Source organism: Euphorbia lathyris, chromosome 4, assembly GCF_963576675.1.
Source record: "Euphorbia lathyris chromosome 4, ddEupLath1.1, whole genome shotgun sequence".
Classification (NCBI taxonomy): domain Eukaryota; kingdom Viridiplantae; phylum Streptophyta; class Magnoliopsida; order Malpighiales; family Euphorbiaceae; genus Euphorbia; species Euphorbia lathyris.
The window spans coordinates 86,018,414-86,086,219 of record NC_088913.1 but is presented as its reverse complement, the minus strand read 5'-3'; the positions used below and the strand labels follow the sequence as shown (position 1 = coordinate 86,086,219).

Below are 67,806 nucleotides of genomic sequence, written 5' to 3'. Positions count from 1 at the left end.
GACTAAATTTACGTAACCTTATTATTTTAGGAGAAAAATCCACAAACCTTGTGAAAATTAGAGTTTTACGTAAAACCTTTGAACTTTACGTAAATATTTTATTTTTAGATATAATTTACGTATAGTTTGAATAAATTTACGTAACCTTTTTATTTTAGGAGAAAAAAATTCACAAACCTTTTGAAAATAGAGTTTTACGTAAAACCTATGAATTTTACGTAAATATTTTATTTTTAGACATAATTTACGTAAGGTTTGACTAAATTTACGTAACCTTATTATTTTAGGAGAAATATCCACAAACCTTGTGAAAATTAGAGTATTACGTAAAACCTTTGAACTTTACGTAAATATTTTATTTTTAGATATAATTTACGTATAGTTTGACTAAATTTACTTAACCTTTTTATTTTAGGAGAAAAAAATTCACAAACCTTTTGAAAATAGAGTTTTACGTAAAACCTACGATTTTACGTAAATCTTTTATTTTTAGACATAATTTACGTAAGGTTTGACTAAATTTACGTAACCTTATTATTTTAAGAGAAAAAACCACAAACCTTTTGAAAATTAGAGTTTTACGTAAAACCTTTGAACTTTACGTAAATATTTTATTTTTAGATATAATTTACGTATAGTTTGACTAAATTTACGTAATCTTTTTATTTTAGGAGAAAAAAATTAACAAACCTTTTGAAAATAGAGTTTTACGTAAAACCTATGAATTTTACGTATTTATTTTTAGACATAATTTACGTAAGGTTTGACTAAATTTATATAACCGTGTCATTTTAGGAGAAAAAATCTACAAACCTTTGTGAAAATTAGAGTTTTACGTAAAACCTTTGAACTTTACGTAAATATTTTCTTTTTAGATATAATTTACGTATAGTTTGACTAAATTTACGTAACCTTTTTATTTTAGGAGAAAAAAATTCACAAACCTTTTGAAAATAGAGTTTTACGTAAAACCTATGAATTTTACGTAAATCTTTTATTTTTAGACATAATTTACGTAAGGTTTGACTAAATTTACGTAACCTTATTATTTTAGGAGAAAAATCCACAAACCTTGTGAAAATTAGAGTTTTACGTAAAACCTTTGAACTTTACGTAAATATTTTATTTTTAGATATAATTTACGTATAGTTTGACTAAATTTACGTAACCTTTTTATTTTAGGAGAAAAAAATTCACAAACCTTTTGAAAATAGAGTTTTACGTAAAACCTATGAATTTTACGTAAATCTTTTATTTTTAGACATAATTTACGTAAGGTTTGACTAAATTTACGTAACCTTATTATTTTAGGAGAAATATCCACAAACCTTTAGAAAATTAGAGTATTACGTAAAACCTTTGAACTTTACGTAAATATTTTATTTTTAGATATAATTTACGTATAGTTTGACTAAATTTACTTAACCTTTTTATTTTAGGAGAAAAAAATTCACAAACCTTTTGAAAATAGAGTTTTACGTAAAACCTACGATTTTACGTAAATCTTTTATTTTTAGACATAATTTACGTAAGGTTTGACTAAATTTACGTAACCTTATTATTTTAAGAGAAAAAACCACAAACCTTTTGAAAATTAGAGTTTTACGTAAAACCTTTGAACTTTACGTAAATATTTTATTTTTAGATATAATTTACGTATAGTTTGACTAAATTTACGTAATCTTTTTATTTTAGGAGAAAAAAATTCACAAACCTTTTGAAAATAGAGTTTTACGTAAAACCTATGAATTTTACGTAAATCTTTTATTTTTAGACATAATTTACGTAAGGTTTGACTAAATTTACATAACCTTATTATTTTAGGAGAAAAATCCACAAACCTTGTGAAAATTAGAGTTTTACGTAAAACCTTTAACTTTACGTAAATATTTTATTTTTAGATATAATTTACGTATAGTTTGACTAAATTTATGTAACCTTTTTATTTTGGGAAAAAAAATTTAATAAACCTTTTGAAAACAGAGTTTTACGTAAAACCTATGAATTTTACGTATTTATTTTTAGACCTAATTAAGGTAAGGTTTGACTAAATTTAAGTAATCGTGTCATTTTAGGAGAAAAAATCTACAAACCATGTGAAAATTAGAGTTTTACATAAAACCTTTGAACTTTACGTAAATATTTTCTTTTTAGATATAATTTACGTATAGTTTGACTAAATTTACGTAACCTTTTTATTTTAGGAGAAAAAAATTCACAAACCTTTTGAAAATAGAGTTTTACGTAAAACCTATGAATTTTACGTAAATCTTTTATTTTTAGACATAATTTACGTAAGGTTTGACTAAATTTACGTAACCTTATTATTTTAGGAGAAAAATCCACAAACCTTGTGAAAATTAGAGTTTTACGTAAAACCTTTGAACTTTACGTAAATATTTTATATTTAGATATAATTTACGTATAGTTTGACTAAATTTACTTAACCTTTTTATTTTAGGAGAAAAAAATTCACAAACCTTTTGAAAATAGAGTTTTACGTAAAACCTATGAATTTTACGTAAATCTTTTATTTTTAGACATAATTTACGTAAGGTTTGACTAAATTTACGTAACCTTATTATTTTAGGAGAAAAATCCACAAACCTTTTGAAAATTAGAGTATTACGTAAAACCTTTGAACTTTACGTAAATATTTTATTTTTAGATATAATTTACGTATAGTTTGACTAAATTTACTTAACCTTTTTATTTTAGGAGAAAAAAATTCACAAACCTTTTGAAAATAGAGTTTTACGTAAAACCTACGATTTTACGTAAATCTTTTATTTTTAGACATAATTTACGTAAGGTTTGACTAAATTTACGTAACCTTATTATTTTAAGAGAAAAAACCACAAACCTTTTGAAAATTAGAGTTTTACGTAAAACCTTTGAACTTTATGTAAATATTTTATTTTTAGATATAATTTACGTATAGTTTGACTAAATTTACGTAATCTTTTTATTTTAGGAGAAAAAAATTTACAAACCTTTTGAAAATAGAGTTTTACGTAAAACCTATGAATTTTACGTAAATCTTTTATTTTTAGACATAATTTACGTAAGGTTTGACTAAATTTACATAACCTTATTATTTTAGGAGAAAAATCCACAAACCTTGTGAAAATTAGAGTTTTACGTAAAACCTTTAACTTTATGTAAATATTTTATTTTTAGATATAATTTACGTATAGTTTGACTAAATTTATGTAACCTTTTTATTTTGGGAAAAAAAATTTAATAAACCTTTTGAAAACAGAGTTTTACGTAAAACCTATGAATTTTACGTATTTATTTTTAGACATAATTTAGGTAAGGTTTGACTAAATTTAAGTAATCGTGTCATTTTAGGAGAAAAAATCTACAAACCATGTGAAAATTAGAGTTTTACATAAAACCTTTGAACTTTACGTAAATATTTTCTTTTTAGATATAATTTACGTATAGTTTGACTAAATTTACGTAACCTTTTTATTTTAGGAGAAAAAAATTCACAAACCTTTTGAAAATAGAGTTTTACGTAAAACCTATGAATTTTACGTAAATCTTTTATTTTTAGACATAATTTACGTAAGGTTTGACTAAATTTACGTAACCTTATTATTTTAGGAGAAAAATCCACAAACCTTGTGAAAATTAGAGTTTTACGTAAAACCTTTGAACTTTACGTAAATATTTTATATTTAGATATAATTTACGTATAGTTTGACTAAATTTACTTAACCTTTTTATTTTAGGAGAAAAAAATTCACAAACCTTTTGAAAATAGAGTTTTACGTAAAACCTATGAATTTTACGTAAATCTTTTATTTTTAGACATAATTTACGTAAGGTTTGACTAAATTTACGTAACCTTATTATTTTAGGAGAAAAATCCACAAACCTTTTGAAAATTAGAGTTTTACGTAAAACCTTTGAACTTTACGTAAATATTTTATTTTTAGATATAATTTAAATATAGTTTGACTAAATTTAGGTAACCTTTTTATTTTAGGAGAAAAAAAATTCACAAACTTTTTGAAAATAGAGTTTTACGTAGAACCTATGAATTTTACGTAAATCTTTTATTTTTAGACATAATTTATGTAAGGTTTGACTAAATTTACGTAACAGTATCATTTTAGGAGAAAAAATCCATAAACCTTGTGAAAATTAGAGTTTTACGTAAAACTTTTGAACTTTACGTAAATATTTTATTTTTAGATGTAATTTACATATAGTTTGACTAAATTTACGTAAATTTTTATTTTAGATGAAAAAAATCCACAAACCTTGTGAAAATAAAGTTTTACGTAAAACTTATGAATTTTACGTAAATCTTTTATTTTTAGACATAATTTACGTAAGGTTTGACTAAATTTATGTAACCTTGTTATTTTAGGAGAAAAATCCACAAACCTTGTGAAAATTAGAGTTTTACGTAAAACTTTTGAACTTTACGTAAATATTTTATTTTTAGATATAATTTACGTATAGTTTGACTAAATTTACGTAACATTTTTATTTTAGGAGAAAAAAATTCAAAAACCTTTTGAAAATGGAGTTTTATGTAAAACCTATGAATTTTACGTAAATCTTTTATTTTTAGACATAATTTACGTAAGGTTTGACTAAATTTACGTAACCTTGTTATTTTAGGAGAAAAATCCACAAAACTTGTGAAAATTAGAGTTTTACATATTAAACTTTATGTAAATATTTTATTTTTAGATATAATTTACGTATAGTTTGACTAAATTTACGTAACCTTTTTATTTTAGGAGAAACAAATTCACAAAACTTGTGAAAATAGAGTTTTACGTAAATTTTTTATTTTATCAGTCCCTATATTAAATATCTAACATATTGTTTAGTTTTTGTATTTTAATAATATATTGTTTACTTTTTATTTTTTATTTTGATCAACAGTTTTGTGAGTTAAATTTTTTAAATTATTGAACAGATTAATCCCTCTACAAGGGACTAAATTGTTGAATTGAGCTAAAATTAAAGACTGAATAATGTATTATTAACATATAATGACTAAATATTGATTAGATTAAAATATAGGGACTCATATATTATTTATCTTGTAATTAATAATCTTTAAAATTTCCATAATTAAATATTACCTGCTATAGCAGGTTACCTTTTTTATTAATTTTAATTAATCTTATTTTTATTAACACATGTCCAATTACTATTGGATACTAAAACAAAGTATAATTACTTTTTTTTCCAACATAGTAACCATAGAATTTACCTATATATATATATATATATATATATATAGTAATTAAAAAATCAATCGAGCCTGCTTACGAACTTTCGAGTCGAACATAAGGAAGCTCGGCTTGACTCATGAATGTCTCGAATCGATCCCGAACTCGAACTGAGCTCTATCGGGTCGAGCTTTGATCGAGCCGAGCTCGAACAGTTTGCGAACCACCCTGGCTTTTGCACCCCTAAGCTGAAGTCTGCGACAAAGGTGAACCTAAAGCACTTAAACCATCCTCCATGGTGACATCTCCTACTCCACTTATTGTGGTAGTATGAGTTTGTGGTTGACTTAGGTCACTAATCAGCCATTTAGGAATTTGAAACTTCTTCCTACCACGAAGAATTGGTGATGGAACTGGCCTTTTACCTCATGACATAGTTAATCTGATACAAACATAGTAAATATATTAATAACATAAATAATAAAAATTAACAAAATGCAACCACAACTATGACTAAAAATTCTTATCATAAGCATTCAAACAAAATGAACAAGTTTACAACTAATAGACCGAAAAATTGAACTGAAAAACCGAAATTCATCGATTCGGTCGATTATTTCGATCCGGTTCGGTTTTTGAACACTCATACCAATTAGCTTATATACATACGTGTGTGTGTCTATATATATATACATTTAATTTGTCATGTGCAGTTAACTAATATGTCCTCAATATTCATCAGGAAAAGAAAAAAAAACTCAAAAACAAAGAAAATCAGGAGGAATAAAATCACATGTACTGAAATAAACAAAACCAAATTTCAAAAACATTATTGGAAAAATTAAAAGAGCTCATCGCCTATAATTTATGTGCTTAGAAGAAAGGAAGTGATAATAACTAGTAAGCAAAACGCTAACCAACTATGAAAAAATGATAAGCACTTAACAGAAATAAAAATCAATCATTGGTTCAACAGTCCATACCTCTCAGTGAAAAGTAATCTCCAACAGGTTGTTTGATTGTGTCGCTTACAACCCTAAAGCAGTATAAGGAAACAAGAGATAGTCTAAAATCTACAATAAATTAGACTATGAGTTCTTTAGCAAAGACTCAACTAAGATAAATTTCTAATTTAGAGTCATCAATTCATTACAAATGCATAAATTTCAAATCAGAAACAACTTTTTTCTTGAAAAAATGTGAAAATTTGATTACTTAAAGAACTCTAGAATGATGCTTTGAAAGATATATTACACTATATATTCATACTAAGATCAATTACTTTATTTGATGTAGATAACCTAAATAAAGTAAAATTACCTTTACAAGTTTAAAATGCTTGCTTTTAAGCTACAAATATACATGATGATTTTCTTCTAAAGGACAACCTTCAGCAAAATTTTCTTGAAAATAAAACAATTACTTGCCACTATGTAAGGAAGGTAGATATTACACATATGGCTATGAATAATTCAAAAGGAGTTGATTAGCATTAATTCATTTACTATATCTGACAACATTTTTAATATAAAGGAATTGCCAATCTAATATGCCCTACATGACCACTATCAAGTGAAATCTCACACAATTCAGAGAATTCATTTCTTTCTTTTTTTCTCCCAAACATATGAATAAATATGATTAAATTCAATTAAATTCCCACACAAGATGAGGTTTCCAAACACTCTCTTCTGATTGATCTTACTTTTTGGGCAATATAATATCAAAACATGCCCTTGTATGTAAGTAAATCCCACCAATCTTCAATGAGAAAGTCCAACACCAAAAGTAATATCCGTAATCGAATGTTCATTGAAATATAAGATTCTCCATTTTATCACATATAAAAAAATTTGCATGTGTAAAACCTTATAGATCATAACTACTAAAATGCTAAACTCTTTTGACTAGACTCAATTAAAATGTTGAACTTAAAAAATTACCATGACTAAGTCCAGATATGCAATTTTGATATGTAAAAAAAGAATCATATCAACCAACAAACACTACAAGAAATATGACATGTTATGACGATTGTGTTTTCTACAAACATAATTTCGTCACTAATAACGAGTTAAACATGACAAATTTTACCTTTTGTCATTGTTTTTAATTTTCTCACGACAATTTTTACGAACGTCTCCATTGTTCTATCATTTCGTCACTATCAGATATATTTTATGATGATAAGCAGAATATCGTAACATATAGTTTTAGAGGTAAAACTTAGTAGAATAAATATGGAGGGAAAATATTTTCATGACGAAATAAAAATAATTGGTGACGAATCTGTCGTCATTGTAAGAATTCTTTTTTATGACACTTTTTATTTGTGATAATTTAGTTCGAACAAACGATAACAAATTATATTTTGTCATTTATTATTAATTTTTGTGATATATTTAAATATCGTCATGCATTGTGATATTATTATGACGATATATGAATGATCGTCGCCATAATATTTTTGGGAATTTTTTAGTAATACCAAATTGGAATAAAATAATAATTTTAGTGACGAAATATTTGTAATAAATGACAATTAATGCTTCATAGTTACAGGTAATCATTTAATGACGATTGTAATACGTGATAACATAATTTGAAAAATGTGACAAAATATATATTGTCATGTTTTGTTATTTTATTGTGACAATACTGATATATTGTTACTTATTTGAATGTTTGTGTGACAAAAAAATAAATTGTCATAATTTAATATTAGTTTATGATCTTTTTATATCGTCATCAAAGATAAATATTACAATTTAATTTTAATTTATGAGCTCTTTATATCGTCTTGCAATATAACATCATAAATTTTTATCATAATTTGTTATCATCATATCATAATTTTAATCTATCTATTGACAGGTTAGGCTATGCTTACTTTGTTTTCAACAAAGTAAGTCTTATTTTGTTTTTTCCATCATTGGATGGTGATGAACTTTGACAAAGTAAGCTCATCCAATGGTAGAAAAAACAAAGTAAAGCTTACTTTGTAAAAAACAAAGTAAGCATAGAAGGCATCATCTATTGACCCTTGAAAATTTGTATGTAGGCATTTTACTTTTTAAAGTTATTATAACAATAAATATATATTAATTTATTAACATGACAAATAAATATAAATAAATAGTATGTGGATTAAAAATTGATCATTATAAAATAAAAAATAGAAAGTACATAAAATATTCAATAAAAAAAACATAAAATAAAATAAGGTTGACATTAATATTTATCTAGTATGTATAAAGTTTTAAAAAAAAAATTGTAATCAGGTCTTTTCAAAAAAATAATTTGTAATCAGGTTGTGTTTAAATACTTTCAATTAAATAAGGAGATTTGAATTTTAATAATTGATTAAGATATTTAATCTATTTTATTTATGTAGTAATTAAATGTTTTGTTATGTGAAATAAATTTTTTATTAAATTTTGCATTAATTATAAGTCGAATTTTTTTCTAACTAATAATAATGATTAATTATATTATTAATTTTTATCCTTGATTAAATTATTATGAGTTAAATTAATAAAAATATAAATAATAGGAATGAGGTGTAAAAATATCCTAACATTTATAATCAGGAGCAATTTTACTCCTAACGTTTAAAATGGTGCAATTTTTACCCCTAATGTTTGCAATCAAGAGCAATTCTACTCTTAAAATTGACAAATCAGGTCAATTTGAGAAATAATTCATCAACTGTCTTCTCGATCATGAATCTTATCATATACACTTTAAATGTGTGCCATTTTATTATTAATTAGTAACAAATCATAAATATATGATTAGACGTGAAAAAAATTTAATGTTTTGTATTAGTTGGATAAAAATATTTAAATACTTGGTTAATTTTATAAATATTTAATTTCTAATTCTATTATTGAATAAAAAAATATCAAATCTTTAATCGACCCAAATCTCCTCATTGGTTCTTCAAAATGAAAAGCCCTATTAATAAGAATATACTAGTACAATTTTTTATGAGGTGGGAATCCTTAGGCGGGAAATATTTCTATTCTCCACCTTTTTTATTTTGATTTTCTTATATCTCTACTTTCCCTCTCTTTCTCTCTCTCGTCCTCACCCCTTCCTATTTCTCTTCTGGATCAGCGACCACTCCTCCCACCCTCTCTCTCCATCCCCAGTTTCTTTCTCTTTCTCTCAATCCTCTTTTCTCTCTTCACATGAATGAGAGTTAGGGTTTAATTATCTCATCCATCACCCTCTTATCTCCTACCATTTTCACACACCTTCTCTTATCTGACCGCTATTATTGACCTAGAAAAGGGTTCCGTTTGTATGTGGCTTCAAATTCTCTCTTCCAGTCTATTCATATACCATTTGGCACTAGTAAGATCGAATTCTAAATCTCAGCGTTTTAATTTTTTTGGATTATTTAGAAATTATGAGTAGTTTAGTAATTTTTGCTTTTCTTTTTCTATGTATAGTTTGGTTAAACCTGTAACTTTTAGGATTTGTTTTGGTTTGTGGTGCTAATAAATTATGCTCTTTTTGCTTGTTGTTTTTGCTAGGATGCCCCTCTCTGTTCATTCGGTTATTGATTAGAGGTTTCCAGGTAAGTTTTCTTTTCAGTGATTTAGATCCTTTTTATTCCATTCTACTTATTGTTTTTTGCTTTGATTCTGTTTTGATTTTGCTTACTGTTTTTGCTTGTGTTCTTGTTTGCTTCTTTTTCCAGTGATTTGTTTTGGTTGCCAGGGTTTGATTATAGTCCTTCAGTTATGGGTCATTTTGATTCTTGTCCTTGTGGTCCTACGAATTCATTTTTGAAAGTAATTCAATGATGTAAGTTTCAATTGCATGAATTACGAGCAAGGAAAAGCATAGATATAATTGTATGATGATGCATGAAGTAAAAACTCAACCTCCAGAAGTGGAGGCAAGAGATTGTATTTCTACGGCAACCGAAGATATAGGGACCTCTCCTGTTAGGAACATGTATTACAGGTATCCTTGAATTTCTTTATTTTTTTATTTATGTTTATTTTGATATGAAATTTCTTTATTTCTGCCTAATATCTACCCTCCTGAGTATCTCTAGAAACTCTCTGAGCTTCAGGTATAATTTGGCCATTTCAATTGATATTTACATACAAAATGTTATAGTAAAGTTTTACATTAATATCTGCTTTTTTTAAAAATTGAAGATGCAAATGAAACTGAAATTCTTAATTGGTTTGGACTGGATGTGAAGAAGCTATAGGAATTGAATTTTACTTGATTAGAGGCCTTAGATTTTTTATCAGCAGTTATGTAGATATAATCAGTAGTCAAGTTATTGCTCTTATTGATGAATTCGAAAGCATAGTTTTATCAAGAGCTCAATTGTCTGCAGATTGTTCTTGCCTAATTTTGTTATTGTGTCATATTAGAATGCCCAAAATAGAGATGTAATACTTATTGTTTAAAAATTAAAGGCAAAGTGTCAAATATTCTAGCTTCTTTAACTTCAATCAAGTATATATAGTCAAGTCTAAATGATTTTTTTACCTATTAGTTTATGGGCAAATGTCTGTCAGGTTTGGGTTCTTGTTATTGGAAATCCTAGCTATCCATACTTGTAGTTGATATAAGTGTCTAGATTTCTCTTATAATATCCATGGCTGCCACTAAGTCTAATATTTATTTTAATTTAATATTGTCAGCTATGTTGATTCTTATGTTTCTCTTATAAAATATATATTAAGAATTTCGATCATTTTTTGCAATAGCAGGTTGATGTATTTTTGCTCTAATCATATATTCATGGTGAGATTCAAGAAAGGGAGTAGCATAGAGGTATTTAGCAAAAAGGTCTCAAGTGACACGGTGTTAGAGCTGAAGTAATTTTTCAGAACGAGCACATGTATAGAGTCGAGTACAATAACTTACCAAACAGCGCAAAGCTAACAGTGGAGAACGTTCATAGAAAAAGGCGATTCGACCAAAGTTGTCACAAAATTATTTGTTTTAGTGCCAGATTGTAATGTCACAATATATATTTAATATATCACAATTAAGCATTTTGTTATTATAAGATAATATTACATCACGATCTTTATCATTAATTAAGATGTACCTTTAATGACCATATAATTGTCATATATTAATATTATTCAGCAACAAATGAGATTTTAACGTGACAATATTCTGACAGTTATAATGACGTTAAAATTCTGCAATTCTAGTTTGATATGGATATTTGTCACCTTAAACTATATATTTGTGGACAAAATATGAATTTCGTCAATATAATATTCATGTTTAATAACAAAGTTTAATCTTAAGTGACAAAAATAGTGGTAGCTATAATGTCATTTAGACTCTCTAAAATTTCAAACTTATATTTATTTGTCACTTTAGCTATGTTTTAAGTTGACAAAATTTGAATTCCGTCATTTAAGTGTTCACAATTCATGACGAAATTAAGTTTAATGTGACAAAATATTTATAATAATAGTGACAGAATAAGAGTCACTAAAACAAAACAGAATAATGACACATGATTTTTTTCGTCATATAAAAATAAATGATTTATGACGAAATGAAAATCCATCATATATACATAATACCACGCTCCTACTATGACGTTCGGTGTAACAATAAATTTTTGTCACCTATTACGTATTGTGATGAAAAATCATGTTTTCATGACAATTTGTGTGCGTCATAAAATACCAAATTTCTTGTAGTGAAATTATCAATTTTGCAGTAGGGGTAGGCCAATCATTCCTATCATAAAAGCTCGTTTCCATATACCTCTTGTAACTTTAGTTGAAAGGAAGCTGACAATGGTAACCAAAGATGTAGGTAGAAAATCAGCAAGATCTTAAAGCCCTGTAATAGAGAAGTATGGGCTAAATTAGATTAGACAAAATAATGGGAAATTAAATTTCAGCCGTCATGTATAACTTCCATATTCTTTAAGTCCAATGACTAGTATGAATGGTAGGACTTCATTAATAGAATTATGCTCACACACAAAGAGATCTAAATCTTAAAAAACCCTAATTCCCAAAACGGAGAGTAGCCTAAATCCAAAACAAACAGCCGATAGAAACAGTTTGAATATCAATACCCAGTAGTGTAGGAATAACAGAAAACACACGCAACCCTAAATCCAAAACACCCATCCAAAATCAAATTGGCAAGTGAAATAACAAGTTGAGTTACCTTCGAGAAGACAAATTTGGAGAAGAAGACTGTCTAGCGTTTTTTTCAACCAGCCAAGAAACTAGGGTCTTATCGATTTTATTAGGTTCACAGAGGAAGTGGACTTGCATGTGTGATTATCACTTATTGGCTTAGACTGAAACTCAAACACCCAAATCGAAATCGATGTAATCGTTGGCAGAGAAATGAGAGAGACTTCTCATTGTGCGCAATCGGAGAGATGAAGAGGGTGAGAGTTGAGAGGAATAGGTTTCTTCTATTTTATATATTTATTGACTAAATTAATATATATATATATATATTTTATTTATCAAAAAAATATATTTTTATTTTTCTTTAGCATATATTCAACGGATTATTTACTAAAATCGTCAAATAAAACGTCATTGTATATTGGCGTTTTAATTCCGTAAAAAAATGTCAAAAAATGGGCGGGAGAGTTCCCGCCAACCATTTTGACAAAAAAAAAATTAAACCGTCAATATTTTTCGTCAATCATATCGATGGAATCACTTTTAACGAATTTCCGTCAATATTTATTGACGAAAATCATAAAATCCGTTAGCAATCAAGAATTTTCTAGTAGTGATAAGATCATATCAAACGTATGAACAAACATATTGAAAATGTTCTTCTTCTGTAAAGTTGTACATGAGAGTCAACCTGCTTTTGTCCTTGTTCGGTTTATTCTTGATAATGTTCAGATTGCATTTGAATCCATTAACTATATAAAACACAAGAATATGGGTAATTGAGGGGAAGTTGCCCTTAAGATTAATATTAATAGATCATATGATATAGTTGATTGGGGTTTTTTTGGAAGCTCTGATGCACTATATGGATTTTCATGAAAAATGGACCAAATGGATTATATTGTGTATCTCCTCGGTGTCGGTTAATAGGAAACTTGTCAGATTTATCAATCCAGGGTGGGTCTAAGGCAACGAGCCACTATCTATCCCCTTATCTTTTCATCCTGTGTGATGAGGTACTATCTAAATTAATCTTGAAAGCTGAGCTTGATGGTTTTGTTGCGGGTTGCAGAGTTTGTAGTGGAGCCCCCTATATATCTCACTTTTTTTGCAGATGGGTAGCTTTCTATTTTTTGGGGCTTCTCATGCTGAATCAGGTAATGGTGGACAACCTCTCTAAATATGAGCTAACTTTAGGGTAAGCCATCAATTTGAATAAGTCATGAGTTTTCTTTAGTTTAAATGTTAAAATCGATACTTGCTTGCTTTATGCTCTATCCTTAAAGTGGTTTCCCCACTTGATACAAGGTGTTATTTGGGCCTTTTAACTCGGATTGGCAGATCGAAACATAGCATTTTCATCTTCTTCCTTGATAGGTTTCTTAAGTGGCTTGGTATTTGGGGTTTTTGATTCCTTTAAATGTTTTGATTAAATCGGTTGCTCAAGCTCTCCCAACATTTTGTATGAGCATTTTCTTCTTCTGAGATCAATCTATGAGGACCTACAAAAGGTGATGAATCCATTCTGGTGGGGTTCGAAGGTGGATGGTAAAAGAAGTTTACACTGGTTTGATTGGGCCAAGCTGTGTTATGGCAATGATCAAGGAGGATTGGGGTTTTGGGACTTACACTCTTTCAACCTATCACTATTAGGTAAACAATCTTGGAAATTAATACACTCTCATGACACATTGGTTAGTAATATATTCAAAGCTAAATATTTCCTCATTGTAATTTTCATAGACTCTAAATTATGTAATAACCCTAAATTTGTTTGGAGGAGTGTGTGGAGTGCGATTTATTTACTTTGGCTTGGTGTTCGTTGCAGGATCGGATATGGGAGAACGACCAGAGTTTGGAAAGATCCATGGGTGCAAAATTTAAGTGGTTTCGTGGTTAACTCTTATTATATTAAGGGTTTAGAAGATATGACCATCACAAATCTTTTTATCCTAAGAACTCGTGTTTGGGATCAATGAAGGTTCTGGGCTATTTATGCACCGAGGAAGCTCGTAAGATCTATAATTCGATGATAGAGAACCTGTTGTTGAATATTATAAACTTTTAATTTAAAGGTTTCAACAAAGATGATATCGTTTTTGTGGAAATTTTGTACAGGCTGTCTACTGATCCAAACTAGGCTAGTCGAGAGACATCCGTTAATGGCAAGTGAATACATTTTCTGTGAAGTTGAAGATGAAACTAGGTGCCATTTGTTCGCCAAATGCTCCTTTACGACACGATGTTGGCATGCAATCGGGTTAATTCCTGCTGCGGGGATAATGTTATCGATATTGTGAGTTGGTTTCTAGGGTTCTGTCAGGTGGAGAGGGCAGAAGAATTGAATAACATGATGTGTGTTATGTACTTAATATGGAAACAAATAAATAATTTTTCTCGGAATGGGATACATATTAGTGCAGACCAATGTACTAGACAGACACAAACTCTTCTTCATGAATGGACAACATACCATTTAGAAGCAAGTCATAGGCCTATAATGACTGACTTAGTTTGGGCTAATTGGCAGAAACCGATAGTGGGTTTTCAAATATGTAACATCAGTAGAGCTATAGTTAATAGTGAAGATGTTTGTGGCTCGGGGGCAATTATTTGTGATGATTAGAGAGTTTTCAAGTTATACAGTAGCAATATAATGTTGGGGATTCACAAAGCAAAAATTATCGAGATCCTTGCCTTACGATACCTTGCTTTGGATGATATTCAGGAACGAGAAGAAAGTTGAATTCGAGATAGATGCTAAACTAGTGGCATACGGAACGACATCTGTTGGTCTTCTTAGGAATATAGGAAATTGAGGAAATGATAAAGTGATCAATTGAAGATAATAGATATGGGATTGAGAAAGATAAAATATGGAGGTTTCATTTAATGGGTTTGGAAGTTGATTAATGATTGAGAGATTATAACAGGAAGTTAGTGTATTATAGAATCTTAAGTTGAATAAATGAGATCTGAAATTTAAATTACTGTTTTATTGGTGAACTTCATCGGGTTGAGGTTTAGAATTATTGAGAGTTATATAAATGATGTTTAGAGAGATACCGATGTTAGTGATCAATGAGAAGTAAAGTGGGAGAATATATATGATTTGATGATTAAATATGACAGCTTAAATAGTGTTTGAGGAAATAATTAAGATATGAATTTTGAGGACAAATTTTTCTAATCTTAAGCACAGTTTGAGTAGGAAATTAAGAGATAAATATGATATAAGATGATATATATGTTGATAATTGAAATTTTGTAATACATATATTGTTAATAGAAGTTATTTTTAGTTGAAGTTTGTGTGATTATGGTTTAAGTTTATATAAGGATCAAATTGAGTGTTTATAGGTCAAATAAGAAAATTGAATGATATTATAGATTTATTGACTTTTATGGGTGTAAAGATATTATTTGGAGTTTGCAGAAGACAGAAAAAAAACATTGATTATCGTAATTTAGGTACTCTATCTTCCTTGGTTATATGGTTTGGAGGAAAGATTGAAGTTTCTTTAGATTGATAAATGATATATATAGTGGTGATTAAAAAAAATAGCATGTTAGCTTAATTGATTTTGAGGAGTTAAATGGAGAATTATAAGAGTTATGTTGATATTAAGATTTTATGAAATGACTCTTATTGATAGGAAGTTGTATCATAATAATGAGGTTTATATTTGATTGATGAATAATGATTGAAGATTATAAGATAAATAATGATTGGAGTGAAAAATTATAGATACAAGTATTGTTATTATGATGAAATAAGATTATATATTGATGCAAATCATTATTTGAAGTATTTGAAGTTTAAGAAAAGTATAATATCGTACATATTAGTGGTTCAAACGTGATTTTTTTGAAGTCTGTAGAACTTGGAGATAGGTGAAATATATTTGATATATATGCAATTGATGGAATCAATTGTGATTGAAATTTATTAAAGTGAGATTTGGTGTATGTTAGGAAGATATGAATGATATTTCAAGTTTTATTGTGGATTATGGCGATGGAATTAACTAGGCTGAAATTTAGAGTTACTAAGAGTTATGTATAAATAATTGTTACAAAAATGTCGATATTGATAAATGATGAAGTTAATGGAAGGAAACATTCGAATTTGTGGTCTTATGATGATTATGAGGAATCTTGATAATGTGAAATAATTTTGTGATCTTGAAGATTATTTGAGGAAGAAAATTTAGATTAGAGAACGTGAATTTCGAGGACGAAATTTCTTAAGGTGGGGAGAATTGTCACGTCCGTGATTAAATTTCTAGAATTTATACCTTGATAGTAATATATATTATAATTATTAGGTGTGTTATATTAATTTGGTGTTATATGAAAAGTTTGGGGTTAATTCGATGGTTTTAGGTGTAAACTAAAAGTTTAGAGTAATTTTAAAAAGATTATAGAAAGATGGAGGATCAAACCTGATATTTTCTATATTTGAGATATAAATCTCAAATCTTACGCGGTGATCATTATCTTTCTCTTTTATTTTTATTTTTTTCCTTTTCTAATCTTTTCGATGCATCAGTTTTCTCTAAACCGTTTTTTCACTGTTTCTTTGATTTACGGAGTTTCGACCGTCCGAATCACTCGAAATTTAAAACATAGCATCCTTATGCATAGATCTAAGTCCTAACCGAATTTTTTTTGCGTTTCAAAAGTGTTTGGAGGGGAAACGTCTTAGACAGAATTTAGAGGATAATTGAACGTGTGTGTTTTCCTCAATTAGTGACCAAGGTAAGTAACTATCAACTATATTTTGAGTTTGATGTATATAAATATATATATATACTCAAAGAATTTTCAGAAAGTGATATTTTAAGGTTATGCAGGAATTTTGTAAAATTGGAGTTTTTCACGATTTTACTTTTTATTGTGAAATTATGGTTCAAATGAAGCTATTGACTATGCTTCTATGTAAATTTCAGATTTTATTTGATTATGTTGATTTAAAGCTTAATTTGGTTGGTTTACATATATACATATATGTTTTTGGCTTCAATGTATATCTATATTGAATAAAATGAATTTGATGATTTCTTACGAATTGTTTTTGGATTGAGAAATATGTTGCGGTTATTGTTGTTATTATTTTGGATTGAAGATAAATATGATTTTTATGAGTTGTGATGTTTTGAAAGATAAAATGGTTTTGTCCATCTAAGATTGCCCGGGGTAGGAGTTGTAAGTTGTAAGACCATACCTAATGGCGGTATGACCAGAGTGCACGGCTAGTAGTCCTAACGTTAGGCAAGGAACAAGATATGAATGAGATATCTCGATTATTGATATGATTGATGTTATGATAAGCTACACGGGAGGAATTCGAGGATGGATACACATACACAAATTTTATTTTATGAACTTAAGTTTTGAGTATATTTTATAAGATTTTGATTAAATCCCTTTATAAATGTATATATGTAGCTATGTGAAATAAAGTTGGTTTTTTTATAGCTGATAGTTTCTTATTGAGATTTTTGTCTCACGTTTTTAAATGTTTTAATGTTTTTAGGTGAGAAAATACATGATATAGAGAAGGTTCCCGACCGTTTAGGCGATGTTTGGGAGTTGGCTGCTTATTGTTAGACTTATGGTTAGAACTTTGGTATTTCAATTGTAATATAATGGAGTTGGTAAATATATGTTGAGGTCATCGAATGACTAATGTAGTAGGAATATGAATTATTATAGAATATATATTGAAGATGGAGGCCAAAATAAATAAATAAATATGATATTATGATATTTGAATAAATTGGAGACTCCTAAGTATTGATTATGATCTTTCTATTTCACGCCCGATGCCGATTGAGGTTGTCTAGGGTCAGATGTGACAGCTTTAATTCAAGATTGTAGGAAATTCTTTTTGAAAATTCTGACTTTTTAGTTAAGTTTATTTCTTGTTTAGAGAACAATGTTGTGCATCTACTTGTTGGGCATGCTTGTTCCAATTCCAACGACTTTATTTTTAATGTGGTGCCAACTTGGCTCGTGGATGTAATCGCTAAGGATGTTGATACTATTTGATTAATAGACCTTTTTCTTCAAAGAAATAATAGATATTATTAAGCATCTTCTAAAAAAAGTCATATACTGTAACATCTTAGTCCAATACCATGTAGATGTCATCCATATTGGTCCAAATCCAACACCTTGGACCTCACGACTTTAAAATGCGTGTGCATGTATTGGATTTTCATCTTACTAATAAGCCTCAATAATTCTCTCTCCATTTTCGATGCGGGATTCAGTTCATCCTGCCCCCATCGCCATCCTTTAGGGCCGCTCCTTGTATAGTCTGCATGTATTAGATTTTCATCTTATTAATAAGCCTCAATAATTCTCTCTCCATTTTCGATGCGAGATTCAGTTCATCTTGCCGCCATCGCCATCCCTTAGGGCCGCTCCTTGTACAGACATTCAACCCCGACGCCATCCACTCTAGACCAGGTCATTACAGGCCCATCAGCTTCCACCTAATTCATCCTCGAACCACACATCGTACATGAAGAGTTGACTTGATACCAATTGTAACATCCTAGCAGAATACCATGTAGATATTATCCGTTTTGCCCAAATCCAACATCTTGGACCTCACGACTTTAAAACGCGTATGCATGTATTGGATTCACACTTTACAAATAAATCCCAATAACTCAATCTATTTCCGATGTGAGATTCAGTTCATTCCTGCCTCCATCGTCATCCCTTAGGACAGCTCCTTGCTAATGCCTTCTACCCCGATGCCACCTACTTCGGACTGGATCGTTACATGTACACATGTTATCATTTATGTATTTATTAATACATAAAAATATATTTAATTTCAATATTTTGCCCAAAGTAAGAAATCTAACGTGGATAGCTTATATCGGTTGAAATTATAAAAAAAATAGTCACTTGTGTGAGCCTAAACAATTGTATAACTATCAATATAAATTAGTTTTAATTAGACTAAGGCTATGTTCTTTTTTACTTAATTTCAGCATAAGTTCAGTTCAGTTCATCAACATTTAGCTAAGTTCGGTTAATTTAATTTCAGTAATTCATTATTTATTATAATTACAATTATCTATATATAATTTATTATTATTTATATATAATTTATAATTTATTATTATTTAGATTTAATTCATCATTATTTGTTATAATTATAATTTGTTTTTTGGTAGGAAAGGAAAGAAAAAACAAAACAAAGCCGTCTAACCCGGGATCAGCCTGGGAAAGCTGACTCCCACCAAGTCATCCAATATAAGAGACGAAAGGAAATCCGGAGGAGAAAAAAAGGTTGAGAGCCCCAACATCCTGGCATGACCTTCAGCCGCGAGATGGTCCGCCACCCGATTTTGCTCCCTATAAATATGGCCGAAGCTAAAAGAATCAAAGGAAGAACAAATCCTTCTAATCCCTATGATTAAATTTTGGCTATTCAAGTAAATAGCATTATTCTTCGAGATCATTCTGACAGCTTCGAGATTGTCAGACTCCACAAGAAGATTCTTCACCCCTAGATTTTTCGCTAGCCTAAGGCCAGAAAAAATCCCCCAAAGTTCCATAGAAAAAGAAGAACTCATGCTCAAATTCTGAGAGAAACCAGAAACCCAACCACCATCATTATCTCTAAGAACCCCTCCAGCAGCAATTCTCCCGTCCTTTAGACAATAGCCATCAGTGTTTAACTTTATATATAATGTATTATTATTTATTATAATTTATATACAATTCATAATTTAGTATTTTGTTTATATTCATCATTATTTGTTGTAATTATAATTATTTATATATAATTTACTTATTATAATTTATATATAAATTATAATTTAGTATTATTTATATAATTCATTATTATTTATTTATTTATATATAATTTATTATTATATTGTTATAATTATATTTGTTCTTCGCTGACGATGTGATGATCTTTGTGGAAGAGAATGAGGAGCAAATAGGTGTGGTCATGAATATCCTTAATTGCTTTTGCACCGCTTCTGGCCAGAAGATCAATGTCCACAAGTCTCGGATGCTTTGCTCTAAGAACATGGATAGAAGCATTTGTAAAAAACTTAGCGATCTTTCTGGCATTCCTCTTACTCACTCTTTGGGTAAGTATCTTGGGGTTCCCCTCCACAGCGACAGAGTTTCCAAAGCCTCCTTTAAAGAGACTCTGGATAAAACTAATGGGTTGTGTGCTAGTTGGAAGGCCAATTCTCTCTCCATGGCAGGCCGTCTAACCTTAATTCAGTCTGTCAACTGTGCGGCTCCCAATCATATCATGCAATCCTGTAAATTGCCCGAGCCGGTTCTCAATGAGCTGGACAAAATCAACCGGCGTTTTCTTTGGGGAGAGTCGGGAGAGGGAAGGAAGATTCACCTTGTCCCTTGGAAGGAGATCTGCCAGCCTAAAAGCAGGGGGGGTCTTGGCATTAGACAAGCTAAGGACAACAATAAAGTTTTATTAATGAAGCTCCTCTGGAGAATGTGGCAAAACCCTTCTTCTCTCTGGGTTCGTCTGCTCTGTGGCAAGTATCGAAAGGACAAAATCTTTGGGGGCCCTAAGGAGAGAGTTGTCAATTGTTCTTTCCTGTGGAAAGGGCTCAGTGCTGTGTTTGCTGAATTCTGCTCAGGGGTTGGCCTGGAGGTGGGTAATGGTAAGTCTATTAGCTTTTGGTATGACACCTGGATCGGAGATAAACCGCTTATAGATGTTTGTAGCTCCCCTCCGCCTAGCAATAGCCGCAACTGGAGGATTGCTGATGTGGTGGACTCTGATGGGAACTGGATTTGGTATAAGTTTAATACCTTCTTGAGCCTGGATACTCTCCTCAGAATCAGGGGAGTTAAGATTAGTAATCTTGAGGAGGACAAGGATAGGCATTGCTGGGCCCTGACTAACAATGGAGTTTACTCTTGCAAATCTGCTTTTGAAGCCTTTACGCTTGACAGATTCGACCCTCTCTCGGATACTTGGAAATCCATTTGGGCTATGAAAATCCTTACCGAATGAGGAGCTTCCTGTGGCTGGGAGTTAAGGACAGGTTGCTTACTAATTCGGAGAGACATAGACGACATTTGGCGGATTCAGGTGCTTGCAGTAGATGCAGAGGCCATGTTGAAACTTTGTGCCATGCCCTTAGGGATTGCTCTAGAAGTAAGGAGGTTTGGAAGAAAGTTCTCCCGTACCACATTCTCCCCTCCTTCTTTGCCCACTCTGAGAATGACTGGTTCTCTAATGGGGTTAATGGAAAGTTACTGGCTAACATAGAGTATGATGACATTTTCTTTGCTATTATTTGCCACCAACTCTGGAAATGGAGGAACGAGGAGATCTTTGGTGAGAAGACTGTTTTTATTCAGAACTTACCTGAGTTCTTCTCGAATAAGCTCCTTACTATTACTGAGAGCTTCAAAGGGGACCCCCTTGCCAGGTCTACCCAGAATAAAGAGGTTCACCTTGTTGGTTGGAGCAGGCCGAAGGATGGGGTGGTGAAGTTGAATACGGATGGCTCCTGCCTCAATAATGGAAGAGTCGCGGTCGGAGGTGTTCTCAGAGACGCGGGGGGTGCCTGGATGTCGGGGTTCACCCATAACCTAGGATTGGGCTCGTCATTTTCAGCGAAGCTGTGGGGTATTCTTTCTGGTGTCAAGCTTGCCAGAAATCTGGGTATTAAGAGGCTTTCTGTGGAGTCTGATAATAAGGAGGCCATTAGTATGATTTCTAATAATCATGCTATTTGTCTTAATAGCTAGAACCTTATCAAAGCTATTAGAAGGCTTGGCTCCTCCTTTGAGTTCTTAGAGTTCAGCCACATCTTCAGGGAACAAAACCGGATTGCGGATCGCTTGGCGGCGGCTGGGCATGAGGGGATGTTAGGTATTACCACCCTTTCTGATCCTCCTTTCTTTCTTTTGTCTCTCCTTTTAGAGGATAGGGTTGGAGTTAGCTTTCCTAGGCTGATCCCAGGCTAGTGTTGTCTTTCTTTTCCTGCTTCTACCAAAAAAAAATTTATATATAATTCATCATTATTTATTATAATTATAATTTTTATATATAATATATAATTTATCATTATATATACAATTTATCATTATTTATTGTAATTATAATTATTTATATTAAAATATATCATTATATATATTTTTTTATTATGATTATAATTATTTGGTGCAGTTAAGTTAAGTTCAATAGCATTCAGTTCAGTTAATTTAATTTCAGTTAAGTTAATTTAATTTAATTTCAGTAAAAAAGAACAGGGCCTAATATGTAGAGGTGAGCATGATTGAGTGCAATTTAAAAAACGAATCAAAATTTTTTTTGAATAAGGATTGGGACGATATCAGGAAAGCCGTCGGACATCCCAGCCAGGCTGGCACCCCCTAGAGCCTCCCTAACAAAACCTGTTTATATTAAAAAATTGGAAAAATACAAGAAGGAAGAAAAAAGTGTCGATAATGAACAATGTTACACAAATCATCAAAAATAAAAGGGTGGCAAAAGGTAGGGGCCGATTGCCACCAAGTTAAATGCTGAGCAGTGACCCCAAAGCGGGCAAGAGAATCTGCAGTGCGGTTTCCTTCATGATAAATATGAGTTATCACCACTTCCATATGAGAGTAGAGTTCTAGACAACGCAGCCAATCTTGACGTAGCAGTCAGGGGACTCGGTCAGATCGGCTACGAAAAAGCTGCACAACCAGTGTTGAATCAGACTCAACCCACAGACGGTGCCATTGCTTCTCCCAAGCCATTTCAACAGCAAAAATGACCGACTTTATCTCTGCAATATGCGCGAAGCTGTCCACAATTGGAAAAGCAAAGGAGCCACAAGCATTGCCCCTGCAAAACGGAAAATTCTGCCCGCTCCCGCAGGGCCTGGCGCGCCCGCGATCGATCCATTTGTATTAACTTTTATCTAACCCGCCATCGAAGGGACCCAGCGGAAATGGGAGAGATTCGAGGTCGGGGGAGGTCGCGGAACCTCACCATTTGCTAGTAGAGTTCTCAGATTGTTAGCCAGGGCCTGTAATTTGAAAATAGAATTTTGGATTGAGGGGAGCTCGTTATAAAAAATAGCCTTATTACGTACCTGCCAAATCAGCCAAGGACAAGTAACCACAAACAGGTTCCACAAAGGGCTAACAACCTTTTTTAACCGATAGTTTTGTAAAGCTGCAAAGTAATCCGAGAAAGGTCCCGGGGCTGGAGGACATAGGCCAAACCAGTAGCAAATTGCAGTCCATGACACCGAATATAAGGAACATGTGACCATAATATGCGTTAAGCTTTCCGAGTCACATTTGTAAAGAACATAATGCGAAGCCATTTGGAAACCACGCGACTGTAAAACGTCAAGCGTTGCTAGCTGACCGTGAAGGGCCTTCCAGCAGCAGACAGATCTGCTAGGGGGAATAAAAATCCGCCAGATGAAACGAGCCCAATGAACCGTATGGGCAGCAGGGCGGAGAAAGTCATAAAAACTCTTCACTGAGAACACACCAGAAACAGCCGACATCCAGACACAAAGGTCCCTATTATCAAGTCCCCTTTTGACGTTCATGATATTATTGCGAACCTCAGGCGGCAGATGGTCAATGTTAATCCACATGCCATTATTGTGAAAATGGCTAATATGAGAGTACAAACATGTTTGATCCCGTGGAGGAATGTGGAGTTGATTCGCAATTGTCAGCGAAATCCACTCATCCGTCCAGAAGTTGAGGGACGCGTCGATGCCAAACCAGCTTTTAATGTCTCCTTTAAGCAACTTGTAACAGCCTTTACACGAAGTCCAAATCGAGGAGTTAACCAGGTAGTGCTTCGGCTGACCCGAGGGATACATGAAACGCTTTTTGAGCAGGTTTATTACAAAAGAATCTCCTTGTAAGATTTCCCATTAAATTTTACCGAGCAGGGCGGTATTACAACTTTCAAAATTCTTAATTCCCAGGCCTCCAGACTCCACATTACGGCTACAGATATCCCACGAGACTGTGATTAATTTCCTTGAATCCCTGCAACCAGTCCAAAGAAAATTCTGAATCGCCCTATTAAGTTTTAAAAGTAAAGATGAGGGCCATCGATAAATCATAAAAGAGTGCATTAGGGCGCCAGTCAAGGCCGATTTGATCAAAGTAAGCCGACCTGTGAAAGATAGTAAGTTGCCCTTCCACAAACTAAACTTGGCTAAGAACCGATCTGCTAGAGGGGACATGTGCCTACTTTTGGGAGCTCCACAGAACATGGGGACCCCAAGGTACATAAAAGGGGGAGAAGCAGTGCGAATACCCAGAATGGAAGCAAGCTGAGAGGCCCGACGATTATGCACCGAAGATCCAAAATAGGCTGCAGATTTTTCCCAGCTAACTAACTGACCTGAAAGATCCCCATATGACTGAAATAAATCCCTAATAGTCTGCATGTTTTGTTTAGTAGCCTTTCTAAACAGAATCATATCATTAGCATACAACAAATGTGAAGGGAAACTGGAATTCCCAGAATAATGCATAGGCGAGAATCTACCATCCGCAACCAAAGAGGCTAACCTTTTGCTGAAAAAATCTTCTGCAATACCAAATAGAATTGGCGACAACGGATCTCCCTGCCGAACACCACGTGAACAACCGAAGTAGCCATAGGAGGAACCATCAATCATAACAGAGATCTTGGCGGAGGAGAGGATATTTAGAATCCAGTCCCTAAAATCTAGAGAGAAGCCAAAAGCTTCTATGACCCCAAGTAGGAAGTTCCAATCTAGAGTGTCGAAGGCTTTCCTAATGTCAATTTTGAGTGCCATGTTACCCCCAAAACAGTGATTTCCTAAGAGATTTACCCCTTCTGACGCTTCTGCGATCTTTAATGAAGCCGAATTGATTAGCCGATACAATTTTAGCAGCGATCGGAGTAAGACGGTCTGCTAAAATCTTAGAAATTATCTTGTAACTAAAGTTACTCGTCACAATAGGCCTAAATTGGCTGATCTGGTTAGCGCCTTCAGTCTTAGGGATTAAGGCCATTAGGTTTGAATTGAGTCCCTGAAGAATACAACCGCTATCAAAGAAGCTAAGCACCATATTGCTTACGTCAGTACCGATAATGTCCCAGAAATGCTGATAGAACAGACCACTAAAACCGTCAAGCCCAGAAGCACTGTCTTTGTCCAAACTAAAAACTGCCCGCTTAATATCATCCCATGACGGATGCTAGATTAAAAAGGCATTATCGTCTGCCGTGACTAGAGATGAAATAGTCGCTGCAATAGCCCCAGCGGTGTCCGTGTAGGCTAAGTCACTGGTAAATAAATCGGAATAGTAGTCCACCGTATGTTGAGAGATGCAATTCGAATCATAGGTGAGATTATCATCAATTAGCAAACTCGTCATGTTTGTTTTTACCTTTTTTTAACTTCGTAGTCCTGTGGAAAAATGCAGAATTGCGATCCCCAGTAGCAAGCCATTTTACCCTGCTCCGGTCCCGAAGGAGAATTTCTGCCTATACAGCTGAAGGTCTAAATCCTCTTGAGCCAAAGCCTCCCGTGAGTGTCGCTTCGGAGAAAGACCGAGAGATTGGATTTCTAGCTGGATTTCTTCCAACCGTAGCTTGATAGAGGATATATTTTCCTCCACTCTCCCAAACACATTTCGATTCCAAGTTCTCAAAACTGGGCGCAGAGTTCTCAACTTATGGCAGAGGAGCTGCGTAGGGGGAAAGGATAAGTGAGAGGAGGACCAGTGAGTGGCGATTGTGTCCTTAAGAGAAGGGTGGGTGACCCACATAGACATAAAATGGAACTTGGAGATCCGAGGAGGCCCAACATCACATATGAGAAGCAAGGGGCAATGATCAGACCGGTGATGAGGTAAAGCTGTGTAGGTGACCCTGTCCCAGGAATCAAGAAAAGACTCGTTAACCAGAGCACGATCTAGCCGACATTCAACGTGTGCATTACCCTGTCTGCCATTAGACCATGTGTATTGGAACCCAATCGTGTCAACGTCTAACAGCTCACTGCTATCAATAAAACCTCTGAACTCGGCATAAGAAGCTGCTGAAGGCCGCACCCCAGTTTTCTCATGGGCACCAATAACAGCATTAAAATCTCCTATGACTAGCCAATTCAAGTTACTACCTCCCCCAAGTCTCAGAAGATCAGCCCAGAGAGAGCGACGACCAAGAATGGATGTACTACCATAGACAAAAGATAAGTCAAAATTTCTACCTGAATGAGTAAGAGCGACTGTGATATGTTGCTCGTGTAAGGCCCGAATAGAAAGCTGAGAAGCAATAGCTGGGCTAGCTAAAATCCACATGGAGTTGCAGTCATTGCGAGCAAACAGACCAAGCCCTATGGAAAACCAAAAAGTAGACGAGATTCTATCAAAATCGGTCATCGGTTCTGAAAGGCAGACAAGATCAGGCCTATTAGAGTGACAGAGCAGTTTGAGAGCTCATTGAGTTCTGAGGTTATTAACACCCCGACAATTCCAGAACAGCACTAACATATGTAGCGGGTGGGGGGTCTGCTTCGCCTCTTAGAGCGAGTTACGGGAGAAGCTTGTTGGTGCTTTGTTTTCTTCTTTACCTCCGTCCATTCCTTTTTCGGATTCGACTGTGTTTCAGGGGCCGTTGATAGTCCATCAGCCAGGATATCCTACAGTTTTGAGGCAAAAGGAGCCTAAGAGCTCCAAGCGTACTCATCAGCTTTGGAGTACAAAGGAAAATTAATTGCTTCGCTAAGGACCTGTATATTACCTTCTTCACATCTTTCCCCTCATCTTCTCTGATCTGTAACGGGCTCAGATTCAACAGATTTATGCAGGACCAGTTGTAGGTTATTCGCCTCATGGTTTTTCGGCTCCGGAGAGCTAGCCTGCTGCAAACTCGGACTCGGATGTCGGCTGTTTCTACGGGAGTGAGCTGATCTGCCCCGAGGCCCAAACTGTTTCCCATCCTCTCGTGAAGTCTAAGGAGCCTTAGCGTTTTGATTACTGACATTCTGCTTGCAATTAGCCATTGCGTGTCCAATAGAGGAACAAATAAAGCATAATACAGGGAGGTGTTCATAGTGTACTGAGACCCATTGCATATGTGTGTCCGTATCCACACAGATTTTTGATTGTATATCCTTAGCCAGATCCATATCCACAAGGACCCTAGCATAGTGTCTAAATTCACCATGAATAGTGTTGTTGTCAAAACGTAATGGCACTCCGATTGCACGAGCAATACTTGCAATTATACGAGAATCCCAAAATTCCCAAGGCAAATTGTATAAACGAATCCATACTTGAGCCGTGGTCGATTTATATGTGTCCGGGTTGAATCCCGGAGTCCAAGTCGTGAATCGCATGATTCCCAGCTTCAATGAGAGAGCTCTAGTTCCCCAAACAGCTTACAGAGAGACAGCATCCTGCATTATAATATGGTAAAACCCTTTACCCAAGGATATTAATTTCCAATCCATGGATTTCTTCCAAATCTTGTTCAATTTGAGCTTAAGATCAGAGTGCTTCCAAGGTGTATCGCCTTTAGAAAGGGAAAGGCGCCCAATGACGGAGTGCCGGCAAGTCTGGTTCTTTCATTGTAAATAGACTGTTGGACACGGACCGCCTTGAAGCCTCCTTCATCAGTAATCCGCGGCGGCAGCGAATCGTTGAGAGGCGGTTGGGCTGGGTTCAAGAGAAGAGATGCAAAGGACTTGGTCTGTGGAGGCGGGGGGCCTTTGCTGTTTGGAGCTTGAGGAAGAGGGCGGATTTTCTTGTGCGAAAGCCGATCGGGAAAAAAGGTGAGCGATGTTAGTCGGGAAACTGAGAACCTTTCTCGAAAGAAGCCCGGCTAAAGAGATGGGCAATGGCGAAGGAGTCGGCAGGAAGCAGAGGTTTCGACATGGCCGGAGATGGCGGCAGTCTCAACGAATCAAAATAGACCAAACCAAAATTCTATGCAAGGGAGTAGGAAAAGGGTGTACAAGGAGCTCTCTCGCACAGGGCCCCAAATTTAAAAGGGCCCAATTTTTTAATTATACAAATCTAAATAAATTATTGTTATTAAGTGAATGTTAACTTATCTAGAAAATTAACGCTATAAGAGTCTTAAGTAGCTCAATTTTTATTATTATTATACAATATCTAATTTAATTATTTTAATTATATTTATTACGTTAAAAATTAAGTTAAAAGTATTTTGTTGTTTCATTTTGTAGAAACATTATATAAAAGTATTAATTTTTTAAATGAATAGGGTCAAATTTTTCATTTAGCACATGGCCCAAAAAATGTTTAAGACGACCTTGATTCTATGTATTTGTGAATCGAACCAAACCGAGCTAAATTTCGGTTCAGTTTGCTGTAAGTAGAAACGAAATTTGAAATTATTTTAAAAAAACTTTTTTTCTTAAATGCATGAGGTTAAAAAGCAGTAATCAAATACCTCTAAATAAAAGAGATAAGATATCAAAATAGGTCTATGGTTTTTAGGAAAGTATCAATTTAGGCTCTACGTATAAAATAATACCAATATAGATTTAACGTTTAAAAAATGATACCAATTTAAGTCTCGATAATGGAACGAGACACGATGTTGATATTACTACGTTAAGTTATGTCACTTGTACGTGGAGGGAAATATCAAAACTTAATGGAGTAACACAAATAATAGGTCCGATCTATTTTCAAGGTCTAAATTAATTTTTTTTAAGGGTAATTAATTTATTAGTCCCTATATTTTGACAAAACACACTGTTTAGTCCCTGTATTTTAAAAAACACATGGTAAGGTCCCTAACATTTTTCTCAATGAACTGTTTAGTCCTTCCGTCTGTTTGTTAGATTTTTTTTTACCGTTTATGACTTCGGAAATAACTAAATTACCCTTTACTATTTACCTTCAAACTTTAGAAGAGGAAATCCAATTTAAAAGAAGAACCTATTTGTATGGAGAACAAGAAAAAAAAGACCCAATGCTTACGAATTTGAACGATTAAGAAAAAAATCAAGAAGAAGAACACTAAAGTTGATTTCAGATGCATTAGAGTTTAAAGCAAAGGAAAAGAAGAACGCAAATCCAAATTGACTAACAAAATCTTCATGAGAGTCTAACGGCAGGGACTAAAAAGTTCATTGAGAAAAACGTTAGGGACTAAACAGTTCATCGCGAAAAAGGTTAGGAATTTTATCATGTGTTTTTGAAAATACAGGGACTAAACAATGTGTTTTATCAAAATATAAAAACTAATAAATTAATTACCCTTTTTTTAAATAATAAATATATATTAATACTATTTTGTACGTGAAGCTTAAATTGGTATTTCTTTAACAACCATAGACCTAGTTTGGCAGGTTATCCGTAGATGATAAGAAGATGAACCGAATTGCCTAATATACTAATTATTTCCGCAAATAAGAAAACAGTTATTATAATAATAATAATAAAAAAAACACACGTTATTTTTAACGATCAGATCACGACTCACGTCTATATATCCGAATGAACGGTGGTGGACAGCTGCAGTCCGTGAAATTACTAAACTACCTAATCATCGCCAATTCAAAATCAGAAGAAGACAAAAAATTAATAGGGGTAAACAGGTCATCAAATCAGCTCGTCTAAAAAAGTGGGTAAATTACACCCATGACCACTGAACTTTACTAATTTTAACATTTATAGCCACTAAACTTCAATTCTTCACAATATAACCACTAAATTTAACACATTTTAATATTAATGGCTATTCAATTTTAATTAACTCTTCAAAATAATCCTTAATAACCTCAAAACGAATATATTCAAAAATTAAAGTTACTCAAAACGATATTTACTATGAAATAACATTTTTTATTTTCCAAAATCACATTTTTTGGAGTTTTCTTTCTCTCCTAACCAAACAACACCTAAATGACCTCAAACGAAAATTTTCAAGAATTAAAGTTCCTTAAAATATCATTAACTCTTCAAAAGTTTTATTATAAGACCGTAAATAATCGTTTTGAGGTGTTAAGTGGCCCCCAATATTAAAAATGTAAAATTTAGTGGACATATTATTAAGAATTGAAGTTCAATGGCCACAATGTTATATGTGTAAAGTTCAGTGGCCATGGGTGTAATTTACCCACAAAAAGTAGGAACGTTTCATTTCGCGCTTCATTCATCTCCTATTTCACCACCACGCTTCACTGCACTCTCTGCTATAGTCTTTCCCTCTGGTTGCTAAACCTGACCTCTGCCATATTCTTCCTATTCATATATCTTCTATACTTGTCTTCTTCATTAAACATTTAGGGTTTCGACATCTGATTTTAAGGTAAATGTTAACGTTGATGCTGCTGTACTGTTTTCTGCTCTTGTTTCTCTACTAAAGCCCTAACGTGCTCTTTCATTTTCTCGAGAAACTGACACACTGGATTCTCCGTCCTTTTCTTTTCTGTTGTAGCGTTGAAGAGTGAAGATCATCATCGGAGTTCAGAATTGAGGTACTTTGTTTGATGATTAAAATTTTAGGAAGGTTACTGCATTCTCATTTCCTTGCAGAAATAATTTTGTTCTTAGTAATATCAGAGAATTTTCCATTTTCCATTTGCCTGCTTTGTTTTGTTTTTTTTTTCTCCAACAAAAATGGCGAAATGTATATTGTGATGCGAGAGTTAAGCAGAAGTTGTGCCATTAGTATTGTTATTTTCTTGTTTGTTTCGCCGGAGGATAAAGGAACTCATCTCGTTTCCATACTCGAGTTGTATTGGAAGACTCGCTTTGTCGGTAGGCGGCGAGTCGGCATTGGCCTTTGATGCTGGCGTTTTCTTTCTGATTTTGAAAGAAATTGTTAGGATCAAAGATGACTAACTAGTGTCGTCGACCGAGACGAGATCACTTTTCGGTCTCCCTTGCAACAAGTTCCGAGTCTTCCGATACAACTCGATTCTGGAAACGAAATGAGTGTCTTTATCCTCCGATGAAAAGTTCTGGCTAAACAAGCAAGAAAACAACACTGTTAATGGCACAAAACTTTTGGTAATTTAGAAGTAGCTCGATAACCGCTTCCAAAATCATAGATTGCGTTTTTTTTTTTTTTTTTTTTTGCCAAATGTTTCCTGTAAAAATTTGTTGTCTAAGCTGATGCTTGATACTTGTTTTTGATAGCGATGATGGTGTAAATTGAATTGAGTCTTTTGGTTGTAGAATTTATGCTGTTGGTGCAATACTTTTTGTTTTATGCTTCTATAATACTCGTTGCATTGTTTTGATTTTTATGGTTGCTGTTTTTCCCCTTTTTTATTTGGTTTTACTACCAAAAGTATTTCTTTATCTTATCTGTATATTTTTCTGATTTAGTTTAGAATTTTTATGCTTCTATAATATTTTTTTGATAATTTAATTTAACTAGTGAATTTTGTGGTATATTGACTTTAGTAGATTAAGCACATACTAGGTTCCTTTTGAATACATTTTTTTTATTTGTATTTCGATTAATGCTTCATGATTTTTCTACAACTTATATCCTGGTTGAAAATTTGAAAATGTTCAATCGCCTAGTAATATAACAATATCACCTCTTATCATGTTGTTTTTTCTGGTTTGGAGTTGGATACTAACATTCATTTGCAAACATTACATTCATTACTGCTTGAATAAGCAAAGCTAATTTCCGACTTTCCAGATTGACAGAATGGGTGCTGGTAGGAAGAAGGAAACCGTTCATGCCGCAGATAAGTATTTGCCTCCATTGGGAGCAAATAGCATCGACACAGCAAGGAACTTAGCGCCAAACGATCTAGCTGCTGTAATTTTTGGGTGCAAGCACAATACTATTGAAGAATGTTTTGCTAATGAGCTGTTTGGTTAGTCGGTTATCTTTAGTTAATTTCACATGAAAGAGTATTTCTCTTGTGTTTATGTTTCTGCATAATCCCAATTTTATACATGAGAATACCATTGGAATTCATGTGCAGGTTTACCTTATGCACATCATGTGTACGTCCGGAATATCAAACCTGGTTTACCACTTTTTCTGTTCAACTACAGTGATAGGAAGCTTCATGGCATATTTGAAGCTGTTTGTCCTGGAAGATTGAATATCAATCCACACGCTTGGACTGAAGATGGATCAGATTCCTCTCATTACCCTGCACAGGTATTCTGTTGATCTTTTCTATCCATAGTCAACAGATTGAAAACTGAAATATGGGATTGTTTCAGGTTAAGTTCCGTATCCGAACCCATTGTCAGCCATTAAGGGAAGATCAATTTGGTTCTATAATTGCTAAAAATTATTATGCATCGAGGCTATTTTGGTTTGAATTGGACAAGAATCAAGCTAACAAATTGATATCGTTGTTTTCTTCTTCACCAATGACCCTGAAAGAGATTAATCACCACAGGACTTTATTTGGCTCAAATGTCAGGTAAGAATGTTGACTATTTTTTATTTTAATCCAATCTAATAGACTCGGAACAAGGATCCTCCCTGATTTATCCTCATTTTAACAGAGGAAAGCAGCAGTTGCAATGTCAGATTCATGACAATGAGGAGAAACAAAAGAAAGAAGTTGTATATGCAAACACTAGTTCGGGGATTTCTTATTCATCTGTTGTGAGAAACAAGAATTCATCTGTTGCTTGTAAGGATCAATCTTATGTCAAAATGGGCACTTATGAACATAAACCTGACAAAGCATGGAGTCTCCTTGGAGATTCAAATGTTAGTGATTCTTCCTGTCCTACCATCGCTGTTGTTGGTACTTCTCAGAAAACATGGAGTGGCTTGTTTGATAAGGAAACTGTTCCTGATGCAAAAAGCAGAACTGAAGATTCTAAGATCCCGACTTCAGAATTGACTGACTCCTATTGGGATCAACCTAACTCGCAATGGGAGCCTTCACCTTATAACCATGTTTCAGAAGCTCCCATTGGGGACGATTGTGGAAATTGCGGAGCTGTAGTTGTTGGGGATACAAGACTGGAAGCTGACGATTTTGGCTTGCCTCAAGAACAAAACAAGAGGCCATGGAGCTCATCATGTGGTTCTCCTTCATGGGATGATTCGTGGGATGAAGAAAAACAGCCAGCAGAAGTTCATAAAAATGAGTTAGATTGTGAATACTCCTTGTATGCATCCATGGCAAATATGGTTTTATTAGAGAATGGTCTGGAGGAAGTTGCTGATGATGTAAAGTCAAGAGGAACAACAGTTTCTGATGTTGAGCCTCCTGAATTTCGTTCTATGCTATCAAAGGTAAACGAGGCTATAAACTAATTTGGGGGGAGTGAAGAAAAAACTATGTGGTTCCCTGGATATGCAACTAGAGGATTGAATATATTGTTGTTTATTTTGTTAACGTAAAGAAAATCGCTCAAAAGGCCATTTTAATTTGCTAATGTAGCAATTGACACGTAATTAAGTCTTTGTGCCATACCATGAAGTTAACATGGCACACCGTCAAAGCAACATATTATGTTAGCAAAAGTTAAGACAGTTTGTGAATTTTTCTAAATTTGCCAATCTTTGTTACAAAAATAAAAATAAAAATAAAATCCTAGGCTTGAAAATGCCAGAACCACCATTTTTTTTATGTACTTCCAACTATTTTTGGTCTATTAACTTTGAAAATATTTGCTTAATCTAATTGCATTTATTTTGTTACATGTTTTTCAAGTTGTTGTTGGAAGTTCAAGAGTTGAAGGAATCACAATCCATGCAAAGTCAAAAAATCAGTTTGCTGGAGCAGGAGCTGGTATGTGTCCTTGTCAGTTATCTTTTCTGTATGTCACAATAAAAATTATATATCCTTCACATTCTGATATATTATAAGGTGGAGTTTGCAATGCCGACGTTCGATGATGGTAATGCTTGCACAAATATGGGCGCATGATATTGCATTACTTGGGCTTTCTTAAATTGAACATCTATTTATACATCCTTTTTGCCAATTTGCAGTGTTCCTTCATCTTTATGTCTTGTGTTATTTCATTTTATTCTTGGGCGGCTCCAGTATTATAGAGACCCTAAGAGGCCTTATGCTTCATTTTTTTATAAATCTAAAATTTAATTTAATTAATTCTTAACTGTACCAAAGTCGATGGAGATGTTGCTCATAGGATTAAATCTGGTTGGTCGAAGTGGAAGAGTGCTACGGGTTTCCTTTGTGACCCCGGTATGCCTAATAGATTGAAGGGAAAATTCTACCGTATGACAATTAGACCTGCATTGTTATACGGTAAAGAGTGTTGGGCAGTGAAACACTGTCACATCCATAAGATGTCGGTGGCGGAGATGTGTATGTTGAGATGGATGTATGGTCATATGAGAAAGGATCGGGTGAGTAATGAAATAATTAGGACAAAAGTAGGGGTTACATCTATTGAGAATAAAATGAGGGAAAACCGACTAAGGTGGTTTGGCCATGTAAGACGAAGAGCGCTTGATGCGCCGGTTAAGAGGACTGAAGAGTGGCAAAGAGATGTAATGGTGAGGGGTAGGGGAAGACCTAAGCAAACTTGGAAGAGGGTGATCGAGAGTGATATGAGTTTATTGGGGATTGGGGAAAATGTGGTAGTGGATAGGACGGAGTGGAGGGAGAGAATTTATGTCGCTGACACGACTTGATTTGATTTCACGGTTTTATGTGATGGTTCATGTTAGCCGGCCCCGAAATGGCTTTATTGTTGTTGTTATTGTTGTTGTTGTTGACTATACCAAGAAGAACCAAATAAAGATCAAACTTCAAGGGAAATTTGTAGAGAACAAAGCAGTTATATTATTATAGAAAATGGTTCAAATTTAGCCGTGTGGCTATTAAAGAAAGATGAGTTCTAGGGAATCTTAAGTCTAATGTCTGGTAACAGTTCAAATTCAAGCCTCCTTAATGAAAGATGAGTTTTTTTATGTGCAATTTCATGTTCAAGACTACCCTCCAACCTCTAGGGTTCTACCCACACAATAAGGATTGAAATTGCACTTCTTTTGTTAATTAATGAAAAAAACTAATCTTCCGTTCATATGGTTATCTATCGTTAATGACATATGAAATTGCACTGTTTGGTAAATGATACGCTCAAAATCATATTATTTTGTATATAGAGGCTAAATTTGCTCTCCCCCAATAACCATATGACTAATTTTGTAACTTATCCCTATTATTGTTGAAAGAGAAGTTGTGAAATAAATTTTGGAGGGCTCCTATTGTGCTATTGTTGTTGTTAAGAGGCGGTGATTGAAAAAAAAAGTGTGTTACTGTTGTGGACTGCACATTATATTTTAGGAAGATGTATTCTTGTTTTTTTTATATATGATTACTATTAAATTCAGATGCTGAATAATCATTAATTTTGGATAATATTCAGATCACATCAAGACATGAAATTCAGGAATTGAAAGATACACAAAAGATGTTAAAATCGAGCAATCTAAACTTGGGGGACTTGATTTTTATAGCTGGAGGATTTGATGGTTCCGCATGGTTTTCAAGTTTGGATTCCTATTCTCCTTTTGAAGACCTAAGGAAACCCCTTGCTTCAATGAGTTCTTCGCGTGCACATGCTTCGGCAGTAAATTTAAATGGTCAACTTTATGTGCTTGGTGGCATGCAGGGTCATTGCTTGTATGACAAAGGTACTATTAGTTATTTATTAAAGTACTATTTAGCCCCTAAAAGGGCGGCCCGGTGCACTACACATCCCCGCTAAGTGAGGGTCCGGGGAGGGGTCCCACCACAAGGGTGTATTGGGGCAAGCCTTCCCCAGCCAATTTTTTTTTTTTTGGCAAGAGGCCGCTCCTAAGACTCAAACCTGTGACCTCTCGGTCACACGACAACAACGTTTACCGTTGCGCCAAGGCTCACCCTCTTACTATTTAGCCCCTAACCTATAAAAAATGGTTGCATTTTCTCTTTGACTTATTGTTTTGTGACATTGGCTCCTTACCTATAAAAAATGATTGTGTTTGCTCCATTACCCATTATTTTGTGACATTGATCCCTTGACGTATAACAATCAATTACATTTGATCAAATTTAGACAAAAATTAACGCGTATATAATAAGACACATTAAATGTTTGCGTTTGATGATTGCTAATCGCAACACAACTTTTATAATATTTTGTCAATATGGTAGGTTGCCTCAATTTTCATATAATATTTCACACCCAAAAACCACTTGTTTCTCCGTTTCCACAACCTTGGAGAACATAAGTTCTTCTCCATCCGATTAATAATCATCTCAAGTGCGATTTAACAAGAATCCTTACATACTTGCTAATTTGCATCTAAATTGGACCAAATGTGATTGATTGTTACAAGTCATAGACCAAATGTCATTAATTCCTAGATGTTAGGGGGTCAATGTCACAAAATAATATGTCAGGGTACATAAACATTTTTAATAGCTCAGTGACCAAAAAATATTTAAGCCTTATCTCTTTAGCCCCTAACTTTTTTCAATTATTGTTTTCAGTCATGTGCAATAATTTTGTCACTTGTGCTGCATTTCCCTGTTTGTGCAGTTGAATCATACAATCCTACCAGTAATAAGTGGGTTTCTCATCCTCCATTAAATCAAAAGAAAGGGCATACGGCTAGTGTTTCATTGGAGAACAAAATATATTCTATTGGAGGTGGAAGTGAAGTTGATCATTATGCCGAAGTGGAAATGTTGGATGTAAATGCTGAAAGGTGGATCCCTGTTCGGTCAATGCTTGAGAAGGTAGCTTTCGGAATAATTTTATTATTGCTTTGTGCTAGACATGGTCTTCACTCACACGAGGGTTGTTTATTGTCTATCACTTGTCTAGTTAGTCGTACCTTCTTGCAAAAGATGTGAAAGAAATCATATTAAATTCCGATAGTTGGTAACATAAGAGACCTAAACTTGAGAACCGCACATTTGAACTTTGCGCTCTAATATAACCACCACTTTTAATCTTGGACCCTTAAACTGTAAACACTAATGTTCACCACTGCACTAACATTTCAATTATGATTATTATTAATCATTTAAGAAACCAATTAAGGTTCTCGCTTGAGTGGTTAAGGGCTTCAAGTCGCTTAAGCTAGATATCGAGCTCGAGTATTAGGGTACGCAAAAAGCTTTAATTGGGAGAGGATCCACCTAAAGGGTGCAAGACGATCCTCGAACCGAAAAATTGTATTTCTTAATTTGTGTGAAAAACTCTAGAATGACTTGTATAATGGGACGGAGGGAGTATAATTTAAGTTGAATTTATTTAGTTTTAAAAGTATATCTCTTTTTTAATTTTTCATATTAAATTTATTAATTTGATATCTCAGAATATCATAATATTAAAGAATTATTATTTATAGTATAACTTTTATTAATATTGTTAATATTGTACTATGTTATAAGGTTAAATGTGAATAGAAATATAGTTTTCACGTGATTTTTTGAACACTGGTTGAATCCGGTTGACTGTCTGTCTTTTCCTGTTCTTTGATCTGTCCGATTTTGACAACCATGGTTCTAAACAACTTGGACTTTTCCATTTTGAGGTCGTCATTGGTCATTTTGACTTTTGACCTGATCAACTATAAAAGGGGTCATTTTTCAGTGAAGTGCAAAGCTTAAGAGTTCTAATAGGCGTTTGTTTTGAGTAAAAGATGAGATTTCATTCATTTTGTTGGTATTTGTTTGTTCTATTAAATATTAATACAATAATCCCCTTTACTTCTTTTTAGTTTTGAGTTTACCCAAACTCTTTCTACTCAGTATCCAACCCCATTTCTATTCCATTTCTGTTCCTTACTACCTTGCATCTCTAGCATTCTCAATTTTTTTTACTTTAGTCCCTATTTGACTTTTTAATTTTTATTTTGGTCCTTGTAATCATATATTTTTACCTTTCTTATCCCTGGACTAATTTTACTTTTTTTCCTTCACTTTTAATAATTATTTTAAAATGATTATTTTCTTTTTAAACTATGATTTTTATGCATTTTCTTTCATTTTTTTTAAAGCTATGCATTTTCTTTCATTAATTTTCTTTCAATTTACTTTGTTTCATCACCCTTTGATTTTAATGGTAGAAGTAATTGATTTTAATACCTATAGTTACATGTAATTAATTATTAATGTAGAACATGTATGTAAAAATTGCTGTTAAGAAGAGTCCACACCTCAGGTTGATTGCTGTTAAGAAGAGTCTACAACTCAGGTTGATTCCCTCTTTTGAACCAAACATCTACAAAGGGAATGAGGGGTACATCATTCCCTTTCTTAAACCGAAACAAGCAGGCGGGAATTCAGAGTCATTCCTTTCCTTTCTTTTTGTTTCCCTTTATGGATTTCTTTCCGTAACCCATGCGCGAACTAAACGCCCCCTTAATGTCTAGTTTTGAAGTTCAAAGGTCGTGACAAAAAGAAGGGCAAAGTTGAGGGGTCATGGTGTAATTTAGCTTTATCGATGCCACTGTGGACATAAGCCCAAAATTATGACAATATTCTATCATTTGATTTTTTTATCAGGTTCATCTTTCTTTGGATTTTTCATTTATTTTGTTGGTAAATTGATGCAAAACATATGATGCCTTAATGTAGAGTAACTCAATATTTAACAATATTCTGTCATTTGATATTTTATTGATTATATTATTTTTCTTCTCTGTCAGCGGTATGCTCCTGCTGCAGCAGAATTAGGTGGCGTAGTCTATGTTGTTGGAGGATACAATGCAATGGGTCTTTTAGAGTATGTCATCATTTATATTTTGTTACTTTCTCTTTTCTATTTATTGGGTGGATAAATGGATCAATGAACCTACCATCACCAAAGTTTAAAGCTTGTATGCTGGGGATCACTAAAGTTTGTTTTATGTCAATAAAATCACTGCCGCTGGATTCAATAGTCTTTAACATCATCAAACTGAGACGTGGTAAGTCATCTACATATGTGATGCCGTGTGGCAGCTACGTAGATAACAAGTAGCAGCCATGTGGAAGAAAAAGAAAGGAAAATTAATTATTTCACACATCCCCGCAACAATTATCCCATACAATCGTGAAAACCAGCAGTAGGATCTGCATCAGCTGCTTTGATAGCTTCTGACCTTGCGGCCGTCTTTTTGGGTTAAAAGATTAAGTTAAAGCCAGTGTGAGGGATTCTTTCCTTTTTTTGCTACATGGCATTTACTCGACTGCCATTTGGCAACACATTTGCAGACGGTGGTGATGTGGTGAGTCAGATTTTTATTTGACTTTCCATGTCATTTTTCTGGTGGTCTTCTAACACCAGGTCCAGCATGGTGATTTTATTAATACAAAACTTAAACTTTGGTGAATTTATTGACACAACAAACTTTAGTGATCGCTGGCAAACAAACCTTAAACTTTAGTGACTGTGGATGCATTTGAACCTTGGATAAATGCTTGCTGTTAATTGTAAGAGTTCAATCTTGCTCTTTTGCTTTGAATGCATATATCTGGAAACCGGTCTTTAGATTGTCTGTTTTGCCCATGTATACACATAGGAGCTATATGCTAGTACATGATATGGACATTGAATTGATAGACATCTCTTGCACGAGTTTGATCAAGAACGCTGTAAATTCAATTATCATATAGATTTGAGTTGTAATGTTCTGTCAGAATCTAGTGCTGTGAAGGCCTTTTTACTTAAGTTAGTAAATTGGCTTATGTAGATCTTTGAAATGAAATCTTTTTTGGTTACATGAAATGGATTCTTTATGAACATATGCTGCACCAAATGTTGGAGTTCAAGTTCATCTATAGAAACTCTTTTCAAATTAAAGATCATTTGAAAAATTCGAAACAGTGCAAAAAATCTATTTCCATGTTTGGAGGTTCATAGATTCTTAGAATCCAATTATTTTAAGCTATGAAATGAGTAATAAAAAAAAGAAACTTCTTGACGAGCAAGATTCGTCAGGAATTCAAACAATTAAGAGTCAAAACCCTAAATTCAGAAACCCTGAAAGTCCTATGCTTCAGAGAAGCTTCTTTGAGCTTCTGTTTGATCCAGTGTGTTTTTATCAGAACGCCGATTGGATTTTGTTTTTCCTATTGCATTATATGCTTATTTAGACTTCTGAAAAATCAGACTTTTCGTCTTTCAAGTTTTGCTATATAAAATATGCTGAAAACAGAATGAGACTAGTTGCTGCTCTTTCTTTTTTGCTCCAAATTGTCTAACTGAAGTATCTTTTCTTAATATGTCAGCTCTGTTGAGAGATATGATCCTCGAGAACCTGCGTGGGCAAAACTTGCGAATATGACCTCAAGAAGGGGATTTCACTCTGTGGTTGTTCTGAATGATAAATTGTATGGCGTTCTATCAGTTTCAATGATAAACTTGTAACCAATGCTGCACTGTATCTTTACAAAATGACGGTATACATGATTGTGTAGGTATGCATTGGGGGGCTTTGATGGACAGAAGATGCTCTCATCGGTAGAGATATTCGACCCTCGTCTTGGTTTTTGGATTTCTGAGCGATCCATGAGAACGGGTAGAGGATATTTTGGTGCTTTTGTGATTCGAGATGCAATTTACGCTATGGGCGGCCTGAGTGGAACCCCGGAACTGAGTGAAGAACTGGGAGTAATCGATACGGTATGCGACTGATCCAAAGATGTATATGCATCATTTTACTTATTTTCTTTCTTGTTTGGACTTCTTCAAGAGCATCTAATTCAGTTAAAAGAAATTTTTGTCGATGCGGTACAGGTTGAGTGTTACAAAGAAGCCTGTGGTTGGCAGTTAACTGATCTCAAAGGGGTTGGGAAAAGATCTTTCTTTGCTGGTGCTGTGCTGTAGTTCAATGGCTGATGATAAAAAGATCTTTCTGGAGATTGTGATCGGTATGATTCATAGGCTTGTTGAACTTTTTCGGGTAATAACAATATAATTGATTTTAGGGTTGGAAGTTGTAGATAAAAATCGACGTTGAGCTTGTGAGAAAATATGTTAGGCTCAATTTTCAGGAGGGAGTGAAGAGCCTTAATTGTGACGAGATACTGAACGATTTTAGATAAAAAGAAAAATAAAACTTCTGACCTAATGAATGGCTGTGACTACATAAATCTTGCATGGGGTTTGTTGGATAAATGTGATGTTACAGGTTTGAGGTTCGATTCCTTACTCCGTCAAAATTTAGTCCTCATTGGTAGGTAATATGTAAATTTCAATATGACTTGAGTCTGAATATGAACTTTTTTAGGTTTGGTTCGAAAACTCGTGAACAATCTCGATTATTTTTTAATTACTTTATATATTTCATTAAATTTTTATTTTATATATATACTTTTCATTGAGGGCGAGCCTTGGCGCAACGGTAAAACGTTGTTGCCGTGTGATCAGAGGTCACGGGTTCGAGTCTTAGGAGCGGCCTCTTGCCAATTAAATTGGCAAGGGAAGGCTTGCCCCCAATACACCCTTGTGGTGGGACCCCTTCCCGGACCCTCGCTCAGCGGGGACGCGTAATGCGACCGGGCCGCCTTTATATATACTTTTCATTGATTATTGATAGTTTTTATCACAATTCACAACTCACATAAGCTTTAACCTAAAAAATGATACAAAACAAGTTTTAGCCTTTGGGGTTTTAGCTAGAAACTTATGCTTTGATAAAAAAGCAAAATACATTACAAACTTAAATATATATTTTAATGTTTTAATTTTTTTTTTGTCAATTTGCGTTCTCCGACCACGAGTAGAATCTACTATTAAAACCTTTTTTTCTCTCAAACCCTTGATTGATAGACAAATTCTAAAAAGACTGACTTTAAAAATTACTCAAAATACAAGGTCTGACTTTGCAGATTAACTAAACCACAAGTCTTGTTTGATTGAAAAATTGACTCACATATTATTTAATTTGAAATTTCACAAAACACAAAACTTTTGTTTGTAAACTTTTAAATCAAGGGTACTGCTTTTATAAATTGACCAAATACAAAGTTTATTTTTGTACTTTTTTCTTCTTAAAATGACAATGTAAAAGAGGCGTAATATCTCTTAATCAACATGGAAGAAGCTAGAAAGCGGTGGCGAATACATGATTACTCGGTTGGGAGGCCGCTTTTACATATGTGTTATAAAACATGTAAAAAAATTTGGATTTAGGGAGAAAAAATTAAAAAATTTGATTTCAAATGGTCTATCAGGATAAAAAAAAATTAATAATTTGGATTTAAGGCCTAAGAGGCAAAAAAAAAAAATTAGAAATTTGGATTTACAAAGGTCTAGCAGGCCAAAAAAATTAGAAATTTATATTTATAAAGGCCTAACAGGTCAAAAAAAAATTAGAAATTTTAATTTAGAGATCCCTAACTGACCTAAAAAAATAAGAAATTTGGATTTAGGGAATATCTATTAGGTCTAAAATATTGAAATTTTGGACAAAAACACGTAATGAAATATATTTTTTTTATTAGTTTAATGCTAGTTTCGAAAAAAATTTAAATAAATAAACACTTTCTAAAATAAATTGAGGTTGGAAGGAATTTAAGATCTTTTAAAAAAAACTAAGTGTTTATAACCATCTCATCTACATTTAAACAATGAAATATTATTACATAGAGTCTATATAGACTAATATTAGGGGGGCCGAAACTACTCATGACCATGGTGGTTCCGGTGGCCGGAGGCCTCGCTAGAAAGAATACTTAGCGACTAAAATAATGAACTTATTATGGTGCATAAATTCTCAATTTCCCATAAAACGTGTCTACTAATTAATTAGTTTATGAGTTATTGACGATAATAGCGTAAATTAAATTCAAATTTAGATTTTCTTAGAAAAATAAGGCTGGAATTTTATCCCGTTAACTCGTGACCAATTTTCTAATTTAACAGTTCAATCAACTAGTTCTACAAAACTAAAATTTGTTCATAAAAGCTTTCGAGTCGAGCTTTGGTCTGCTCAAACTCGGCTCGTTTACGAACTGAGCCAGTAAATCGTTCTCACAAGCAGTTCGTTTACAAACCGAACCGAATCGAGCCGAGCTTTTATCGAGCTGACTACCGAGCCGCTCATGAGCGACTCAGCTCATTTACAGCCCTATTAACAAGTTTTAAGTGAGCTTCAGCAATATTTTTTTTTTAGGGTTAAGGTGCAAAAATACCCCTAACGTTTTGAGTCAGGAGCAATTTTACTCCTAACGTCTAAAATGGTGCAATTTTACCCCTGACGTTAGAAGCCAAGAGCAATTTTACCTCTAACGTTGATAAATTGGGTCAATTTGAGAAATAATTCATCAAACTGTCTTCTCGGTCATTAATCTTATCATCTAAACTTCACACGTGTGTCATTTTATCAGTAACAAATCACAAACATATGTTGAGATGTGAAAATAAAATAAAGGGTTAAGGTGCAAAAATACCCCTAACGTTTTGGGTCAGGAGAAATTTTACCCCTAAGGTCTAAAATGGTGCAATTTTACCCCTAACGTCGGAAGTCAAGAGCAATTTTACCCCTAACGTTGATAAATTGGGTCAATTTGAGAAATAATTCATCAAACTGTCTTCTCGGTCATGAATCTTGTTATCTACACTTCATACGTGTGTCATTTTATCAGTAACAAATCACAAACATTCGCTGAGATGTGAAAAAAAAAATATATTGTCTTTTTGTACGGATTAGACAAAAAAATTCAAAAAATCCACCGAATTTATAATATTAATCTCAAATTCTATTATTAAATTATAAAAAACATGAAATCCTTTTTTTAGAACGAATTATTATGAAATTGGTGTAGAATAATGAACAAAAATATATTTGTTTTATAATAGTGTCTGAAATTGATTCAATTTACCAACGTTAGGGGTAAAATTGATCTTGACTTCCAACGTTAGGGGTAAAATTGCACCATTTTAGACGTTAGGGGTAAAATTGCTCCTAACCCAAAACGTTAGGGGTACTTTCGCACCTTAACCCTAAAATAAAATATACTGTCTTTTTGCACGAATTAGACAAAAAAATTCAAAAAATTCACCGAATTTATAAATATTAATCTCAAATTCTATTATTAAATTATAAAAAACATGAAATCCTTTTTTTAGAACGAATTGTGATGCAATTGGTGCAGAATAAAGAACAAAAATATCGGTGTTTTATAATAGTGTCTAAAATTGACCCAATTTATCAACGTTAGGGCTAAAATTGCTCTTGGCTTCCAACGTTAGGGGTAAAATTGCATCATTTTAGACGTTAGGGGTAAAATTACTCATGATTCAAAACGTTAGGGGTATTTTTGCACCTTAACCTTTTTTTTTTATGTATCTCCATATAAGTTTGTTTATCAAATCCACTTCAACTGGATTAACCCGACTGGTCCAGTCTAGTGTTATAACATTGTTCGTAATTGATCAGTATTTATTTTATAAATTAGAGTTTAGAGTTTATAAATTATGACCTAGAGTTTATATTTTAGGATATAGAATTTAGAATTAGAATATATGATTTATATTTTAGGGTCTAGGGTTTACTCCTTCTATTCTATATTATTTGTAGAGAAAAAATTTCTTGTTTAATATTATTTGCGAGTTTAAGTTTTTAATATAAAATTTTCCTATTTTACTTTTATTAATGAGTTTAGTATTAATTATTATTTTTTATCATTTTAAGTTTTCAAGGTATAAAAACTGATATCTAATGTCAGGAGAGAGTTTAAATTCTAATCAGTCCTAATAACTGAGCGTCTCTCCTCCTGGAGTGTTTCTTGTCTTCTTACGTAAGAAGTCTCTCGTTGAACCCTAAATCCTTCCATTCATCACCACATCCCTGCAAATTCAATCGCTGATGATCATAACTCAGTCCCTCTAACCCAAGAACTACTGCCACCGGCCCTCCCCTGCAGACTCAAAACACCTGATATCTTCGGCCTCAATCCAACCCTACGAATACAAGGCAGATCTTTCAACCGACTCCGCAAGAACTGATCATCACGCAATTCACCCTATCTCTCAACACTGGATCGTATAAAACCATATAAAACCCTACTGCTATCTAATCCCTCAACTGATAAAACTCAGGTGCGATTACCCTATCTGCTCCAGTCTGTTCTTGCGCACATTCAAGAATGGAAAAGAACAAAGGACGTGCGGAGGAATACGCCCAGCTCTGTCTTGATAGCAACGAAGATGGACTGGAACTATCCGACGATTTGCTTCATCTAAATATCAACAGCCAACACTTCTTTATAGTCGGCCAATTCCTCGCGATAAAAGCGACACACTTCGAATCAATGAAAACCACCTTAGCGGCCATCTGGCAGCCAGTGAGAGGCGTTACCATCACAGAAACTGACATGGAAGGGAGATATCTTTTTCAGTTCTACCATGAATTAGACATGAAACGTATCCTGAACGACGGCCCCTGGACCTTTAATCAGAACCTATTGATCGTCAAACAGTTAGAAGCGTCAGAGCAACCGTTGCATCCTACTCTTACGGACCTAATCATATGGATACAGATATCTGATCTCCCGGTTGGTTTTCAAACAGAGTCAGTCTGTAGAGCAATTGGAAATCAAGTTGGTAACTATGTTGAATCTGATCCCAAGAACTTCACTGGACTCCGACGGAGCTATTTACGAGTTAAGATCACTATTGATGTCAGGAAACCAGTCAAGATCGGCCAAAAGATTAAAAGAAGCGGAGGAGATTGGCCATGGGTGAACATACGATACGAAAGACTACCCCAATTGTGCTTTTTCTGTGGGATTATTGGCCACACGGATAAGTTCTGTCCACAACTATTTGAATGCAAGGAAGTCACTAGTGAACGGAAATTTGGGAGTTGGCTTCGGGCTTCACTGAGGAAAACGGGCATTCAACGAGGTAAGGAATGGCTACGGAACCCTTCGGAAGAATCTGATACTGCTCGTTTCGAAATCCAGTCGCCCAACCCACCCAACAACCATGATATCAGCAATATAGGATCAGCAAGCACAAAAGGGAACCTGAATACAGATGTATCACACAATACTATTCCACAAGGGGCTATTAATACATAGAATCAGGTGCTTAACTCAGCAGCTGAAGGGATTATTGTTGTACCAAAACGCCAGCGAACTAACTCAGATCTGATGGACTGTGAACAAAGTTGTACCGGACAACAGGAAAACGGGAATGAGGCGAGACCTGGAGCCCAGGTCCGCCCGGAAGCATGAGTTTTCTTAGCTGGAACTGTCGGGGGTTGGGCAATCCCCGAACAGTTAATGTCTTACGGGACCTTGTTCTTGCCCATAGGCCGTTGATCATCTTCCTCATGGAAACCATGATCAAAGAGGCAAAAGTCACAAAAGTTTGTCAGAAGTTAGGTTTCTCAAAGCAGTACGTCGTTAACGGCACTGGTCACTGGGGCGGTCTTGCTCTCATGTGGAAGGACAGTGTCACGTCCGTGTTTAAAATTTTTCGATATAAATTCTGGAGTATTAATTAATTACAATTTTAAATACACTATTGGATCTAATTTAATATTTTTAGGTATAAATAAAAAAGTTTTGGATCAATTTTAAAAAAAATTATAAAGTAAGAGGACTAAAATCAAGAGTTTTCAATTAACATAAATATACGTAAGATTTTTTATTTTAGGTAATTTATTGTAAGCTTACTTGAATAATAATAATTACTATTATTATTATATAATTAATAAACAAAGAATCAATAAATCAAGAATAAAATTGATATGAAAGGAAGATATCTATTTGGAGGACATGTGTAATGAAATTGTCCACTTTAAATGACATGTGTAATGGTGGTAATTAAATTATGTTTTTAATATGACATTTGTCAATCATTTACAAATATGTGTCTATTTCTTTACCTTGTACACCAACAAGTGGAGCTTTTTAGTTTTAGGTATCAACAAGTGGAATTTGTTTTTAATTTCATCATAAATTGAATAATTGCTTTTTATTAAAAATAAACTAATTGACACATAGATGGTTAAAAATTAATTAATAATAAATGTTGTAATGATAGTTGAACATGTGTATTCAACGTGTCATGCTTATGGTCTACAAGAAATAAATGTGTCAACCATATAGGCCAATTATATACATTATTGACATGAATATATAAGCTAATTAAGGAGTACATGAACTAAAGGGAGGAAAAAAATAGATAAAAAAAAAGGAATTCAAGAGTAAGAGAGAGGAAGCCATTATTATTTGGGAAGATACCACCTAAATCCTAATTTTTCACACATAGCATATCTCAAAGATAAGAAATTTTGATGGAGACTATTATCTCGTCGAGGACGAGATTAATTCTTGTCAATATGAAGTATTACGGTCAGCTTTAGAATTTTGATTGGAGCAAGGGACTTCATGTGATCGGAATATAGGTGCAACACGTGGTGCGTTACCCAGTCTTTAATAGATATCGATATGAGGTAATATTATTTTCTCTATAGTAAAGTTCTAGTTAGATACTAAATTGTCAGTGTCAATTTTACATATTGATAATTGAATATAAAATAAGTATTAAGAAGAGTCATAGCCCTGTCACGAGTCTAACAGTATTTTTGATACGAAACTAACTATATCGGTTAAGGTTATACGTTAATATTTTGGTAACATACAATAATAGTCCGATAAAAGTTTGAATTAAAATTTAGTTTTAAGTTATTTATAATTAAGTGACTTTAAATTATCGAGTTAAAATGCCTTATAAATTAGAAGGATTAATACCGATATTTGTTAAAATTTCATATAAAAGTTGGTGGAATAATTTGAATATAAAATTAGTAGAATAATTTGAATATAAAATTAGGACGAATATACTTTTAGTAGTTAACGAGTCTAATAGTAATTCGGTTCAGAATTTTTGTTCGGTGATTGAAAGTAGTCCGAAAAGAATATTTACTTTTAACGATATTAAATTTTATCGATACAATATTTTGAGCTATTTAATTCTTGTAGTTCGATTAAATTATGAATCGATGATTTTATACGAATTTTTAACAATTTTAGTTATATTAAAAGATTATTTGATTTCAATGATTGTGATTATTTTTGCGAAAATAGTCAATTGATGCCAAATGGTTTTACGGTTATGGAATTAATTGGAAGTTTGACTGTGAAAAGAGATTTGAGCATATTGTGATTTATGATTTTATATATATATCCATCTAGAGTAAACCGGACGTGTGGTTTTGATATTTGAAGACCATGTTCAGTGAGGGACATGGCCTGTGTACACAGTGTAAAGACCTAGTCGGGTATTGGCAGCGAAGTGTGGGGTAAGACCAATACGGGATTAGGCAAGGTTAAAGAGACGTCTCGACTATGTGATATGTGTGGTTATGGATTGATACATAAGGGGAGAAACTCTAGAATGGATATAAGATTTTATGTTTTCGGTTATGAGTTGATTTTGATATAAGGTTTTACGTTTGATTAATTACGAGTTTGATTGATTACGAGTTTGATTAATTACGTATCTGGTTTGATAAAGCGTTTATTTGATTACGGATTCGGTTTGATAAAACATTTGATTGATTACGAGTTGGTTTGATTTAACGTTTGATTAATTACGAGTTGGTTTGATAAAACGTTTGATTAATTACGAGTTGATTTGATAAAATGCTGATATAAAGATATCGATATTTATTTGTGATTTGATTTGATTTGGTAACGTGATTTTTTTAAGTTTAAAGTTTCATATTTTTGAATCGATAAGTATTCGCATATATATATTAAATAAATAATAAATACATTTTAGACGGTCCGAATAAGCGTTTTTTGGTCTATTCCGAAATTAAGTTAAGTTATTAGGAAATTAAATTAAGTTTTTAACGGGTTAAAAACTGACGAGTCGAAATCGTAGATCGGGATACTAAATATATTGTGAATAGTAGTAGCGATAAAACGAAACTATATAGCAATAAAGTGAAGTCTATTAATTTCATCAACGTGTCAATAAATTGAGAGAACTACCTAAAATAGGTAGAACTACGTGGCTTTGATTCTCGACTAAAAGATTCAAAAGACGTTCGGGATACGTAGGAAACTCGATAGAATTATCGAGTCCAAGCCAAATAATTAAATAAATTTTTATCTATTAGAAAATTAAATTGAAAATTTTACGAGTTAAAAATTGATGAGTCAACTTCGTAGATAATTATATTGTTTTCTCTTCATACCCGATGCCATTTAGGGTCGGGTGTGACAGACAGTATTCATATTGACATTCAATCATCATCTCAGAATCACATTGACTCACTAGTCACTATTCCTGGCATAAATCAATGGAGACTCACGGGCTTCTATGGAGAATCATGGAACCTCCTTCGATCACTAGTCTCGAACAATCAGACACCATGGTGCTGCATAGGGGATTTTAATGATATCGTATCCATTAATGACAAAAGAGGAGGCTCCAACCGCCCTTATTGGCTTATTGACGGTTTCCAAAAGACTATTGAGGACTACGACTTAATCACAGTGCCAATGAAAGGGTACCAATTCACCTGGGAACGCGGAAGAGGTACCGATCGGTGGATTGAGGAAAAACTTGACCGAGCGGTTGTTAATCAAGAATGGAATGAGCTCTTTAACTCATCGGAACTGCTGAACCTCACTGCTGCTTGTTCTGACCACTCGACCCTGTTATTCCGGATCAAAACATGGCTTGTGGCTCCTAAAATTAGAAGGTTCAGATTTGAAAATCAATGGTGAAGGGAGAACACATGTGCAGCCGTCATCCAATCATCATGGGAAAGCAGTTCAGGGTCACCAATTGAGGCTCGCATCTCGGCTTGCACTGATGCCATTCGCGATTGGAGCAGGAACCTGGATGGTAATCTCAAGAATAAAATCGCTGCTCTTCGAAGACGGTCTGAAGTTCTAAGATATCGTACTGATCAAATGGGAATTGAATTATTCAGGGTAACAAGAGCGGAATACATTAAAACGCTTCAGCAACAAGATGATTACTGGAGGCAGAGAGCGAAACTCCATTGGCTTCAAGATGGGGATTGTAACTCCAGATATTTCCATCTTTACGCCTCGGCACGAAGGAAAAATAACTCATTTAAGGAGCTACAAAACAGTGAGGGTCGGATGTGCGACTGGAACAATGGTCTGGAGGATATCTTATATGACTATTTTCAAAAGATCTTCACCACATCAGGAAGCACAAGTAGCAGCGTCATCGCCTCGGTCAACAAGCAAATTACGTATGGACTGAACCAATATTTAACAAAACCGTTCGAAGCTGATGATGTTAAAGCAGCCTGTTTCGCTATGAGTCCGAACAAGAGCCCAGGCCCCGACGGCCTCAATCCGGCCTTTTATCAAAATTTCTGGCCGATCATCGGAAAGGACATCATTGCGTTCTGCCTCCAGACACTCCACAATACACAATTACCACAGAACTGCAATGATACGCTCATAGTTCTCATCCCTAAAAAAACTGATGTGGAGAAAGTTACCGACCTCAGGCCAATTGCATTATGTAATGTAATTTTCAAAATTATCTCCAAAATGCTTGCTCAAAGATTCAAAACGGTCCTCCCTTCTGTAATATCCGATAATCAGAGTGCCTTTATTCAGGATCGACTTATATTTGACAATGTAATTGCTGCCTATGAGGTTATTCATCATATGAAAAATAAAAGGCAAGGGAAGAAGGGATCTGCAGCTCTCAAGCTCGACATGAGCAAAGCCTACGATCGCGTTGAGTGGAAATTCCTTTGGGATATGCTAACAAAGATGGGTTTCGGTGCTACCTGGATTGGCTGGATGCGTATGTGTGTAGAAACAGTCAGCTACAAAATCACGCAAGAGGGTCATGAAATTGGACCCATCAAGCCTACACGGGGCCTAAGGCAAAGCGACCTGCTCAGTCCTTTCTTGTTCTTAATTTGCACAGAGGGCCTCTCTGCACTATTACAGGCCAGGGAAGCCTCTGGTGATATACATGGCTACCAAGTGGCTAGACGTGCTCCGTGCATATCTCATCTATTCTTTGCGGACGATAGCTATCTATTTTTTCAAGCAAACATAGCCGAGGCCGAAACAATTCACCAATGTCTTGAGGATTATGAAAAGGCGTCTGGTCAGTTCATTAATCTTGAAAAGTCAGCTCTATTCTACAGCACCAACACCACAGTACAAGACAAAAACGCCTGCAGCGCTATTCTGGGCATCAGCGAAGTGCAGGAACTTGGGTTTTATCTCGGGGCTCCTGCTGACGTGGGAAGAAATAAGATGCACACTTTTGGCTTCCTCAAAGATCGGATTAGAGCCAGACTAACCAATTGGAAAGAGAAGTTCCTCTCCCGAGCCGGGAAAGAAGTGCTTATTAAATCAGTCCTCCAATCCATTCCAACATATATCATGATCATTTTCTTACTCCCCAACCAATTTTGCACGGAAGTGGAGAGGCTATTAAACCGATTCTGGTGGCAGAATGACAGTTCAATGGGTAATGGGATGCACTGGTTGAGCTACGATAAGCTCTGCGCCCCCAAGAGTGCAGGCGGATTAGGCTTCCGACATTTGCATGAGTTCAATCTAGCACTCCTCACCAAACAAGCATGGCGTGTCCTACAAAACCCGAATTCACTAACAAGTCGTATGCTAAAAGCCAGGTATTATCCTTCCACTGATTTTCTCAATGCAGGCTCGGGACACAACCCGTCGTTTGTCTGGCGGAGTATCCTTGCCTGCAAACCGCTACTGATGAATGGTCTTAGAATGTAAGTGGGAGATGGAGCTCAAACCTGTATATGGGGAGACCCTTGGCTACCTAACTGTGAAGCTCCTAAAATAACAAGCCCTATCTCTCAAATTTTTCCAACTGGGAAGGTTAAAGACCTGCTCTCAGATGACGGTAGCTGGGACCATGGATTGCTGCAAAATCACTTCAACCTGAGGGACCGGAAATTAATTCTGTCTATTCCACGAACAAACACGACACAATAAGACTCATGGTATTGGGGAATGGAGAAAACAGGCCAATATTCAGTCAAATCTGGTTATTGACTTCTAACATCAGACAAGCATCCATAAGGTGGTGATCAAAACAAAGATTGGAATAACGTATGGAAGATTCAATCTGCACCTAAAATAAAGAATCTTATCTGGAGAATCTTCTCTGGATGTTTACCTGTAATGCAGAATCTGGTGCTCAGACACAGTAATCTATCCCCACTTTGCCCTGTATGTATGGCTGATATTGAAGATGAGGATCATGCCTTCATTCGGTTCCTGGTCACCCGACTTATATGGCGAGAAATGTTTGGGGATGACAGAATGGATTCAACCAACGACTTCATCCAATGGCTCTCCACGACACTTGGAGGCAGCAATTCACAGGAAATAGCTAAGATTGCCCTTGTACTATGGTGGATCTGGAAGGATCGCAACAATAAGGTATGGAATAACTTGAAATTGAAACCAGGGGAAATCCTTGATAGAGCTGCTCAAGATCAAATCGAATGGATCTGGGCCAAGGGGAACAGAAATTTAACCAGCAGCCAACCCGGTTACCTGACGAAGTGGAAGAAGCCGCCCGTTGGTTATCTTGCCTGCAACGTCGACGCTGGAACCTTCTCGGAAGGAGGCTACAGCTCTTACGGCTTTGTTATCAGAGACCATGAAGGGAAATGCCTATTCGCTAAGCATGCGGCGTTTGAGGGTATATACGAGCCAATTATTGCCGAAGCATGGCAGTAAAAGAAGCCTTATCCTGGATAAAGACACATAATCAGACCAGAGTGAATATTCAATCTGATTGTCTGTCGGTGGTGCAAGCCATCAACAACCAAGATCGTTTCTTATCTTATCTTGCGGATATTATTTTTAGTTGTCTTTGTTACTTACATGAGCTAGAAGATGTTTCTATCTCATTTGTTAAACGTTCAGCGAACTGTGCAGCTCATAGCCTAGCTAGAGCAGTCAGTTCTGAGTCTGTTCGTGAGGAGTGGTCCTGTACTCCTATTATTTCCTCTATTCTTTTGTCCGACTCAGTTCAATAAAGTGATTTTCATTTAAAAAAAAAGGTATAAAAACTGATGTAATTTAATGAACGTTATGAAAAATAAGGATTATTAATAAAGAGAAAGAAATTATATTTTAATCTATTTTCTATAAATTTAAAATTCATTTTCTTAATATGTGAAGTTTGGTTAAATGTGATAAATAATGTGGAAGGAATGAAACATAAATTAAGATCTATAGTTTATATTTCAAATTTTTTAGAGTGACAACATATGTTTTAAGGTTTAAGATTTATATGTTAGAAATCTATAGATTTCTTCCTTAAAAAAAAAAAGAAATCTATACATTTCTTCCATACTTAATTATGCAAATAAAAAAACCATAATATTGCACAAACATAGTTGCTAGGATATTCAAATAAGATGATTTTCATAAACATATAAACAATCAAGAGAGTGTACATTGATCTTTAATGAAAGCAGTCGATTTTTTATAAACCACAAAAATCGTATTTCTCTCTCTTAACCTCATATATTTGACAAATTTTCCTAATGGAGAGAAAATAACTTAATGTTGGAAGAGAGAGGACCAATTCTGATTTTTCTTATTTAAATACGCATTCCATCAAGGTGTCTCTTCATCCATAAGATACATCTTCATTAATAAACCAATAGAATTCAATATCTTTTCGTAAATGATTCATCACACGTTTTCAGTGCATGAAATTGGAGTATCGTGTAGTTGAGAAAAGCTACGAGTGTCAGGGTGATGCAGATCAATGGACTAAGCGAGAGTGGAGAATCTAACCAGGATCGAGCATTCATTCAAACTCATCGATGGATAAATCAATTAGCTCAATTAGGCATCAATCGAAGAAAGTTAATCTGGTGGCAGGGAGTTGAGTCAGATGAGAGTTGCGAACATCGATTTTAGGCAAGCTATGAGAAGGTCCCATCAAGTTGGGGCATTCCATTAGTGAGCCGAAGTTGACGACATCAATAAATCCCATTCAGAATGTAGGTAGATAAAAATTGGCGGATGAGGCATATTTCTGGAGTCAAAGCAGTTAGGTTGGCGTTATCTTCAACTTCAAACTCATGGAGAGGGAGAAGGACGAAGCAACCTAATATCCGGAGTCGGAGGCAAAAGAGGCAGGCGAAGTTGTAAAGTTGAATCCTTCGATGGACAAGGCCCAATTTGTAAGGTGATCCAATTTAGGAGAGCGAAAGAAACCCAAGGAGCAACAATAAGAGGGTGATCAAGCGGTTGGTGGGACGATTCTACTTTGTGGAAGCTGGAATTTCGGTAGATTGATGTATTTCATTTACTTGAACACCCGTGTAAGTGTTCTTACTTTTGTCGAAGGGATGAAGTGCTTTATAATATTTTCTTGAAGAATTATTTCTTGATGCGCTTATGTTTATTATGAATGTAGGTACGCGTACGTCCAACTTATTTCGAGGACCAACGTTCATAAGTATTTTGTTACGAAAACTGTGGTATTCATTTGTTTATTTTGCGAGGTACACTTTGAAAAGTGACCGTGAATTCAAGGGGGTATTGACGATGGTTGATCAATTGGGAATACTAGCAAGCGGAAGCAAGAGTATAGTATAAAAACGATCGGTGTCTGAGAATCATGCAGTGTGTCGAGGTTGGATTTTGGAGCAAGCTGGTATTTGGGGTAATCATCGGGGTGACAAATCCTTTAACCCCTATCGTCGAGGACGACGATACCTCAAGTAGGGGAGGGGGATTAGACCTGTACGAGCCTCTTTACAATAGATATATTGAAGATTCAGATAAAAGATTATAATGAATAATAAAAGAATGAGATGAAGACCCAAAAGGGTTGAAGAAGATCCATAATGATAAGAAGAAATTTTTCGCATTTTAAAAAACTTCAAGAAATTTTCTTTGGCTATTATTGCGGAAGTGGGAGCTTTCAGGTGTAACGAGAAAAGTTCGTCGGTCGAAGTCATGCAAGTCAAAGATTGGAAAGCAACGAAATGATGGTTGAAATTGAGTTTTGAGCGAGCGGAGATCAGTTTGTGAATCAAGTGGGTGGTTGAGTTGTGCGAAACCTCGATTGCAGTTCCTAGGAAGCCAACTCGATCAACGAGGACGTTGATCATCTAAATGGGAAAGAATGTCCCGAGGGGAGGTGGGGAATTTGGTTGTAGGAAAATCTCAGCCTTAGACATGGCCAAGTCATCCCAAGCATCAGTAGGATTTTGCTAGGGCAGTGGCAAAGCGTCGAGGAGGATCGGACCCGTCGTCAAGGCAGATTGGGGCAGTTCATATGCGAGTGGTGAATGAGACATATGAATGCCCATATGCTGGTGGTCTCAAGTCGGCGTAAGAAACACTATAAGAGGGACAAGGTCACCTAACGTCAGATCTCCGCCAACCCCTAGACTAGTTGTCGAGACTGGTTTAAACGATCCATCCTAGTCCACTAGAGACTAGGAGAGTCGGACATCCGACCTTTGAGAAGAGAGACGGATGTCTCCATAGAGTGGAATCCCTACGAACACTTTGGGCCCACGAGATGGCCTATAATGTGGGTGCTTTAGGAAGCAAGGTTTAACCACATGAATCCCTTTCGGAAATAACTACGGATATACGAATTGACGAAATGCTTGATGTTCAAAAGAGATATACCCCTTCGGTAGGAGTTGGCTGGCCGAGACTTGGGAAATCTCCGCGCCACACTAGGCTTTGACTATCTTGTAACTAACCGAAATTTATGCTACTTTTGTTAAAAGCCCAATAGTTACCAGCTAATCAGCCCAAGCTAGTACGAGTTTGGGCCAATACGGCCCAGCCTATTAATTTTTTGACAAGCCCATCATTGACACGTCAGATTACAATAAACCGAAAAACGGGGGTGGAGAAACTGAGGAGAACGGGCGGACTTTACAAAGAACCAATTTCTCAAATCCAAACGTGTCGCTAAACTAACCAAACTATAACATCTTTCAGTTCTCCATTTTGCCCCTCAATCCCATTTTCCTATAATTTCCTTGCTTTTTCCCTTCTCCGGAAGAAAAATTTCTTCTTCCTTCTGATTCTCTCTTCGTTCTTTCCAATGGAGTCCTCCATTGCTCTCCACTCTTTCCACTGTATATTCCTTGCGCTACACTTCTTTTCTCTTAATGTACTTTAGTCTTTTGATTCTGTTGGTTGAGATCTGTTGTCATTTTCGCGTTTTGTTTCAGGTAAATTGCACGTTCAGCGCTTGAATGTTGGCCGGAGGATCATTTCTGCTCCGGTGAGGCGGAATGTGTCGCTGGTAGCTTGTGTGAAGACACCTGAAGCTGCTGCTGCTGCGAAATCTGAGGGTGAGTGTCTGTTTTGCTTTTTGGATGGTGATTTCAATGGAGTTGATGTAATTGAGCGTTTTTACTGATTTTTTTTCTCAGCTGGTGCTTCGGTAGGTTCGTTAGAGAAGAGTGCTCTTCCAACTGCAGGTTTTCCTAATGGATTTGAAGTAAGCGATCATGCTTTTGGAAAACTATTTGCTTCGTTGAATGCTGCTTATTGTTTATGCATGTATATATCAGTGTGTTGAAATTTTGGTTTTATTGCACTTTTTTCGACTTTGTGCGTTATTGCTGCTTATAATTCTGGCATTTAATTTTTCAATTACCGTAACAGCAGACTAATTTCCTTGTACAACATTTTACAGTGTATTGATGGATTAGGAATTGCCATTTGTAGCGGCATATTAAGTTGGTTCAGGTTATTTAGTTTACGCTGGACCTACTCATGATGAGTACAGTCCAATTAATGTTTTAGTCTAAATCTTTAACCAAGTTTCCAACAGAACTTGTTGGGAAACTATTGCCAATAGTGTTCAGGTTTTGGAGAGCCTGGTTTTGGATTATTAGAGAGAAGCAGAATAGAGTCGTACAAGAGTTATAACCTTTTAATCCTTGAGCGGAAGCCACTTATCTTGCTGCATGCACAGTCCCAGAGAAGTAATAAGGAAATCTTTTAGTCAGAATTTCAGTTGAAAAATCATAGGCCGATGGTGTAAGAATGCGGTGGAATTTGTTCGTTGATCAGTTTGATAGCTCTATATGAATTAGGAGTTATTGATCCCTTTGACTAGTATGTTTCATCCACCAGTGTCTGGATTGTATTTCATGCGTGGTTAAACAGCAAAACCACATTTGCTTACTCAAATTGAATAAAATTCTGATACTCTTTGGTTCGTTTTTCTTAGAGAAATGAGTCATTATGATTTGAATGCTGGGGACTCATACTTGGGGACAAAGCATTATTTGATTCACTCCCTTTCATGCTTATAGTAGAGATCTGTTCCTTTACATTCCTTGATAGGGTGACAAGGTATGTTTGATCCAGCAGTGTTCAAATTGTATATCATGATTGGGAAGCAAATCCGCATTTCCTTACTCAAATTGGAGGGGATTCTGAGAGTCTTTGGTTGGTTTTTCTTAGAGAAAAGAGTCATTTGATTTGAATGAGGAAGTCATGTTTGGGAACAATGCAATACTTGATTCATTCCTATCTTTCATGCTTACAATAGAGATCTGTTCCTTTGGATTCCTTGATAGGGTGCCATGAAGCAATATTTTTCCTTTATCTTATGTGGCCTTAGATCCTGCTTTCCTAATCCTTTTTTTCTCTCCCCTTTTTATGAAGTAAGGTTGTTTCACCTCTTACTTTGATAGTTTGTAGTGGTTACTGCTACTTTATCTTGATTATTAAGTATTTGTTTTGATTTCAAACATAATGGCCATGCTTATTATTTCGATCATCAGGCACTGGTTCTAGAGGTTTGTGACGAGACAGAGATTGCTGAACTGAAAATGAAGGTAAGCTTCTAGTTTTTGTCATGCCACCTTTCTCTCACAATAATTCTTTTTGTTTGTTGATCACTAGAAAGTTCTACTTGTTGAAGGCAATGCTAGAGCCTGCTTGAGATTTAAAATTGCTGGGTCAAAAGCTTAACTTCATAATTTTGCTGGTCATTCTATTTAAACTTTACAAATGTTTTTCTTTTCTTTGGTAAAAGTATAGAACATATATTTGATTGTTTATATGTTACTTTGTGATAGGTTGGAGACTTTGAAATGCATTTGCGTCGGAATGTTGGAGCTACAAAGGTTCCCTTGTCCAACATTTCACCTATAGAGCCCCCACCTATCCCTACTAAGCCAATGGATGTATCAGCTCCTGTTGCCCCACCACCAAAATCTTCTAGTGAAAAGTCCACCCCATTTATGAACGTTACCTTTGGAAAGCCAGCCAAGTTAGTTGCCTTAGAGGCTTCTGGAGCTTCTGGATATGTTCTAGTAGCTTCTCCAACGGTAGGTGGTTTACTGATGATTACCAGAGTTGGAAATTATTTTAATTGATATATTTTATTTGTGAACAATCGAAACATAGATTTATGGAATATGCATTTCTTATACTTCAGGTGGGCTCATTCCGAAGGAACAGAAGTGTGAAAGGAAAAAGGCAGCCTCCCATGTTTAAAGAAGTATATTAACTATACCATGCGTGTTTCTTCATATTTTTGCATTTTGAGTTGTCGATTGTTGGTCAAATAAAACATGCCCTCTTAATGAAAAGATTGATATATGTGTGCTTTCTGTAATCCCTTTTATCTCAGTAGCATGCATATGCAGTCAATTATTTGGTTTTAGCTGTATGGGGTAATCTGTTTACAATTGGAGACTGTATTTTATCATGAACAACTCATATCGTAGCCTTCCCTAGTGTGGCTTATGATTGAATAATGCTCAAAAGTTCAAATTTTTTATTAATTTCACATGTAGAAAAATAGCATACTAGGATAGTGTCATGGCTTCTATTCTATGGATCAGTTCTTAGTTCCAAATATTTACAAGTTTTCAAATTTACAGGGTGATGTTATTAAAGAAGGGCAGTTGATAGGATACTTGGATCAATTTGGTACTGAACTTCCTGTGAAGGTGAGGCTTTATTCCATGTCTTTGCATTTTGTGTGATTCATTTTCCTGATTATTTCATTTTAATTTTATTCATCTTATTTATATGGTTGTGCAGTCAGACGTGGCTGGAGAAGTCGTAAAGATCCTCTTTGATGATGGAGGTATAATTTCTATCATTTGATTGCATGCATATGATGTTAACCTTGTTCATCTGTGAATGTGACTCTGATGCGAAACAACTGGGTATTGTTTATATGTCCTAGCTGGATTTGATAAGATAAAACATAATTTCTTATGATAGTTTCATCTAATTTTATCTAAAGTATACTTAAAGCAACTGGACAGTGTTGTCAATTACAGTAAATGGGGAGGCAACTTTGGAACATAAAAAGTTTCTTAAACAATTTTCTTTTGGCAAGTAACAACAACAACAACAACAACAAAGCCTTAGTCCCGAAATGATTCGGGGTCGGCTAACATGAACCATCATATAAAACCGTGAAAATCAAGTCGTGTCAGCGACACAGATTCGCTCCCTCCCGAAATGATTAGGTAAAAAGATTGTGAATGTCTGACACTAAAGTATGCAGTAGGTATCTAAAGAGTGAAATAATAAAAGAAAAAAAATGAAGAAAAAAATATGTACTAGCGAAAAAGAAATATGATGTTTCTTTGTTAAATTTCTCATTTAGATATCGGAGGTTTGGACTTCAGATCATTTTTTATTGATGTGGACTGGAGCCTTCCATGATGATGTTTATTTATGACAAAAAAAGAGTCAAACAATGAGTATTTTTATCCACGACTCTTGCTCAATGCGTTCCATTTTAAGTCATACTAGGCAAAGTTAGGTGCACCTCTAGCAACTTTTATGAACTGGATGACTTTTGATTTGATTCAATGCCTAAATGGTGATTTTCCCATATTAAGTTTTAAGTTTAAAGAATGTTATCTTTGTGGCCTAAGATCCAACTCTGGAGTTGAGAAAGGTCCTTATTCAGCCTCTTAGTTTACCCACAAATTGCATGGTATCACATTCCAGTAACAATACGTTAAATCAAACTTTGAGATCCTTGAAATTTAGGAATCATAAGAATGCATGTATTGATGCTGGTAGATATTTATAGACCAATCATTATTTGTTTGTACAGATAGCGTTGGGTACGGAGACCCTCTCATTGCAGTGTTGCCATCATTTCATGGTATCAACAAGTGAGCCTACTGTCCTTTCTTCGCAATTTGACTCGATTCTCGAAAAGCTACGAAGTATTGCAGGTTAATTTCCCTGGTTCTTTTTGTCTTTCCATACTCTTGCTCATTGATAGTGCAATTAGAAAAACATAGGGTTAATATCTGCACTCGGCTTTGTTGGCAAGTCCATTTGACTATATAGAGGAATAATTGATTAAGCATTGTACTTTGAGAAGTTTTTCATTTGTGTTGTTGGATATTGTTTTTGTATACAAGTGAAGCTATAGATATTTGTGCCTTGAGGCAAATTGTATCACTGTAAAAACGGTTGTCGTTGTCCACGAACCTCCCTCTGGATCATTTCGGACAATAAACGGATGCTAATTTTTTTTCTTATTCTTCAAACTTCTATTTTGTTGCTGCGAGATAAGATTCACTCTCTATATTTTTACATGACATTTTAAACCGGGTTTATTAATACATTTGTTGTCCCTGTAAGCTCCTAATTTTTCAAAAGTTCCAAATGACGTTTTTCATTCAATAACTCTTTATTTTTATCTAATTCCATCGCCTTGCCTTGTGAACTTTTAAAAGTTTTTAATTATTTTTCTATTTGATATTTTCTCTTTAATACGGGATTGAGCGTGTTTTCATTTTTTGCATTTAACAATAAATTTTATTGAGAAATAGAGGGTTATTAAATGTAACTGGACATTTTGAATTTTTGAAAGTTTTTGACTACAAATGTATTAGGCCTTTTTTAATAGAGATACATTTGGAATTTTTTTTATACTACAAATGTATTAGGCCTTTTTAATCAAGATGTGAATACATTTTAAATATTTATATCAGATGTAGTAAAATATGTCTCACCACCTCTGCATACAAGGTTACAACTTACATAGGAGTTAATCTTACATTACAAGAATTAAATTATTGTTGCACTCTTAAATTCAATACAAATATAGAAAGTATAAAACCAAACAAGCCATATATTTTATTATTTACTAATCAATAGTAAGTTGAAGAACTTCTCTAAATTCAAGCCTTCTAGTTTCACTATAAAATGTTCTATATTTATTAGGCCAATATGTTACCCAAATCCATCCTTTAATGTCCCATTCCATTGTCTTTCCTACTGCACTTTTATCCACTTTCCAGCTTATACTATCTCCATACTCGTCCCCGGCAAAGATCACTCCGCCTTGCTTGTTAAACGGCCGATAAGCACTCGAGTATCGGTTTTTAAACCAAGATTTCGGTTTGATCAATGCCATGAATGAAGGTTTGGAAGAAGATACTTCCCTTCCATTCATGCTATCATGAAGAAACCAATTGAATATAGTGGTGTAACCATAGATAGATTCCTCAAATTTCCATGGCTTTATACTTGTTGAAACAGATTCTCCGACTCCGAATTTGAGACCCGGGAATGGGTTCGGAGGATCGAACGATGTTTCGATGCTTTTTCCGAGCTCGATTTCTCTTGTCGGGTTGTCTGAAGATTTGCTGACGGAAACACTTATTATGTTTAGTTGGTTGATTGGTGTTAGGTGTAGTGATATTTTTGAAGGAAAATGTTTCTCGTCTTTTCCAGCTCCTCTTTGTTTCATGAGTTTCTCGTTCACTAGACGGATAACATCACACCTGCATGAATTTTAGCAACAAAAAATTAACTAATATTATGGTTTCTAAAGTTTATTTTTGTTATAAAATTTTAGATATAATTGATGTTCGGAAAATCCGATATTACGGTTTAATTATAATCCAACCAGTATGGGGTAAAAATGATCTTGCTTAAACTGTACGTGAGAGCCAAATTTGTATTTCCCTAAAAATATTAGGAGTCAAATTTAGCTCTGATCTTAAAATTAAATAAATGATCAATAAATTTGACTATATCATTTATTTATTTATTATTCGTATCCTTATTATATAATTCTTTTTAGATATTATTTTTCTTTCACATCAATTCTGTGGTTGATATCATTAGCCATTTTGGATTGACTTTACTAAGTTTGGCCGATAACGACTTCAAAACAAAAAATTTCAAGAATTAAATAATATATTAAGCAATTTTAATTTTTCAACTTTTTAGGTTTGAAGTTCCAAAAATGTTTGGATAAAGAAAACTCCAAAAATGACAATCTTAAAAAAATAAAAAAATGTGATTTTCACAGTAAATATGATATTAAATAACTCATTTCATTAACTTTTTAACGGTTTTTTTTTTGTTAGTTTTGACCATAATATTACAATAATGAAAGTTCAAAGATTGTTAGCCGCTAATTCTTCAACGCATTTTATTTTAGGCTATTTATATGAAAATCATACCTAATTATAAAATTATAAGTAAATCATATTATAAAACTTAATTTTCAATATAACATTATTTTCTATATATCACAAATAAAGTATGATTTTATGTTCTAATTTATAAATTTTAGACCTCAATTTATAAATCCTAAACCCTAAAAAATATATCCTAGACCTCTAATTTATAAAACATAGTTCTTAAAATATATGAAAAACAATGATTTTCTTAGGTTGACATTAGTTAAATTAGTATTTGATATAGTTGTAAATAATTTTTCAAATCTGAGTTTACGTGTAAATTTCCCTTTTATTTTTACCCGTTTGTAGAATTCACTTTTGTAAAATCTAATTGAACTACATAATGTTTTTTTTAATTGAAATTTTAATCCTAATTAAGTTGATTTGATTAAGTTTTTGCAAACATACCTTAAATTATCAATAGCCACAATCACATCCACCCATTTCTCTTGAATGATAACTTGATAATTGAATTGAATAACCCCTTCAAGTTGGTGATGTTTAAGGGAGAAAAACAATCTCTCATCATCCAAAGGATCATTGCTTGAACTTTCAATATCCATAGCTATAACAGGACAATACAACTGAACTTTCCATAACCCAAATGTTGAATATGAGTAAGAAAACAATTGTGATGGTGTCTTAAGATTTTCGCATTCCGCGATCCAATTCGTTATCGCGAGATTTATCGAACGCATCCATTGTTCTTCAAGATTCGATCCTATGATCTTCACGAGCAATTTCGATGCTTTTCTTGACTTACAATCAATCAATTGAGTCTTCAGATTGACAAGACAGTCCGACCGGAGATCAGCAGGAGCTTCGTAGATACAAATGAGAAATGAAAGTGTGAGAAATGCTAAGTTAAAAATGTCTTTAAAGTTGGGAAAAGAATCCAACTTTGGAACTTTGATGGAGGTATATTTGCACTTGTTTGAACTATAACTTAGTACATCTTCAATAATATTAATCAAGAGAGTAGAAAATGTTTCTTGATCAACTAGTTTAGAGGGTTTCGAGGCTGGTTTGATTGGTTTTGAGGTCCAAAGAGAAATCGGGAGATTGAAATTTGCAACTATGGAGAAAGATATAGTTAAAGAATGAGAATTTTTCGTTACAGAAAGATTCAGGGACGGTCGAGATGATGAAGAAGAACATATGCATATTGACGATTGAATTGAGAATGGAAGATTTTGAATCCATGAAAAAACATCAATTGGGTATGAACAAGCCATTAATGATTTGATTTAGAGTAGGCTAAGCTAAGTATTCATATTTTTGTAGAAATCTATGTATTTTATAAAGGACCTTAAAAAGTATTAATCTTTATTATTTAATGAGTGTTTTGTGAATGGAAGTAAAGCTAAGATTCTAGTGAGGAAGAAATGTCAAAAATAGAAGCAAATTGAAGGATTGATTATCTACTTTTGTACTAAGGAATAAGCATAAAGATAAGAGAAAAGAACAATTAGAATACTTCTAATGTTAAAAGATATAAGTTTTTCTCGGTACATTTAATCTGTTCATTCAGCTGTTTTCTGTAATTATTAGCTGTTTATTGTTATAGATAGTTATAAGCTGATTTTTTTTCAAAATAGATAAAAATAACTATTTTTAATTCTAGTTAAACTATTTTTATATACTATCTAGAGTAAAATCACAAAAAATATAAAAAAATACGAAAAGGAGAATCAAACGGATATAAAGTTTGCATTTTTTTGAAAAGCATATAATTTTTTTAATTCAAATTAATATTAATATATTTACAAGCCCCACTGGTCTTGAGATTTTGAGTGCTTTGTACAAAATTTAGGAAAAAAGTCCAACCAATAGAATAAAAAGTTACAATATTTTAGAATTTAACTAAAAAAATTAGGTAAAAATGGTTCTTGCAAATTTTTGAAAGCAAAAGTCACTATTTAAATTCTTATAATTAATATTTTCAGGTAAATCTTTTTTTATGCCCTTATTATTTAAAGGCCTTGTGTAGACACAATTTCTGCACACTCTCAAAACCCGCCTCGTTTATAAGATTTTTTTTTTTTTAGAGTGAAACTGAGTTTCAAGGAGGGAAGAAAGAAGGTTAATCTCAACTAGGTTGGCACCAACCAAACAACCAAACCCCGACCAAAAAACCAAACTCCAACCAAGCAACCAACCTCGTTTATAAGAAATTGTAAATAATGTTTATCCGACTTCGTCTTAGTATTCTCTTCAAGATGTATATCTATTTTATTATCATTTTGGAATTCTAAGTTTTAAAAAACAGATGCACAATTTAATTTAAATTAATAGATAACTTGTATACCGTTAACGACTTTAAAGTGGAAAATTCCAAGAATTAAAGTGGTTTAGTATCCCATTTACAAATTGTAAATTACAATGAAACCAATTTTTTTTATTTTCCAAAATCATCATTTTCGGAACTTTCTCTCTCTAAACGTTTACTTTCTGTCTCTCCACCAAACAAGACCTAAATCACTTTAAAATTAAAAAATTGAAGAATTAAAGTTGCTTAAAATATAATCAAATCTTTGAATTTTTCAATTTTGAAATCGTTAATACTCATTTTAATTTTGAGATCTTTGTTTTTAGTCTTGCGAAAAACCACAAGCCGCAAATAAAAACTCTAATTACTATTGAGATAATTTTCTTTTTTACAAATATTAATTTGACAAAAAGTGAAAACATGACATTTTTTTTTGGCATATTATATTTTTACTATTGCTATAGAAAAGATGTGAACATTTTGAATAGTGCTTCCTTAGAAGAATCTTCTTTTGTTGAATAACATTTATTTCTTAGGTTCTTCGTATTGCGTATGGAATAAAATTTAGATATCAATTGATAAGGTTTCCCTATTGGAAGCTTTTTTAGAAGGATAAGTTAGGCCAATTAATCACCCTTATATAACTTGTTTAGTAATTATCAAACATGAACCACAATGATATAAAGGGTTAGGTAAATATTCGTCGCTAGCCAGGGGCGGAGACAGGCCAGGCCTCATGGCCGCCAAAACCACCCATAATAATTTCGGGCTCTCAATTGTCGTAACTACCCTCACTATAGATGGTTTCAGCTCTTTTAGCCGTCAGGATCACCTCTACTATGGATGATTTTGGGATCAGCTTCGACTTATTGCCAATGGATTCTTGTTTGTTCGATTTATTCCAATTGAGGACCAGGTTACAGATATTTTGACCAAGCCTCTATCTAACGGTGGTTTCCTTCTTCTATGGGATCAACTTCCACTGTGTTCACCGATATCGGTTTGAAGGAGTTGTTAGTACATATCTCTTTAAATTGAATTAGAGTTTAAATGTAATTATTATTTTCCATTCTTATCCTGTATCTCTCGGGTTAGAGTCAATGTTAATTTAGAACTCCACACTATGGCCTGTTTGGTAAATAATTTTTTGGAGTAAAATTAGAGGTTTGAGCCACTTTAGAGGTTTTGACTAGTCAAACCTCTAATAGTAGCATTTGGTAAAGAGATGTTTGAAAGAGTTTATTGGATCCAAAAAACTGGTTTTATGAGTTTTTTCAATTAGCTTAGGCCCTGTTCTTTATCACTTAATTTCAGTAACAATCAGTTCAGTTCAGTTCAGTTCAATTCAGTTCAGTTCAGTTCAGTTCAGTTCAGTTCAGCATTCAGTTTCAGCATTTAGTTTCAGCATCCAGTTTCAGTATTCAGTAATTTATCTTTATTTATTATATTATAATTATTTATATATAATTTATTATAATAATAATTATTATTTATTATTATTATTATTTATTATTATTATTATTATTATTATTATTATTTATAGTTTATCATTATTTATAAATTAGATAAAAGTTAAGAAATGATAGTCAAGAAATGATAGTTTATTAAAGTATATATCGTTTAATAAAAAATTTAAAACTAAAGTATGCTTCCATATTTAAAAATTAGGAATTGCACTCAAATTTATCGAATTTATCAATGTTAGGGATAAAATTGCATCATTTTAGATGTTAGGGGTAAAATTACCCATGACCCAAAACGTTAGGGATATTTTTACACTTTAACCCTTAATTAGAATAAAAAGTTAAGAGTTTGTATTCATATAAAAATTTGTATTTGATTTCATAGGCTTTAAATTATATGTAAATTTGTGTTTGTATGTAATTTGTATTTTTAATTTAAATTAGACTCATTTTTATTTAATTTTATAGGCTTTTATCGAGCCAAAATTTTATCAAGCCGTGCTTTTATTTGATATTTAATTTAGTTTTATCTTTAATAATATATTTATTTATTTATTATTGATATTATTAAATTTATTAGAACCATCATTATTATTATTATAAGTTTATTAATGTCCAATATTATCAATTAAATTATTTTAAAGTCTAATATCATCATTATTGTTTAGTTCGGTTCAGTTCGGTAGTATTCAGTTAAGTTCAGTAGTATTCAGTTAAATTCAGTTCAGTTCAGTTCAGTATTCAGCAGTATTCAGTTCAGTTCAGTTCAGTTCAATTCAGTTCAGTTTTTTTCAGCAATAAAGAACAAAGCCTTATTGCTTCATCTTTTTTTAAGGACATTTTTATTCCTAATTACTATCATTTAATCCCAAATAAAGGATTTATCATGTCTTTATTTGTCATTTTATATAAACAACTATTAATAATTAGCTAGTCAAATCAGCTAACCAAAAAGTAATTAGCTAACAGCTAATTGTCAAACACGACTTATATATATTCATACCCTAAATTAATTAAGCCTAATACAATTATTCAATTACTCTTCTTAGTATTTACATGCATATCTTTAATCAGATGCATAACATGAGATGATTTTTTTTAACGTATTGTTACAGTTATTACTTGCTTAACTATAAAACTTGTTTACTTTTTTAAGACGCGTGCAATACATCTTCCGCATTTAACTTATTATTATTATTATTATTTTTTTTTTTTTGCAAAAGAGTGATCAATTGATTACATTTTGCGCAAGTTCAGGGGGCTAACTGAACATTTATACATGTTGAGGAGGCTATCGGGAAACTCTAAAAGTTCAGGG

The 67,806-nt window shown here is 33.9% G+C and overlaps 3 protein-coding genes across 4 annotated transcripts; 2 read left to right on the top strand and 1 right to left on the bottom strand.

The window, feature by feature from the left end:
- The first annotated feature begins 30,539 nt into the window (after positions 1 to 30,539).
- Positions 30,540 to 41,365, top strand: LOC136226961 (uncharacterized). Its single transcript, XM_066015672.1, has 13 exons — positions 30,540 to 30,677; positions 30,807 to 30,846; positions 32,028 to 32,208; positions 32,320 to 32,501; positions 32,567 to 32,772; positions 32,858 to 33,602; positions 34,024 to 34,101; positions 35,711 to 35,978; positions 36,869 to 37,068; positions 38,988 to 39,064; positions 40,552 to 40,653; positions 40,741 to 40,945; positions 41,060 to 41,365. The coding sequence occupies exons 3-13, from the start codon at positions 32,037 to 32,039 to the stop codon at positions 41,147 to 41,149; spliced, it is 2,325 nt and encodes a 774-aa protein (XP_065871744.1). The 5' UTR covers positions 30,540 to 30,677; positions 30,807 to 30,846; positions 32,028 to 32,036; the 3' UTR covers positions 41,150 to 41,365.
- A 14,890-nt stretch (positions 41,366 to 56,255) lies between these two features.
- Positions 56,256 to 60,818, top strand: LOC136226141 (uncharacterized). Of its 2 annotated transcripts, none has more exons than XM_066014475.1 (9): positions 56,256 to 56,411; positions 56,508 to 56,630; positions 56,727 to 56,779; positions 58,077 to 58,130; positions 58,374 to 58,625; positions 58,736 to 58,798; positions 59,184 to 59,252; positions 59,347 to 59,392; positions 60,383 to 60,818. In XM_066014475.1, exons 1-9 carry the CDS (start codon positions 56,378 to 56,380, stop codon positions 60,445 to 60,447), a joined length of 759 nt encoding a protein of 252 aa, XP_065870547.1. In that variant the 5' UTR covers positions 56,256 to 56,377; the 3' UTR covers positions 60,448 to 60,818. The 2 variants fall into 2 exon arrangements, with proteins under 2 accessions (XP_065870547.1, XP_065870546.1); XM_066014474.1 differs by having other exon boundaries at positions 56,712 to 56,779.
- A 59-nt stretch (positions 60,819 to 60,877) lies between these two features.
- Positions 60,878 to 64,092, bottom strand: LOC136226140 (uncharacterized). The gene is made up of 2 exons (XM_066014473.1): positions 63,165 to 64,092; positions 60,878 to 62,069 (listed from the first exon to the last, which is right to left on the bottom strand). The coding sequence occupies exons 1-2, from the start codon at positions 63,989 to 63,991 to the stop codon at positions 61,430 to 61,432; spliced, it is 1,467 nt and encodes a 488-aa protein (XP_065870545.1). The 5' UTR covers positions 63,992 to 64,092; the 3' UTR covers positions 60,878 to 61,429.
- Between the last annotated feature and the right edge of the window lie 3,714 nt (positions 64,093 to 67,806).

What these genes read in the sequence shown, in the direction of transcription:
- LOC136226141 (XM_066014474.1), top strand. Translation starts at nt 56,378, where the DNA reads ATGGAGTCCTCCATTGCTCTCCACTCTTTCCACT. An exon ending in GTTTTCCTAATGGATTTGAA is followed by an intron (nt 56,780 to 58,076) that starts GTAAGCGATCAT and finishes TTCGATCATCAG; the next exon opens with GCACTGGTTCTAGAGGTTTG. An exon ending in AGCCTCCCATGTTTAAAGAA is followed by an intron (nt 58,799 to 59,183) that starts GTATATTAACTA and finishes TCAAATTTACAG; the next exon opens with GGTGATGTTATTAAAGAAGG.
- LOC136226961 (XM_066015672.1), top strand. Translation starts at nt 32,037, where the DNA reads ATGGGTGCTGGTAGGAAGAAGGAAACCGTTCATGCCGCAGATAAGTAT. An exon ending in AATGCAATGGGTCTTTTAGA is followed by an intron (nt 39,065 to 40,551) that starts GTATGTCATCAT and finishes TTAATATGTCAG; the next exon opens with CTCTGTTGAGAGATATGATC. An exon ending in AACTGGGAGTAATCGATACG is followed by an intron (nt 40,946 to 41,059) that starts GTATGCGACTGA and finishes GATGCGGTACAG; the next exon opens with GTTGAGTGTTACAAAGAAGC.
- LOC136226140 (XM_066014473.1), bottom strand. Translation starts at nt 63,991, where the DNA reads ATGGCTTGTTCATACCCAATTGATGTTTTTTCATGGATTCAAAATCTT. An exon ending in GTGGCTATTGATAATTTAAG is followed by an intron (nt 62,070 to 63,164) that starts GTATGTTTGCAA and finishes AAATTCATGCAG; the next exon opens with GTGTGATGTTATCCGTCTAG.